Source organism: Girardinichthys multiradiatus, chromosome 19 (genome assembly GCF_021462225.1).
Source record: "Girardinichthys multiradiatus isolate DD_20200921_A chromosome 19, DD_fGirMul_XY1, whole genome shotgun sequence".
NCBI lineage: Eukaryota > Metazoa > Chordata > Actinopteri > Cyprinodontiformes > Goodeidae > Girardinichthys > Girardinichthys multiradiatus.
The window spans coordinates 19990443-20062531 of NC_061811.1; the positions used below are offsets into that span (position 1 = coordinate 19990443).

The 72089-nt window shown below is 39.8% G+C and overlaps 3 protein-coding genes and 1 long non-coding RNA gene across 6 annotated transcripts in view; 1 reads left to right on the forward strand and 3 right to left on the reverse strand.

Moving 5' to 3' along the window:
- Window positions 1-5772: 5772 nt before the first annotated feature.
- On the reverse strand, window positions 5773-25950 carry mocs1 (molybdenum cofactor synthesis 1). Of its 3 annotated transcripts, none has more exons than XM_047346077.1 (11): window positions 25693-25950; window positions 25016-25127; window positions 24013-24180; window positions 16427-16591; window positions 14180-14241; window positions 12834-12945; window positions 12595-12707; window positions 8812-8922; window positions 8552-8672; window positions 8422-8469; window positions 5773-8310 (listed from the first exon to the last, which is right to left on the reverse strand). In XM_047346077.1, exons 1-11 carry the CDS (start codon window positions 25864-25866, stop codon window positions 7310-7312), a joined length of 2187 nt encoding a protein of 728 aa, XP_047202033.1. In that variant the 5' UTR covers window positions 25867-25950; the 3' UTR covers window positions 5773-7309. The 3 variants fall into 3 exon arrangements, with proteins under 3 accessions (XP_047202033.1, XP_047202035.1, XP_047202036.1); XM_047346080.1 differs by having other exon boundaries at window positions 8171-8310; window positions 8407-8469; XM_047346079.1 differs by lacking the exon at window positions 25693-25950 and having other exon boundaries at window positions 24013-24209; window positions 25016-25118.
- A 40763-nt stretch (window positions 25951-66713) lies between these two features.
- On the reverse strand, window positions 66714-68438 carry kcnf1b (potassium voltage-gated channel, subfamily F, member 1b). Its single transcript, XM_047345604.1, has one exon. The coding sequence runs from the start codon at window positions 68276-68278 to the stop codon at window positions 66959-66961; it is 1320 nt and encodes a 439-aa protein (XP_047201560.1). The 5' UTR covers window positions 68279-68438; the 3' UTR covers window positions 66714-66958.
- A 237-nt stretch (window positions 68439-68675) lies between these two features.
- The window catches only part of LOC124855112, a 3670-nt gene continuing 256 nt past the window's right edge, over window positions 68676-72089 (forward strand). Inside the window, exons 1-2 of the long non-coding RNA XR_007035010.1 lie at window positions 68676-70780; window positions 70874-72089. The exon at window positions 70874-72089 is cut by the window's right edge and continues 256 nt beyond it. This is a non-coding gene — a long non-coding RNA (uncharacterized LOC124855112). The remainder of the gene's footprint in view (window positions 70781-70873) is intronic.
- The window catches only part of atp6v1c2 (ATPase H+ transporting V1 subunit C2), a 12526-nt gene continuing 10225 nt past the window's right edge, over window positions 69789-72089 (reverse strand). Inside the window, exon 13 of the mRNA XM_047344667.1 lies at window positions 69789-71015. Coding sequence (XP_047200623.1) covers window positions 70911-71015 — 105 coding nt within the window. The 3' untranslated portion in view covers window positions 69789-70910. The remainder of the gene's footprint in view (window positions 71016-72089) is intronic.

The following is a 72089-nucleotide window of genomic DNA, read 5'->3' on the forward strand; positions in this document are numbered from 1 at the left end:
TATTATGGCTACAGTTTATGAAAATCTAGAATTCAGTGTCTCAGAAAAAGTTAACATGTTGAAAGGTTATAGCATATTCATAGAAAATTGAGTGGAAGAAGAAAGTGCACCAGCAACAGGGATAACTGAAGAGGATTGTCAGGCAAGATCAATTTAAGAATTTAGGGGAGCCACCACAGACGAATCCTACACATGGGCTACAAACTCACATTCCTCCTGTCAAGCCACTCCTGAACCAGAGACAGCGTCTAAAGCATATTTAGGCCCGAGCAGGAGGCCTGCAAGGGCCTATTGTAATTTCGTGTTGCATTTCATTTGGATACCAAGTTCCCGGAGTCTGGAGGAAGAGTGGAGGCATATATTTAAAGTCCAAAAGTCCAGTGTAACGTTTCCACAGTAAGTAATGATTTGGGTGCCATGCCATCTGCTGGTGTTGGTCCACTGTGTTTTCTGAAGTCCACAGTCAAACCAGCTATCTACCAGGAAATTTTGGAGTATTTTATGCTTCCTTCTGCTGGCAAACTTTATGGAGATACTGACTTGGCAGCTGCCCACACTGCCAATGGTACCAAAAGCTGGTTCAATGACCACGATGGTACTGTGCTTGATTGGCCAGCAAACCTACCTGACCTGAACCCCACAGAGACTCTATGGGGTATCATCAAGAGGAAGATGTGACACCAGACACAACAACGCAGATGACCTGAAGGCTGCAATCAAAGCAAGCTGGGCTCCCATTACACCACAGCAGAACCACTGGCTGATCACCTCCATGCAATGCTGCATTGATGCAGTAATTCATGCAAAAGAAAGCTCAGCTAAGCTTTGAGTGAATTTTCAGAAGCCTGAAATTTATGTTTAAAATATCCTTTTTTATTTATCTTATGTAAAATTATAATTGTCTGTGACACAGAATTTTGGGGTTTCATTTTCTAAGGAATAATCATAGAAATTTCAAGAATAAAATGTTTTAAATATTTCACTTTATGTGTAATGAATCTAAATAATACATGAATTTCACCTCTAAAACTGACAAAAAAAGGTTACCTTTTTCAAGACATTCTAATTACTTGAGATGTACTTTTAATGGTCATCGGGAAGATGTTTGTAATTGAATAACTAAGATCCCAATAGCACTGGAATGTTTATTAAAATTATTTTTACCTACCTCAATAAAGGTGCAAACGTGTTCTTAAAGTTTCAAAATACTGGTCAACAGAACCGATCGTCTCTTTCTTTCCTGTCTTGGCTCACAGAAGTTTCCAGTATGACTATCTTTTGAACAACAACTGTGTCCAACCTGTTAGTTGCAACTTTTGATCTGACTAAATACCACAAATAGGACACATGACAGCTAGTAATCCAATTATCTTTATCTGTTAAATCACAGTTGAATGTAGTTTGTCAACACAGACTGGTGACTATTAACACCTGCAGTCATCTCAGCTTTTACAGTTCTTTGTTTCTTAAAGATGTGGTTTATTTAAAAAGTTTGAATCTTTGGTACTAGCTTGGATGAGGCATTTTATGCCAGAAGTCTTGTTTTATGAATGGTAATATCTCTCTGACCAAATGTTTCTTTGAAAATGAATCATGATTTATATTCCAGACGTTCTATAAATTTTGCATTAATATGAAAGTAAAACAAGTTATCCCTTAAATAGACATTATCCCTAAAATATTCTAAATAAAGCCAAAATGGTCAACCGAGGACAAAGATAAGGATCAAGATGGCAGTTGGTGATGCAGGTGTTTTGATCTGCAGTTTGCTTTGGAAACATTCAGCTTTGGAGCGGATTGACATCAACAAATGTTTTACATTTTATGGACACATTATGCAAACAACTGTGATCAGATCAGCTACAAACAAATCTAGCCATGGCTAACGTCAAAGAAAGTTTCAGTTTGTAATTAATTTTTTTAAGAAAGAAAATGTACCTCACTCTACCACTTCACTAAAATTAGTCATAGTGCAAGAGCCTTTTTCTTACTGGCTTCATCACCTGGATCTATGAACTTTACAACTTGTTGCATTTAGGATCATATATGTCCAGTCTTCTTTTTGTGTTACAGCCCACTGAACTACTGCAGTAAGTTAAAATGGGGGTTTATACAATATATATGTAAGTTCAAGGATATTTTTGTGTTATTTTTGCTTGCTTTGTGTTTTGTAAAAAAGCTAAATGAATAAAACTAATGGGCAGGAAAAAATGTTGGCCCACAACATGTGTTGAAAAACATGTTTAAAAAACATAATCTCTGAACTGACACTGGATACTCTAGCATCACTGGTCATTCTGGTGGGCAATCACTTACTATTTAAAACCCATACACTGCCTTTCCAGAGGTTCCAGAAGAGTAACTTTACAGCTCCAGTAAACTACCAGTTAAGTTCCAGAAATGTAAAGTTAGTTCCATGAAAGTACCTGGTAACTTCTGGGAAACAAACCAGTTAGTTTCATGAAAATATCATGAAAGTATCATGAAAGTATCATGAAAGCATCTGATAAGCAACCTCTAAGATAAATTTCCTAAGTAATCTAAGTTCCATAAAGCCCCAAGAAAGATTCCAAAAGTAACCCAAAACGTTCTATGACAGGTCAAGCAGACTGACTGGTACATCCACTCCAGAACGTAACCTCTATGTTCCACGAAAATAGAAGATTTTAACCTGTCTAATTGTCACCCACTTGTTGTTGCAGGATTGCTCCAGAGCTCATTGGGCAAAAAGCGGGGTGAACCCTGGACAGGTCACCAGCGCTTCACAGAAGTGATTTCGTAAATTATTTATTATTTATTCATCATAACCAGACCTGATAAGTTGATAAAAGGGTTGCCGAGGTAATCTGGATTATGTCTTTTAAAGTCTTATCTTGATCTGTAGGCCTCAGATTGGATACCTTTCACATGTATGCAACCCTTGGTATGAATTTTAAGGTATCTACAGTCAGGTATTGTTTCTTCTTTCTTTGACTTTCGAATTACATATAAACATTTTAGTAAATACAAAGCTAAAAGAAATTTGAGGCAATTGATGATCATGAGTTTTTTTTTGCTTTTGTCAAATTTACTATGAATCATACAAACCTAACTGATGCATTTTATTCTGTCAACAGTAATAATAACACTTAGTAAAACAGTAACTCTTCTCTTCCATGAGAATAAACTGGAAGATATGCATTATTACCACAGTATTAAGTAAGGCCTGTTGCAGCCGTCTGCATGTTTGTACTGTAGGTCATTCTTACAACCACTAGAGGGCAGTAAACCGTCCAAGACAAAAGTTTCAGAAAAGGTTTAATATTTAAAACGTATTTTATCTTTAGACATATTTATAGTAATACATAAGCATTTGTACTCTTTATTGATTAGCTTAATATACCGAAATATACAACTAAGACAATATTGGTAAATGTTAAAATAATATTGTATTAGTAATTGTGGTTTACCTTTGATATAGAATAAAACGTTTAACCTCTGTATTCATGTAATAAATGCAGTTTCATCACAGTTTATTAAATCACTACAAACATAATAAAATAAATCTGATCAACACAAAGTGCAAGCAAAAACAAATGTATAATTTGAAAGTGTTTCTCCACAGTTTACAAAATTAATTTAATTTGTTTAGCCCATAGACTGCTGGAGATAGGGACCAGCTTCCCTGTGACCCACTATGGAATAAGCGGTAGAAAATGAATGAATGAATGAAGGTTAAAGTGCAATTTTAAATCCTATAAACTCAGGCATTAATAAGTTACATTCTCTCTGATAAAAATAGCTTACAAACTGAACAGTAAACATATGACTCGCTTTGGATGTTTTATGAACATCCAAAGCAAGTATTTGCAAGCTAAACTAAAAATGTATTTCATGACCTTATTCATTTTTCCTGTTTTTCCTGCTGCTGCTAATAGTTTATAGTTATTTTTGAGCTTTGATTTATGGGCAAGTAAATACACCTGTGGGTGTAAGTGTGAGCATGCTTGTGTATATAAGGTTTCTTAATAAAAATATGTAATAGCGAGTGTGAGGAGCCACAGATTTCCCCCCCATGAACCCGAGACAGACACGGAGGAGATCTGAGCCACAGACATCCAGAGGCCCCCTGGAGCACGGGAACCCCAGAAGGACCACTGCCGAGACCACTGCAATCCCACCAGAGGGGAGCCCCAGGGGAACAACCCAGCCGCCACAGTGCAGAAGCCCCAGAGAGCTGCAGCGATGAGACCCCAGGCCCCGCCGGCAGCCGTCTCCCGGAGCAGATCCAGCCATGGACCCAGAGACCCAAGACCACGGGTCACATCACTCCCTAAGCAAAGGCCCGACAGAGCCAGAGGGCCCTGTCCCTGGCAAGCAGCCTGCGGCAGTGAGCTGGCACACACCAAAGCACCCAGCCCTGGACAATGAGAACTACCAATAAACCAGTGGGCAGCAACACATCAGCTACCGGCGAGTGTGCCGGGGATGAAATAGGCCCCACATTTGACGTGGGGCAAAAACTGATCAAGAGAGGGAGTAGCCCAGACCCAACCTGACACAAATAGAGGCACACAGTCACATTCACACATTCCCACTGTCATGCGTACACATAAAAACACTCACACCCAACGTAAAGACACAATAGACGTCATACACTCCACATACATACTCTATACTCCCAGGTCCAGGTGGTACCGATAACCCAGAGAGGCAACTATTCCCCGGATCCAGTAGGTGGTCCATTTTCTTCCGGGGTGGAGACAGACAGACCCCACCAGTACTAGCCCAGACTAGCCACAGCACCGCCCGAACCCGAGCGACCCTGGCCCAACACCCCAGCAACCCTTGTACACATCCTGAGAGGGCCATGTACAAAAGAGCGGTCTACCTGGTCCAGACGAGCCCACCAACCAGAGCCATCCCAGGATGAAACAGTCCCAACCCCCTTATAAATTCTGATCTCAACCCAATGAGCCCCCCAACCCCCATGAACCCCAACATGACTCTCCCCACAGGGCACACCCCAACGAGGACACAGATATCAACACGTGTCCCCGAACCCAAACGCCATGAATCACCAACCAGCTCAGCTCCACCGTCATCGCTCAGCCAATTCAAATGCCGGTGACCCCACATCTACAAAAAGGACACAACCCCCTCACCATTTTCAACAATATCCAAATCCGTCACTTGGTTCTTCGGAATTTCCTTCTCTTGCGGATCAAATGAAAGTTGGTCTGATCTTTATTTCCCTGTTTTGTGCCAGGGGTTTGTGACTTTAGGATGCAAAAATGGAAAGAAAACGTGATCTGAAACAAGCTTAATCATCATTTTGTTTTAAATCCTAATGTTTCACAGATTTATTTTTTTGTTCAGCACTTTGATCAGTGCCTGCTGTTTTTAATGTGCTTAGAAAAAAAGTTGTCTTGGCTTGACTGACTAATTCAAACTGACTGGGTAATTTCTACAGGTACATTAAAACAATCAAGGATAAATAAAAAGCATGTGGAGATAAACAAGACGTGTATCTAAAAGTGCCCAATGTTAAGGTGTTAAGATTTGTTTTTAAATGCTTGAAAGGAAATTGGAGAATAGATTTGTTGGTAACATTAAGTCAAGCACATTTAGGCGTCAGAACTGTACTATACTGTACTATATTAAATTAACAATAATGACATGTTAACACTGTCATTATTGCCGATGATGGTTGTTTTATACAATAACTGTGCAAACTTAATTGGTAGAAAAACCAATTGCTTTCATCTGAAAGAAAACATAAAAATATAAAAATCCAGTCCAGCTGTCCAGTTTATTTTACTTTTTCACATGAAAACATGTTCTTAATCCAAATTCAGTGAAATCATATTTCAGTGAACAAAAGGACCATTTCATAGAAAAATCTGTAGAATAAATTCTATAAAACTAAAATAGTCTGCTGTAAATTCCAAACAACTCACCAGTAACTCATGGTCTGAAATTTTTTTTTTTTTTAATGTAAAAACTATAAGGAATCCGACTGAATACGACGATTTACCATGACAAAAGAAACTAACGCTCAGACCATTTCAGCAGTGAGGATTATCATTGTGTTGTGTAGAATTCATCTAATATACAAAGTAGACTAAAGACATCTTGTGAAGTATAAAAATGCAAAAATAAACCTCATAAAATGAGACCAACACATTCTATAGGAAGAAGCTAGATTGCATTTAACTAAATAACTTTATATAAAAGGCATTCATTGATGATGTTGGGTACAACAATGTACATGAGATGAGGTGTGAAACATGAGACAGGCACACCTTCAAAGTCAATTTAAGATAATGAAATACATTCAGAACGCAAACATCAGTAATGCCCAGTTTGTTTTTAAATGAGAAACACATTTTAATATGCTTGTAACATCTACAGACCAACAGAAAACAATGAGACACTAATAGTTTTTACAAAACATGAATTAAAGGCAGAGTTAACACCGTTTTCTTAAAATGATTTGAATAACTAATTGATCTTCAAGCATAGTAAAGGTCAGACTACAATCAAATTAAATTACGATAGTGGGAGCTTTTAGAGAGCCTTAATCAGGGTTCCTACACAGTTTGGAAAAGTCTTTAAATAACTTTCCAGGATAAGTATAGAAAAAAGAAAACCGAGTAATGAAAAACATTTGATTTTCCAGACATTCTTTCTATAATTTCTACAAGACAAAAGTCTAATAATAATCAGTAAGGGAGTGGTTTTACATTGATCTGGTCAAAATTCTTCTCTGTTTATTTGCCACACCTTGATTCTTCCGTTCGTGAATAAAAAACGAGCATTTTTGCTACTTGTTTCGGCTCCAACTGAACACGGGGTTCTTAAAGTTGATCTAAAATTCCAAACAAAACACAAAACTATGTTTTTTTTAGGAATTTCACCAAAAGGTACCAGAGTTCACCAACTGTGCTATCAAGAATCCATAAATAGTCTTAGACTTTCCATTTAGTTCTTGGCAAAAGAGCTACTGATTTTGAAATGGAGCAGATCTGAGGTAATTAAGATGCCAACAAGTCATATAGGATTTTGATCCAATAACATACTTAAAAATCTGAAGCTAGTTCCAGCCTAAAGATCGTAAGACCCAACTACTACTCAAGCAGGTTAGAGTCAACACTTTGTAATTAAATATCCAGAATCTTCTAAAACAATACAGAAAAATCTAGTAATCTGATTCCTGAAAAGTATGGGATTTTGTAATGGAAATGTGTAGGAACCCTGCTTAATGGCACACATTTGGGTTTGCAGAAAAGGACCTTCTTCATCTTGCTTCCAGTTCAGTTTCCTGTGTTTATTGACGGTGAAAGTCTCTCTTCCCACCAGTCTTGATTAGCAGTTTCACATCTGAGATGACAATGTCGTGGCTCACGGCCTTGCACATGTCGTAGACTGTGAGCGCCGCCACGGAGGCGGCCGTCAACGCCTCCATCTCCACCCCGGTCCTTCCCGTAGTGCGGCAGGTCGCAGTGATAATAACTGAGCAGTGGGGCTCGTCCAGCTGAAAGGTGAGGGAGGTGTGGTCCAGCGGGAGCGGGTGGCAGAGCGGAATGAGGGACGAGGTCTGCTTTGATGCCATGATGCCAGCAAGCTGAGCCACAGTTAAGGCGTCACCTTTTGCCAGCTGGTTGTCCCGAAGAAGGCGGAAAGCAACGGTGCCCAGGATGATGGTGGCACCGGCTGTGGCTGTTCTAGGCGTGGGAAGTTTTCCCCCAACGTCCACCATGGTGGCTTGGCCCTGGGCGTCTATGTGTGTCAGCTGGGCTTTAGCGTTACTGGGGCTGTCTAATGCTGATGGGGTCTGATGTGTGTGGTCTTCAACAGAACTTTGACTGTGAAACATCCTGACACTTTGATCTTTCTGATTCAGTTTGGCGTTTAGTGTGCAAAAAGCAGAAAGGAACCGGCTCCTCGGGTTATTAGGAACACTTGCTTGCACATACCTGAGGCAGTCTTCATTTATGAAGTTCATATTTGTGCGTTTTTGAAAACTTGCCGTCTTAGTGTGACAGCTGGTGAAAATCACATCGTGGCACTTTTCTTTGCCGTTATGGGTCTTAATGAGTGAACCGCCACTCGCTGAGGTCCTAAAGCAGCAACAAAAGGCTGTTTGTGTTGAAGCATTGCAGCCTGGAAGGCACAGAACCTCCTGTCTGTTCAGGAATCTCCAGATGCTAGAAAAATGTGCATCAAGAGACACAGTCAGAGAAAGGAACGGGCCACTTTTTAGCTCAGCGACGATGAATGAAGCCCTCTGTTGGTTTTTTGGCCTTGAGCGACACACCCCAGACATGTCTGTTACACCAAAGACAAAAACAATATTCAAGACTAGTTTTAACAGAACAATCTATGAACAAAGAGCGACAGAATTGAGTGCGGGAGATTACGTACAGCTGAGTCACCCACCAATAAGGATCATAGGTCTGTTCTTCATCTGAGAGATACTGAACATCCCTGAGAAAAGCAACAAACTGATTACTTCCAATATGAATCTGATCTACCTGTCCTCACCATATGATGCTATGTGCATTTTGACCTGCATGTTGTTTCTTCTTCCTGCCCACGGCAGCTCCAATAATTTGTAGCAGCTCCTCATCAGATGCTCCAGAACGGAGAACGTCTCTGAGGGAAACTTCCGAGTTACCGAACAAACACACCTGAGAGACAAAAAGGAGAGAGAGTCAATAAGAACATGCAGGGTTTCAATCTTAGCCACCACTTCTGGCTTTAGGTACAAAAACTTCATAAAAAGGCAGGTTATTTTGTTTGAGGTCATTTGATTAAGTCCACCTTTACCTTGAGATTTCCATCTGCAGTGATCCGCAAACGATTACAGGAGCCGCAGAAGTGGTCGGACATGGAGGTGATGAAGCCCATCTGACCTTTGAAACCTGGAACTTTAAACGTCTGGAAGCAGAAAGCAGCAAGAAGATTTTAGGAAACAAATTCAGTGATTACCAAACACACTGACGCAGTTCAAAAGGACAGTTTGTATAGTTTTTTCTCAGATCTGTCTCTAAGAATTACAAATTTAAGAGTCCTGTGAGTTCTGATCAATAGCCTAAACAATATGGCACCTCTCAGTTTCATTTGCACGAGCAAATGAAACAGGATAACACTGCCTTGGCAAACTACACTGAACAAAAATATAAACGCCTATGTCAAATATAAGAGTTTTATTAATATTATTTATTAGCAATATATAGAGAAACTCAAGATATATTTTCAGCTATTACTGATCTTCATATCGGCATTGATAACATCGTGGTATGGGCATTTGTAGCGGATTGACAGTCCTCTGAACTTGATAGGGGTCGGGTTGAGGAATTGGATTTTTCAGTATCTAGTTTGTCCGCCAGCTGCGTCTCTCAGAGCAACACATCTTCTTCACATGGAGTTGATCAGATTGTCTAAGGTGGCCTGCGGAATGTTATTCCAGTCCTCCTGGAGTGCCACACGGAGCTGACCCACATTGCCTGGAACTGGAACACGGTCCCGGACACGCCTATCCAGAACATCCCAAAGATGCTCTATTGGGGACATGTGTGACGAATAAGCAGGCCAGTCCAGAACTTCAATGTCCTCTGAAGGAATTCCATGCAGATGCGGGCAACATGAGGTCGGGCATTGTCATGTTGAAAGGTGATGTCATGCTGGCGCACAAATGGCACAACAAATGGGGTGAGAATCTTCTCCCGATATCTTTGTGCATTAAGGTTCCCTTCAATGAAGTCCAATGGTGTCCTTTGCCCGCATTTGATGCCTGACCACACCATAATGCCACTACCTCCATGGGCAACCATGGGCATAACATTTTCATCTGCAAACCGTTCACCCATGCCTCGCCAGACACGCTGTCTTCCATCTGCATGACACAACTGGAAACTGGATTCATCCGTGAACATCACTCTTCTCCAGCGTGCCAAGGGCCATCGGACATGTGCATTCGCCCATGCAAGTCGGTTCCTACCCCGGACAGCAGTGAGATCCAGACCACGGTGAGGGCATCGAACATGCAAGTTGGCTTCTTGTAGGTGGTTACGGACAGTCTGAGGTGTGATGCGTCTGTTGTGCAGACCAATTGTCTCATCAGCTGTGTGTGTCGCAGGTCTTAGCCGATCCCGCAGATGGACGAGTCGGATGTGGCGATCTTGTGCTGGAGTGGTCACATGTAGCAGACGAGGATGAGGTTGATTTGCAGTAGAGCCAGTCTGTTGGAAACAAACTCTTAAACGGCCTATCGTCCGATAATGGACATTGAGCCGTGCAGCTACTGCTCTGGTGGACATCCCTGCTTCCAACATGCCAACGGCACGCTCCTGTATAACTTGCGACATCTGAGGGGTGGCCTTTTATTGTCCCCAGTCTCAGGATTGTCCAGCTGTTGCTCATTTTGTCTTATCACCCACTGGACATGCCCCACCCATGCACTGAGTAAAAAACAACTCACTGAGTTATTCTCACTGACAGGAAGTTGGATTAAAAATTATACACAAATCAAGAGAAATATTACTTTTGTACAATAAAATGTCAGCAAATGCTCATTTACAGTTGTTAACTCCACACAGCAACAATATTTTACTTGGGGCGTTTATATTTTTGTTCAGTGTATTTATAGCCCTTGAATCGGGGCTTCATGAAATACACTACCGGTCAAATGTTTTAGAACGCCTTTTTTACTTAATGGGTCACTTCATTTTCATGACTATTTCAATTGGAGATTCTCACCAGAGACAACAAACCTGAGAATGAACACACACTGAATTATGTAGTAAACAAAAAGTGTGAAATAACTAAACATTTTTATATTTTAGATCCTTCAAAATTGCCACCCTTTGCTTTGATGACTGCTTTGCTCTTTTGGCGTTCTCTTCAAGAGCTTCATGAGGTGGTCACCTGAAAGAGTCTTGAAAGAACTTCCCAGACGTTTATTGAGAGACGGCCAAAGGTTAATATTTCAGTCATTAAAGCAAAGGGCATCTACTTTAAAGAATCTAAAATATAAAACATATTTAAAGTTATTTTGCAATTTTTGGTTTGCTACATAACTGCATATGTGTTCATTCACATTTTTTATGCCTTCATTGAGAATCTACATGCAATGTAAATAGTCATAAACATAAAGAAACTCATTAAATGAGAAAAGCGTCCTAAACTTTTGACCGGTAGTGTAGATGAGATAGACCAACACCAAGTAGAGCATAACAGTGACGTGGAGGGAAAATTATACCTTGTTTTCTTTTTTTACTAATAAGCACAAACATTTAAGTGTGGTGTGCAATTAGCCCGCTCGAGTTAATACTTTTTAAAACCACTATTTGCTGCAGTTACAACTCTAGGTCTTTTACCTGTGTCTCTACCAGCTTTGTACATTTTTTTTGCCCCTCTAGCTTTTACAGACAGCATTGTCTCACTCAGATGAAACAGTGTTTGCGAAAATCAAGTTCTGTCTTATCCAAGATTTCTATATAGGTTTTCACTTTGATTAGGAGATTTTAATTTATGAATTTGTTTTGATTTAAACTATTCTATTGTAGCTCTGGCTGTATGTTTCGGAGTTGTCTTCCTGCTGGAAGTGAAACCTCTCATCTAGCCTCAAGTCTTTTGCAGCTTTTTACAGGTTTTCTTCCAAGACTGCTTGTATTTACCTCTATTCATCTTCTAGTCGACTCTGATCCTCTTCCATGGGATCCAAGAGATTGTTTAATATCCTAATGCTGCTTTAAACTTCTCCACATCTTTCTCCTTTACTTGTCTACTGAGTGATTTGGTCTTCATGGTGTTACTTTTTTGCTGAGACCTTCACAAAACAGATGGATTATAGTGAGATTAAATTACACACAGATGAACCCTGTTTAGTACTTAAGAGACTTCTGAAGGCAAGTTGCTGCACTGGACATTTAGGGGTGTCAGAGTCCAGGGAATTGAATGCAAATGCACCCCAGGATTCTCAGTTTTTTATTTGTATAAAGATCTTGAAAGGGCTGCACGGTGGCGCAGTTGGTAGCACTGTTGCTTTGCAGCACGAATCTTCTGGGTTCCACTCCTATTTCTGCATGGAGTTAGCATGTTCTCCCCGTGCATGCGTGGGTTCTCACCGGGTACTCTGGCTTCCTCCCACAGTCCAAAAAACACGACTGTTAGGTAAATCGGTCTCTCTAAATTGCCCTTAGGTGTATGAATGAGTGTGTGTGGTTGTTTGTGTGTTGCCCTGCGATGGACTGGCGACCAGTCCAGGGTGTACCCTGGCTCTTGCCCATAGACTGCTGGAAATAGGCACCAGCTTCCCCGTGACCCACTATGGTGAAAGCGGTATAGAAGATAAATGAATGAATCTTGAAGGCCATGTATCATTTACCCTCCACTTTATAATTATACAATACTTTGTGTTGGACCAGCACATAAAATCTCAACAATATACTTTGAAGTTTGTAGATGTTTTATCACAATCTTTTAAAAACGTTTTAGGAGGTTGAAAACTTTTCCAACATATAAGAATTGTGTGCTTCTTTTAGTCTTTTCAATGTGTTTACCAGTAAATCAATCAGTGAGTAATGCTGCAGATTTGGAGAACCTGACCTTGGCGGTGTCAGCAGGTCCAGCCTCAAGCCTTTCCAGATTGGGCCACTGTTGCCTGATCTGGTCCAGCATCTCCTGGTAGCTCACCATCTTCTTGAAGTTCCACTTGTTTCCTGCAGAGATGAGAAGAAGTCAGGTCGGGATTCTTTAAAGAGGGACAAGCTTAAAAACAACCGACACCAGAAACTTCTTTTACATGAAGAAAACTGCCTCCCTGACCTGAACAGAGTCGTACTCACCATCGAAGGGCATGTATTCAATGAAGCGCACCTCCACAGGCTTTTTTTCTGTGAACTGCACAAAATCTAACAGCTCATCCTCATTCAGGCCCCTCATCACCACACAGTTGATCTGCAGAGGGCAGCACACAACAATAGGACAATGTTTATAACAATAAAAATGTTAAATACAAGGTCTCACAGAGGTGAGGTAACAGGAGTCTGAAAAGTCTGTATTGAACTGTTCAACATGCTTACTACACGTATATGTTTGGGGATTTTATGTAACTGCAGCTCACAGATCAGCCAGCAGATGTCAATCAGATTTAGTCTTTAGGATGATTAAAGTCTGGGAAGCCTTGGTTTTATTATGTAATAGAACCTATGCACAAGAAATATTGGCACCCCTACCGTAAATACTTTCTACCAGGGGTGTCCAAATGTGCCAAAAAACATTTGCATTTTTTCTTTTTCTTTTTTAGTAAAATCACAAGAAATTGAATTGTCATTTTTTTTATCTGCGCAACAATAGACTAAGCATGTAGTATATGAAATAAAGAAATAAAGTAGTAAGATGTCTTGTAGGAAAGGGATGTGTAACTCATAACTTTAAAAGGGTTTTGCAAGTTTTTCCTCAGAAAAGGCCCCAAGGCGACTCTTTGGTCGCCCATGCTTTATACAATGCTCTTCTGCCAACAGGACAGCAGCATACAGAGAGAGACCACAAATATAGATCTTTAAGAGTCCTGGCTCCTCTCCTCATTTCCCCCTTTGTGTTTTCTACTATTTAGGAGTGGGGACTGAGACGGCCATGGAAGAAGGTTGATTTTGAGTCTGGTGAACCCTTTCTGTGTTGGACAAGCCGACATGTAAGGGTCAACACACATCTGCAAAAAGTTATGCTCCCTTGTTTTTCTCACAAATATGACATGACACAATGACACCCAAAACGTGGCTCTTTGTGTCACGTCATATTTATTCCCCAGGGAAACAGAGAGCCTTGGTTTACAAGCTGAAGGTTCTTTGATGCTCTGATGAAATATAAATGATAAAAATGCTTCAGTTACTTTTATTTTACGCAAATTGTCATCAGTACCAATAATTGTAGCAGCAGTGATGTTGAAAAAATTTTTCTTACTATGAGATTCCTCTCCTTACTACATGTATTTACTCTTATTAAAGCTTGAATTTTTCAGTGTCAGTTTGCATTTAAAGTGCAATTTTCTGAAGCTTTTTACACATATTTACCAGAAGTGCAAATAATTGTGAAAAGTACAGCAAAGCTGCCCAACACAAAAAAGTGATTTAAAGAACCCTATTATTATGAATAATGTGTGATGATATAATTCATAAATTTTGAAACACACCTTGACTGGATTGTAGCCCAATTCAACTGCCTTATCAATGCTCTCCATAACTTTATGAAAACCTGAGGAAAAAGAAGAAAGTTGGAGTAGAAACAAAATGTCGATAAAACAAGTTAAGGAGATTATTAATAAAAAACGATATTGACCAAAACAAAGAAATAATTCATCAATTCTATTTTCTAAAACATGTTTCACTTCAGATTTAAAGGCTTTTCAATCAACAAGTTTGCTTTCTTTGTTCACATCAGCAAAATGCAAGTGTAAAAACATCCGAACTAATCCGTCTGCAGCAGTCTGAGCTTTTTAACAGCTAACTATAGAGATCAGGATTATTTGTTTCAATGAGCAGATAACCAACAACTCCAGGCAGCTGCAGGGAATCTTCTCTGTAGGAGGTGGGTCAATTAAGATAGAGTTTCCATAATGACAATTAAATCTCACTTTTGTTGTCCTACTAATCCTAAATGCTAAAATTACCTTCAGTCTACACCTTCGGCAACTAATCTCAAAATTTAGAAAAACAGCGCTGTTTCCATGTTCCGGTCTTTTTTTCTCCCCTTCGTTTCCTAATCTCAGTCCGTCCATCTGTTCCTGCTTTCCTGAAGCCAGCCACCCAGAGCTCCGGCCTCCTGTTACCTCCAGGCTGAGTGCTTGAGGCTTACAGCCTCCTACTGTAACCTGCTGGGCATTATCAACAACCGTAGCAACAAAAAAAGGGCACGGATTCTGGGTCTTCGCAGTTTGTAGCTCAGGGTAGCAAAGATCTGAAACCAGCTCCACCAAAAAAATCTTTTATACCGACTCAAAGTCAAAGCAAGCAGTTTACTGGAAAGTAACAAAAACCTCACAGATTTATTTAAAGGGATTAAATTGGAACTGAAATGAATTCATCAGGATCTGGTTTGAACCTGTTCCCTTTTTAGGGATAATGCACTGGTCTAATATAATTAGACAAAACTAAACTATGTTAATTTAAGTATCCGTCATGTACAGATGTGGACAAATTTGTTGGCACCCCAAATAAGTTTATCCTTTATTGGCTCGTGTAAAAAAATATTTTAGTACATTTAAATCAGCAGAGAGAAAAGATGTCACGATCATTGACACAACAATTTAAAATAAAAGTAACCGAAGTATTTTTTTATTTATACTCTACTTTTTAAAGTCAATCAGAGTTTCCAGGGACTTCAAATTAAAAATTTATGACATCATGTGATCTCTGAGGTACACATATGAAGTGGCAGAGAGGTCCATGGCCTCTAGCCTGAATAAGTTCCCAAACGTATTGAATCATCAGACACAGTAAGCCAGATAGTAAAGGAAGTAAAAAAAACATCTCCAGCATACAAAAAAGTGGCACCTTGGGGTCCCCAAGTCCCTATAACAACCATTTGATGCTTTCAAAATGCCAACTGGTTGTTTGTAGAAAAGTGCTTCAAGCCAACTGTTAAGTATGTTGGAGGGTCTGTGATGCTGTGGGTCTGAATCTGTGCTAAAATTTTTTTCATAAAAATCTGGTAGAACAGTGAAAATTGGTCATCGCTGGGTCTCTCAGCTGGATAATGATCCAAAATATAATCTACATAGATCAGATGTAAAATCAGAGGAGGGGGGGGACTCAGGATTATAGAAGATCTAGATCTATACTTTCCTGTTTTGTATCCTACATTATAATAATATTTATTGTTATTATTATTGTTGTTGTTATTATTATTATAATAACAGAAACTGGAGACTTGTGACGCCTGCCATTAGTTGAGCATACAAGCATTTCAGATAAGTGAATTAAACAGGGGTATATTAATAATAACACAAATGCTATCAACAGCCAATTTATTGCTTTTATCCATTTGCCACTGCTGTTTTTATCTCTAACAATTACATATATTGTTACATATATGTGCTATAAATGTGCCTTACAAGTCAATTAAATTTTTTTATTTACTTTATGAACCAGATGATTTGTGACCCCATATAGGGTCCCAATCCCAACTTTGAGAACCACTGATCTGGAGAAAGAGTGTAAAGATGAATGACCAAAGATCCTTTCCCTGTTTGCTCTAACCTTGTTAAGTGTTACAGGAGAATCATAGGTGTACAAAGTATTAATAGCCGTGGTACCAATAATTAAACAATATGCTTCTGTAAATAAAAAAAATATTTGACCACATCTTTGTCGGGGTTCCAATAACTATATCTGTCTGTACGCATCCCTACAGTCATTACAGGTTAAATCTTTTTCCTCACCTTTTCGTCTGACTATAAACTCAAATTTAGCTGAAACCAATGAGTCGAGGCTGATGTTAATCAAGTCCAGACCGGCTTCTCTCAGCTTTGGCAGAAGTTTGGACAGGTTCATGCCGTTGGTTGTAACTGCAACAGTTTTCAGGTCCTCCAGCTTCTTCAGTTCAGCTGCAGAACAAAGAACATGGAAACAAAACGGCTGAAGAAACATGTTTTACAATGTGAGGGTTTTATTTCATCCCATAAATATTTATCAGATCTTTAATACCTCTTGGAAAAAAAGCACAGGATTTAAACTAAAACTGTAATTAAAATACAAACTGTAACTAAAGTACAAATTTCAGCATTTGTGGCTGACATCATTTCCTAAGAGGCTACATAATATCCAGTTATAGTTTTACACAAAACACGCCATGAATAAATGAGCTCATGAGTAAAGAATAAAAAAGAAAAACGGTGAAAAATTCGAGCTGCACAAAATATCGCAAAATTATTATGTGTACTATCACAAAGGACTACCATATTTCATGTTGTAAGCCTTCAAACTTTGCTTGCCATTTAAATATTTGGCCCATTGGACAAATTTTCACTGTCTGAACCTGATGTAGAGCTTGGTGAACTAGATGCTGTATGTCAATGAGAGGGATGGAAAGAGTGTAACGATTGACGAGAGAGAGAATGAAGAGGAACATGTGGGTTAATCACAATTACTATCATATCAAAATGCAACAATAACATTGCAACATCATATTTTTTTTAAATATGATGTTAAAAAATACTTTATTAAAATAAAATGGCTTCAGAAAACAAAAAAACTACCTTATCGCTGTCACAGCTGATGTTTAGAGTTTGTAATAAAGTAAGAATGGTCAACTTGTTTTACGCTTAAACTTATGCTTCGAAACAAGGTGGATTTGGATGACAACTGATTCCAGAATGACCGGTGGTTCAAACATAAATACATCCAAAATGTTCTTTGAAAGCAGCAAAAAAGAACCAAACATGGCAGAGAAATATGACAAAAGTCTCTGTGAAACAGTCCCAAGCCGATTGTTTAGTGATACAGTGTCTCCTTCATATTGCATTTTATAATCTGTGCTCATCATTTTTAAACCAGCTATCAGCTTAGAGCAGTGGTGTCCAAACGTTTTGGCATCTGGGCCAAAATTGTCAAAAGAAAATGTTGATTCTTCTTTAATTAAAAACAGCAACAAAATAATTTTATCACAATTTTTTTTACTTTTAAATAGCTCATAAAAAACTAAACATAAACATTGTACTGAAAAGAACAAAGTAGTGTAGATTTTGGAGAAATATCTTGTGTCTATATGATCCAAAAAAGAAAAAAGGGTCTCATATGTACAGGGGTTGGACAATGAAACTGAAACACCTGGTTTTAGACCACAATAATTTATTAGTATGGTGTAGGGCCTCCTTTTGCGGCCAATACAGCGTCAATTCTTCTTGGGAATGACATATACAAGTCCTGCACAGTGGTCAGAGGGATTTTAAGCCATTCTTCTTGCAGGATAGTGGCCAGGTCACTACGTGATACTGGTGGAGGAAAACATTTCCTGACTCGCTCCTCCAAAACACCCCAAAGTGGCTCAATAATATTTAGATCTGGTGACTGTGCAGGCCATGGGAGATGTTCAACTTCACTTTCATGTTCATCAAACCAATCTTTCACCAGTCTTGCTGTGTGTATTGGTGCATTGTCATCCTGATACACGGCATCGCCTTCAGGATATAATGTTTGAACCACTGGATGCACATGGTCCTCAAGAATGGTTCGGTAGTCCTTGGCACTGACGCGCCCATCTAGCACAAGTATTGGGCCGAGGGAATGCCATGATATGGCAACCCAAACCATCACTGATCCACCCCCATGCTTCACTCTGGGCATGCAACAGTCTGGGTGGTACGCTTCTTTGGGGCTTCTCCACACCGTAACTCTCCCGGATGTGAGAAAAACAGTAAAGGTGGACTCATCAGAGAACAATACATGTTTCACATTGTCCACAGCCCAAGATTTGTGCTCCTTGCACCATTGAAACCAACGTTTGGCATTGGCATGAGTGACCAAAGGTTTGGCTATAGCAGCCCGGCCGTGTATATTGACCCTGTGGAGCTCCTGACGGACAGTTCTGGTGGAAACAGGAGAGTTGAGGTGCACATTTAATTCTGCCGTGATTTGGGCAGCCGTGGTTTTATGTTTTTTGGATACAATCCAGGTTAGCACCTGAACATCCCTTTCAGACAGCTTCCTCTTGCGTCCACAGTTAATCCTGTTGGATGTGGTTCGTCCTTCTTGGTGGTATGCTGACATTACCCTGGATACCGTGGCTCTTGATACATCACAAAGACTTGCTGTCTTGGTCACAGATGCGCCAGCAAGACGTGCACCAACAATTTGTCCTCTTTTGAACTCTGGTATGTCACCCATAATGTTGTGTGCATTTCAATATTTTGAGCAAAACTGTGCTCTTACCCTGCTAATTGAACCTTCACACTCTGCTCTTACTGGTGCAATGTGCAATCAATGAAGACTGGCTACCAGGCTGGTCCAATATAGCCATGAAACCTCCCACACTAAAATGACAGGTGTTTCAGTTTCATTGTCCAACCCCTGTATGCCTAAAAGCATAAAATGTCCCCCTGTTGTCGAGAAAACACAGGATATGGCTTCCTCTTTCTTCAGAAACACAGTTTAGCCAAGTTTAATGAACATTAAGCCAAGTCTGCCATTGATGTTTGTTGTCCTATTTAATGTGAAATTAAAGTGAACAAAAAACGTGGTTAATGACATTTGTGTTGTGCCTAACATTTTCCATTTTAAAGGATTTTAGTTTGCCACAGAAAATGTCACCCTAATAATCTCTAAAAAGTGTCAGCTGGAGGGCTGAAATTGCACAATTGCAGGGGCCGAACAGAACTACTGCTGATGGCCCCCAGGCCACACTTTGAACAGCCCTGAGTTAGAGAGAATAAGTTTAAACACAAAACGATCTTGTGTTGGAGAGAAAGCAGTGGATTAAAAGGTCTTTCCACTTAATGTTAATTTTTTCCACTGGATTAAGGCTTTAGAGGAGTCGTCTGACGTCACCATGGTCACCTGACTCATGACTTTGCAAGAAGTGTTTATCTTTACACTGCAGCCTTTGGTCCTCTTTAAGTCACGTGTTGTTAACAGCAGGAGTCCTGGAAAAAAAGCACAGGATTTAAACTAAAACTGTAATTAAAATACAAACTGTAACTAAAGTACAAATTTCAGCATTTGTGGCTGACATCATTTCCTAAGAGGCTACATAATATCCAGTTATAGTTTTACACAAAACACGCCATGAATAAATGAGCTCATGAGTAAAGAATAAAAAAGAAAAACGGTGAAAAATTCGAGCTGCACAAAATATCGCAAAATTATTATGTGTACTATCACAAAGGACTACCATATTTCATGTTGTAAGCCTTCAAACTTTGCTTGCCATTTAAATATTTGGCCCATTGGACAAATTTTCACTGTCTGAACCTGATGTAGAGCTTGGTGAACTAGATGCTGTATGTCAATGAGAGGGATGGAAAGAGTGTAACGATTGACGAGAGAGAGAATGAAGAGGAACATGTGGGTTAATCACAATTACTATCATATCAAAATGCAACAATAACATTGCAACATCATATTTTTTTTAAATATGATGTTAAAAAATACTTTATTAAAATAAAATGGCTTCAGAAAACAAAAAAACTACCTTATCGCTGTCACAGCTGATGTTTAGAGTTTGTAATAAAGTAAGAATGGTCAACTTGTTTTACGCTTAAACTTATGCTTCGAAACAAGGTGGATTTGGATGACAACTGATTCCAGAATGACCGGTGGTTCAAACATAAATACATCCAAAATGTTCTTTGAAAGCAGCAAAAAAGAACCAAACATGGCAGAGAAATATGACAAAAGTCTCTGTGAAACAGTCCCAAGCCGATTGTTTAGTGATACAGTGTCTCCTTCATATTGCATTTTATAATCTGTGCTCATCATTTTTAAACCAGCTATCAGCTTAGAGCAGTGGTGTCCAAACGTTTTGGCATCTGGGCCAAAATTGTCAAAAGAAAATGTTGATTCTTCTTTAATTAAAAACAGCAACAAAATAATTTTATCACAATTTTTTTTACTTTTAAATAGCTCATAAAAAACTAAACATAAACATTGTACTGAAAAGAACAAAGTAGTGTAGATTTTGGAGAAATATCTTGTGTCTATATGATCCAAAAAAGAAAAAAGGGTCTCATATGTACAGGGGTTGGACAATGAAACTGAAACACCTGGTTTTAGACCACAATAATTTATTAGTATGGTGTAGGGCCTCCTTTTGCGGCCAATACAGCGTCAATTCTTCTTGGGAATGACATATACAAGTCCTGCACAGTGGTCAGAGGGATTTTAAGCCATTCTTCTTGCAGGATAGTGGCCAGGTCACTACGTGATACTGGTGGAGGAAAACATTTCCTGACTCGCTCCTCCAAAACACCCCAAAGTGGCTCAATAATATTTAGATCTGGTGACTGTGCAGGCCATGGGAGATGTTCAACTTCACTTTCATGTTCATCAAACCAATCTTTCACCAGTCTTGCTGTGTGTATTGGTGCATTGTCATCCTGATACACGGCATCGCCTTCAGGATATAATGTTTGAACCACTGGATGCACATGGTCCTCAAGAATGGTTCGGTAGTCCTTGGCACTGACGCGCCCATCTAGCACAAGTATTGGGCCGAGGGAATGCCATGATATGGCAACCCAAACCATCACTGATCCACCCCCATGCTTCACTCTGGGCATGCAACAGTCTGGGTGGTACGCTTCTTTGGGGCTTCTCCACACCGTAACTCTCCCGGATGTGAGAAAAACAGTAAAGGTGGACTCATCAGAGAACAATACATGTTTCACATTGTCCACAGCCCAAGATTTGTGCTCCTTGCACCATTGAAACCAACGTTTGGCATTGGCATGAGTGACCAAAGGTTTGGCTATAGCAGCCCGGCCGTGTATATTGACCCTGTGGAGCTCCTGACGGACAGTTCTGGTGGAAACAGGAGAGTTGAGGTGCACATTTAATTCTGCCGTGATTTGGGCAGCCGTGGTTTTATGTTTTTTGGATACAATCCAGGTTAGCACCTGAACATCCCTTTCAGACAGCTTCCTCTTGCGTCCACAGTTAATCCTGTTGGATGTGGTTCGTCCTTCTTGGTGGTATGCTGACATTACCCTGGATACCGTGGCTCTTGATACATCACAAAGACTTGCTGTCTTGGTCACAGATGCGCCAGCAAGACGTGCACCAACAATTTGTCCTCTTTTGAACTCTGGTATGTCACCCATAATGTTGTGTGCATTTCAATATTTTGAGCAAAACTGTGCTCTTACCCTGCTAATTGAACCTTCACACTCTGCTCTTACTGGTGCAATGTGCAATCAATGAAGACTGGCTACCAGGCTGGTCCAATATAGCCATGAAACCTCCCACACTAAAATGACAGGTGTTTCAGTTTCATTGTCCAACCCCTGTATGCCTAAAAGCATAAAATGTCCCCCTGTTGTCGAGAAAACACAGGATATGGCTTCCTCTTTCTTCAGAAACACAGTTTAGCCAAGTTTAATGAACATTAAGCCAAGTCTGCCATTGATGTTTGTTGTCCTATTTAATGTGAAATTAAAGTGAACAAAAAACGTGGTTAATGACATTTGTGTTGTGCCTAACATTTTCCATTTTAAAGGATTTTAGTTTGCCACAGAAAATGTCACCCTAATAATCTCTAAAAAGTGTCAGCTGGAGGGCTGAAATTGCACAATTGCAGGGGCCGAACAGAACTACTGCTGATGGCCCCCAGGCCACACTTTGAACAGCCCTGAGTTAGAGAGAATAAGTTTAAACACAAAACGATCTTGTGTTGGAGAGAAAGCAGTGGATTAAAAGGTCTTTCCACTTAATGTTAATTTTTTCCACTGGATTAAGGCTTTAGAGGAGTCGTCTGACGTCACCATGGTCACCTGACTCATGACTTTGCAAGAAGTGTTTATCTTTACACTGCAGCCTTTGGTCCTCTTTAAGTCACGTGTTGTTAACAGCAGGAGTCCTGCTCACAGAGCAGAGGATAAAAGGTTAATTTACAGACGAGGCTGTAAAATTAAAACGATGATAATCAGTCATTAAACTGAACACACAGCCATGGTGTGACAAATCTTCCTCACTTCCATAAAACTGTTGTTTTCACCTAAAGGAATGCAGTAAAAAGCTGTTTAGTTCTGGTCCAGTCAGCTGGTTCTGCACATGAGTCCTCCATCAGAGAGGATCCATCTGATCATTCAGGAAATTACTTAAACAGGCCTGTGTTCAGCAGAAGTTTTCACTCTGTCAATGTAAGAAAATACTAAAAAAAAACACTCTTCAAAGGAATCTGAACTACTTGAACAGATAGAAATCATTCATCAAGACCCCTTAAATAAGTTCAACTTTAAAAAACACTAATCTAAACCACTTCAGGGCATCTGGGATAAGAATAACATCTTGTATTCTTTATTTTTTTATCTGCATGCTGCTCCATCTTGAGCTCCAACCTTGAGTGTTTGGCTATTATTCATCCTGTTGATCTGACAACGATCCTGGTTTGATAAACACTGTTTATTATTAATAAATCTCAGCAGCAAGCAGTTACAGAGTGAAGTCTTCTGTTCATTTTTGCTGATAGCTTGGACATCCTTAACCTCCATCTTTGTATTGTGTCTACAGTATAAAAGCATTCAGACCCCTTGACCTTTTACACATTTTGACACATTACAACCAAAGGTTTCCATTTATTTTGTTAGGATTATATGTGACAGACCAACCAAAAAGTAGTGCTCGATTGTGAAGGTGTAGGGGAATGTTACACAAATTCAAGATATAATTTTTTTTTTACAAATTAATATCTGAAATGTGTGGTGTGCCCTCCGACCTCAACCCCATTTAATGGCACCACCTTTCACTACAGTTACAGCTGCAAAACTGAAACTAAATCTGAAAGTTTCAACAGAACCCCAGCTCAGTTAGGTTGGATGTTGAGCTTCTCTGAGCTGCAACCTTTAGAGTTTGCAACAGTCTGCGAAGTGTATTGAGGTCTGAACTTTGACTGGGCCATTCTTACCCATGAATATTTGTAGCTATGGGTGTATGTTTAGGGTCGCTATCAAGTCTCAGGTCATTTGTAGCTTTTAACTGGTTTTATTCCAGTATTGCCTTGTATTTAGCTTCACACATCTTCCCATTAAGTCTGAGCCCTGTTTGCATGCTTATGTGCAGTGTTATTGTTTTGCAAGACATTGGTTTCGTTTGTATGTGTGTCTGCATAAAAGTAGGTGAATACAAATGCGCCCCACACTTTTCAAACATTCTTTCACTTCACAGTTATGAGGTAAATGTTGTTGGTCTATTACATAAAACCCAAATAAAACACGTTGAAGTTTGTAATTTAACAAGAAAAAATGCGAAAAAGTTCAAGGTCCATGAATACTTCTGTAAGACGCCATAACCCCCATATCAACGTAACATTGTTTACCAATGATATCCAGAACATCAGGTCTGATGAGGGGCTCCCCTCCAGTGAGGCGGATTTTATCCACTCCCTCTCGGACAAAGAGCCGAGCCAGGGTCAGAACCTCTGAGGTGGAGAGCAGCTGGCCCCGCGGCGTGAGCGTCACACCCTCCTCTGGCATGCAATACTGACCTGGGAGACAGAGACGTCCAACGTGTCAGCTAAATTAAAACACATAAATACAGACACAAATGTAGGAGGAAAAGAGAAACAGATATAAGTAATGGTCGTCATTAAGTGAAATTTTGTAACATCATTCATCAAGTAAGTACCGCTGTACAATAAAACTTTAAAGTTTTGACCAAAAAAAATAAAAATAACAATTGTTCTGATAATCCCTTCCTAAACTACAGAGATTCGCTTATTTATCCCTCTAATCCATTTTTCTACACAGTCAATAACTATTTCACCTCTGCTTGGTTGCTAGCATTTAAAGCCATAAGGTTAGGAACGTCCTGTTTAAAAAACGAATTAAAAGAAGACAACATTATTGAGAGATCATGTTGAAACACGATGTCTCTAAATGCTTAATAGATAAAAAACGTGTTCATAAGATAAGCTGAAACCCTAAAGAGGCCTTGGAACAAACAAAACAGGAATTATCAGTTAAACACGTTTTATTCTGAAAAAACAAGTTTGAAAACTCATCATCTCCTCAATTCTAATGAAGGACAGTCTCATGAGTAACAAATATGCCTGCAGATTTTTATTCTCAAATACCTTTTCATCAGTTAGCTGTACCACATTGTAAACATGGTATAACACTCTGTAATAAGCACATTAAAAACTACAATGAAACTTAAAGCATATTTTTATTTTTGTTTAAGTTTAAGCATCAAAATGATAATCAATAATAAATGAGGGTTTTATATATAGCATTCTTACAAATGTAATAATTCTGCTATATTATTTTACCAGCTTTTTGTCTGCTTTGCTTTGAGTCTCACCCCAGCCCTATTTTACTCACAGCGAAGGTTGCATTTCTCAGTCAGGGAGATGCGCAGGTAGTTATGTCTGCGGCCAAAGCTGTCGGTCAAGAAGGCAGAAAATGGGACGACGTTCTCATCTGTTAACCTCTCCTGGAGGAGAAAAGCAAGAAAGAAGACACTAACAGAAGAAATGTGTCTTTGAGGCACTCTTGACACATTTGCAAAATTAATAAATAAAAACAACTCTTATATCCTTCTAAAAAACCTGCAGCGTACATGTTTGTTTCCAAATGATCCTTGTTGGCTTTTGACTGACAGCAGTGGGAAGCAGTTATGCCAGAAAGTTGTCAGCCAGAAATCATCTGAATAAGACAGACTTTGTTTAAGGTAATGTATTAAATCAGTCAGTGTCTATGCCACAAGGTGAATGTTGCTGCAGAATCGTGGTGATTTAGCATGCAGACCTTAAGCAAAGTCTGAGCTGGGAGGTTGTGTATTTCTGCTCAGGATGCTGCTGGTTAATATTTAACCCCTACAAGGTGATCTGATTCAGGCCTCAAAGTGAACTGAAGCTGCAGCTTCGTCAACAACTGTCACAACTTTGTCACCAAACCCTCTTTAACCCGAGCTGAGAAACTCCAGGATCAGAACCCGGAACCTGAGGACCTTCAGGTCCAGCTTTAACCTCCAGCCTGTATTCCAGCACCAGTCTTACCAGTCTGGTTCTGCTCTGGAAGTTTGCAGTAGTCAATGTGGGATCTCGGAGTTCAATCTCATTTTCCTGGTGCGTAGCGCTGGAAAACATCCGCTGGACCCCCCTGTTGTGGCACCGAGCGAAGAGTCTTCTGGCACTTCTCAAACTGCAGCAGATAAAGGTTCCAGCAGCCATGATATTGTGGTTTTCTGACAGCTCGGAGACCCGCTGGGTGTGAGCCGTTCTCGGCCAGAAACATGTCAGTTCACCCGAACAACACCGGAGACTGTCAGGGGCGGACACTCCTCAGCCAATCATATCAACGGACACTATTCCCAGTGCATGTTGGGTAATGCAGTTCAGAGTGCACCTCATGTTTGAAGTGGATTAGATTAATCTGTGGTAGAGGTTTCACGGGTGGTATTTGTATGAAGCAAAATTAGGGTCAAAATATTTATTTACTTAAAAATAGTTGCTACTAAGCAAATAAAGGTAAACGTTTGGTCTCAAATTATGAAAGAACAACAAAAACAGCAAAAATGTATTAAACTGTGCACCACTGACTAAAATGCTTTTTTGGACACAAATAACATTTTTATTTAGCTTTTTATGTAAAACTCATTGTAATGGTAAGTGAATTCAATTTTTTCCATAAAATCCTCTTTCGCACTATGCATATAAAGGGACTGAGTCATGACCTGTTGCTCTTTTTGAACTCTGCTCGCTGCAAAGATTTTTTTAAACAATGTCTTAGAGGGAAATAGCACCAGTCATTTGTATTGAGAGAATGTGCGTTTAAATTCTAATAAAAACAATTAGACCTACCTACTCTGATGCAAAAAAAGAAGTTAGACATCTTTGAACCTTCCTCTTTTACTTTCAATAAACACAAATTATCTAGGAGTACCTAATCAGACTTGCTTCTAGACCCATTTACCACAAAAAGTTTAGCTGTCATAATCTTTCCTTTGTCATGTTCATTTTGGGCTGTTTTGTGCTATAGCCTTGCAGCCATGAACAAGCTTTTGGTTAAATTCTGGCAGGATATTTGACCCCTGACCCAGCTTTTAAGCATAATATAAATGTTTTAAGGAGCTTGAGGTCAGGGCTTCAAGAAGGCCATCCAACAGCTTTATGTCAGCCTGCGTTTTCTCTTCTGAAAGGAGTAATAATATGTTTGGGATCATTGTCTTGTTAGATCACAAAATTAGGAGTTTATTATTAAGTTGTTACAACCCAGCTTTTGATATCACATAAAGTAAAAAATGTTGTAGTTAGTCCTCCTTGTTCATTATTTATTCCATTTAAACTGAACAATAAATTTTGTGTTTTTTTTTTTTTTTTTTGTTTGTTTTAGTGGCTGAAGTTGTATGCTGTCATTATTTCATTAGATAATAAAATTTCTAACATTAATATGACATTGTAGCATGATAACTGTATGCAAACGTCTCACCAGAACTGTATGAAGCACTGTTTACATGGACAAAGGATCTTTTCCAAAACGTTTATTTATTTTTATTTATTTTTCTCTTCAAATGATTATCTGACCCCTCCTAGGTTGTATCTCATCTTCTATCAACTTGGTTAAGTATATCAAGTTAGATGGTCTTCAGCCAATCTATGATAAGTTCAACCAACAATATACATACACTCAACACATGTATATACTCACAGGTAAGAGTATCTGTTGTCCAAAACAATTTTCTATACTGTTCAAGAATCACACAAAAATCCCTTAAACATTTTAAGCAACTACATATTATACACACACTTTGTTTGGTATTTCAACATGCATTTGATGCATTTACTAACAGATTAAGAACATTATCTGACTGTCGATTCAAGCATCGCATCTGAATGAGAAACAATTCTGTTGAGAAACCATTTGTCTTTTGGCCACTAGAGGGAGTTGTTATCTGAAACAAATTTTCCGCTTCTGGGGACTTCACATTTTCTATTCTACTTAATGGTATAATAATAATAATACAAAATAAAATAAAATAATAATAATATCAACAAGTAAATGAAATTCCTGCCAAAATCCTAATTAAACTGAATTAAACATAATTCAATTACTTGAATTACTCAGGGTAATCATCTGAAGGAGCTTTAGCTTTACTCATACATACTAAAGAAAAATTAAATCTGGGGCCTGCTTTAGTTTTGCTTGTATTTTAGTGATCTCTGATGTTTTATGTGCACATTTTTTTAAAATAGATGTTGTATTTAATGTTGTGTTGAGATGCTGTCATCCTGGCCAGGACACCCTGGTAAATAAGATTTTAAATTTAAATTGGTCAATCCTGTTTAAATTAAAACAAAATATGGGTGGAAAATAAAATCCAGCAGAAATAAGAATGAAGATACATTATCATCTCACAAAATAACAAGAATACACTCTTATTGGCAAGTGCAACAATATAAATGTTTTTTGTTTTTTTTTGTCAATATTTGTCCTTTAAAAAAACCAACATGAACATAGCCAACATGACCACCTCCAAAAGCTATAATCAGAAAACCAACCAGACTTGTTGTGGTTTCTGATGAGGTGTATTGTATTCTAATCAAGACTCCTTACTTGTACTTGTAAAGTTGTCCGTCTGTGGTGTATATCTGCCTGAATGCCTGCTAAGATCAACCCTGTAAGCACATTGGTTACCTTTCTCTAGAATGTTTATGTTGTTGTTATTAATCAGACCTATATGCATAAATGAACCACAGCAAGGACTGAAATATTGTTTTTCAGTCATCTGCTTCTCTTACAGAGTCCAAAATCGGCAAAAAGTCTGAAATATGCAGTGATCTAAGGGAAAAAAAGGCAACCTCAAACAGATAATCAGAGTCTCTATTTCTGTAAACATCATTTCCTGTAAATGAAATGTGAAGGCAATATGTGATTCCCAAGAACTTGTTTCAGAAACCTGTGGTTATGGTTTTTACTTAGCTCCACTGTTTGGACTTGGATTTTTTTATACACTTTGCCTAAAGACATTGTCCAACAGCGTTTTTAATACAAAATGAACACGGAGGGAAAACAAAAATCTTGCTGATGCAGATTTTATGAGTCCCATTTATACCTTGGAACCGTCTGTTTAATTAACACCTGAAACAATAGAAAATGTGCCTACATTTAATATGCAGAAAAAAGACAAGATCAAGTAAGTTGCTCAGATTTTTTTTAACAAAGACGAATAAAACTTAATACTGATACTTGATACTTGATATTGTTCTTGTTTTTTAGACTGCTGCGGACCGGCAACATTACACTGAACTGACATGCAAAACATGACTTGACAGACGAGAAAAGAAAAGTCAGATATTTGCAGGAAAACCTAAAGCTTTGGTTCAGTATTGAACAAGTAACGAATTAAAGATACCTTAAAGATAACTTACTAAACACCCATGTGATGGGAAAAATGTGGAAGAAACTTATTCAGGGGATAATTTTTTGAAAACTAATCTATGAGTTCTAGAAAACACCCAGTTATGTCGCCTCATTTGAATCTAGTCCAGTCCTCAAAGGTAAAGTTTGTTTCCAAGGAAAGTGCCCTGCAAGGTCTGAGGAAATACACTGCAAGTCCAGGTAAACAGTGTGTAGGTTATAGAAAGTAGCCTGCGAATTAAGGTGAAGGTACCCTGTGTTTTCTGAAAGAGTCCTTTACATTCAGGGTAGCATTTTCTGCTCTTAGAGTACCCTGGAAGTTTTGCGAAAGTGTGTGTTGCATTATCTATTGTATTTATTATGGACTTACTAATGTGGACAGGATGAAAATGAACATTTTGAAGGGACAGCTAAGGTTGGGCATTTTAGAGACAAAGTTGTTCAATAAAAGCTCAGATGGTTTGGACATGTGCAGAGGAGGGTCAGTGGACATATTGGACAGAGGATGTGGACTATGGAGCTGTTAGGAAGACCACAGGAAAGGTTCATGGTTATAGTTCTGGCTTCATTGCTCCTCCTCCTCCTGCCTGATGGTGGTATGGGCGGAAACAGTTTATGTATGGGATGGTGCAGGATAATCTGCTTCACCGGTAGCTGGTGTAGACTAAGTTTTGTTTAGGTCATTTATGTTTTTGTTTTATTCTTTGGTTTGTTGCTTTTCACCAGAGCACCGCTGCCTAATTTTCTAAACCTGCTTCGTGTTCAGTTGTCCAACTCCCTCAGCATAATCAACGGTTTTCAGCTGCTCTTTGTGAGATTTTTCCCTTTATTAATTTGTCTGGTCACTGAAAGTTCAGGTTTGTGTTCCCCTGTTTATCACTATTTTGTTTGCTGTAATAGGCTCTTGAGTCTGATCTGCATCAGTATCTGCAGTTATGCATCTGTGGACTACGTGGCCAGGCGGCCAGTTTCTTCTTTAGGATAATAAGCTGAGACAGTGTTTGGTGTGTTTGAGTCAGCGTTTTTTTGGATGTTGTGGCAACGCAGAAATCTTTGATTGGTCCACAGATATCATTGTTTTATCATTTGTCTGAGGTGGGTGTCAATATAATACCAGCCTGGTGAGGTTTGCACGAGAATTTCTCTACATTTGCTGCTGCAGCTGTCATGTTCATGTTTTTTTTTTTTCCCTCTCTTGAGCAAGCATTTCATTTTAACTTTGGTGGCCTTTAATTTAAAAAAATCCACCTTTTTTTTCTAATCTGTGTTTAGTCTGCACTTTATAATTACGTCCATTAGCTAGGTTGGAACAGTCCCAGGTGGGTAGAAGCAGCTAATTACATTTACGTCTAATATTAAGGCAGTGGAGCTTCAGGTTTTGTGGCTTCATAATTCTGATCTACTCACAAAACTTTGAATCCCCCAAATTTTTGTTGCCCTTTTCCGCTTTGGTTTTCTAGTCAAAATTGTTTTGTCTTTATCTCCATCTTGGAGAGGTCACTCTGAATTAAAACATATATTTCCCAATCAGAAATGTGAACTCTTGTTCTTTTCCATGTTTATTTTTTCTTCCTTTACAACTTTTTCAGATTTACTCTTTTAAACTTGCCTTTCTAACTGTTAGAGCTGCCAGCTGTGTGTGAACAGGAATGAGACAGTCACAGCTGTTAAAGCAGAATGTCAGCATTCGTATTTCAGATGCAGGTTTAACACAGTGCATGAATTAATGTGGCGGAGGTTGGATACAAAGCCATGTGGCAACTACATCAGTGCATTTATTAGAGAGAGCATAAATCTAAATAATACAGTTAATTATGATTCTATAACAATCACACATTCAGTTTTAAATTCAAAATGTCCCTTCTTCACGTCTGTATGATCTGAATGCACCCACACCCATCCTGAATATGAACCACACAGATCTTGTTGAATCCAGGAGAGCAGGTGTCAATCAAAGATGACAATAAAAGAGCTCCACATCTTCCTTTTTCTCTCCACTGTTCAGCTCTATGTCCGTATATCCCACCGTCATCCTCCTGCCAACCTGCCAACATATATCCCTGCAGAGCTGTGCAAACTGAGGAAAAGCGGTGGATTTCTGCACGCCTGCCTGCTGGTACCACCCTCTGTGGTTGTATCGTCGGTGGTAATTATCCTGTCATGACACAGCAATTAAGCAGGGGTATTTGAAACCAGTGCAGCTCGTAGAAGTGATTCCTTAAATCATAGGCTTGCTTCCCACTCTCGTCCTGCAGCACACTCTCTCCTGTTCTGTGTGGGAGTGATTTACTATTGCAAAAGAGGGAACATAAATTTGCATATGGCCAGCACCATGTGTTGTCACACTCTTACAGCTAATTTCTAAGGACTGTTATGTTCAGGGCCGCGTAACTGAAGGATTAAAAGCATTAATGTCTACAGTCAGTTGGGTAAATACAGAAAACACCACAAGCATTTACAACCTTATAATTTAATTTGTCTATAAATACATGTCCAACATGTATAATAAAAATGCTAGATTTTTGTGATACAAAAAAATGAGATTGTCAAAAATATGTGAAAACATTTTCCATCCTTAATTTGACATACTGTATTTCCTGTGCAATTTAACTGAAAAACCAAAACATCTGACTCCTTTATAAAGCCATAGTTTACAGAGAGGTTGCGACTGACAAAAAAAATCTCATTGTACAAAGTTACAACTTATAAGTACAAAACATTTGACAGTATATGGAAATATGGATAAGAATTCCAAACAGTATGTTTGGCACTGAAGCAACACGCGACACCACTAAAATAACCCCATGACTACTGAGAAACACGGCGGTGGCAACGTCGTGCCCTTGTGATGATCTTCACATGAAAATAACTTTCTTGTCAAGGTTAAGGAAAGTAGGAACTGCTTAAAAACCCACTGAGTTTTGGTCTAAAATCACAGCAAGTCCAAGCATGTATCAACATCAGTAAAAGAACATTTGTGTTTTGGACAGAGACAGAGTCACCTGTATAAGTCACCTGAATCACCTTGTAACAAACAGTACGGTTGTTACTCATAAGTACACACAAGCAACTTCACTTATATTTGCACATATGAGGAAATAATAATTTTTCCTTTTTTTCCTGTTTTGGAGCCAGTGGCACAGCAGCACTTCAATTGAGAGTGGTTGGGCCCTGGAGAAGAAGGGAGACATAAAATAGACCTCAAACTTAGTTTGTGCAATATTTCAATGTAGCCTTGTTTGGTGGTTGTATGGGTTTTATGTGGTGATGTGTCCAGTGTGCCGATGCTTCGGAGCGTGTTTCAAGTAATCCAGACAGACCTTTTGTGAAGCGCGTATCGACGCTCGTGTCGACGACGCATGTGATGACGTTCACCTGAAAATGGTTTTCCAACAGTCTTGAAGGAGAGATGCTTAGCACTTGTTAGCCCTTTTGCCTTCACTCTGCGGTCCAGCTGACCCCAAACCATCTCGATTGGGTTCAGGTCCGGTGACTGTGGAGGCCAGGTCATCTGGCGCAGCACCCCATCACTCCTTCTTGGTCAAATAGCCCTTACACAGCCTGGAGGTGTGTTTGGGGTCATTGTCCTGTTGAAAAATAAATGATGGTCCAACTAAACGCAAACCGGATGGAATAGCATGCCGCTGCAAGATGCTGTGGTAGCCATGCTGGCTCAGTATGCCTTCAATTTTGAATAAATCCCAAACAGTGTCACCAGCAAAGCACCCCCACACCATCACACCTCCTCCTCCATGCTTCACGGTGGGAACCAGGCATGTAGAGTCCATCCGTTCACCTCTTCTGCGCCGCACAAAGACACGGTGGCTGGACCCAAAGATCTCAAACTTGGACTCATCAGGCCAAAGCACAGATTTCCACTGGTCTAATGTCCATTCCTTGTGTTCTTTAGCCCAAACAAGTCTCTTCTGCTTGTTGCCTGTCCTCAGCAGTGGTTTCCTAGCAGCTATTTTACCATGAAGGCCTGATTCACACAGTCTCCTCTTAACAGTTGTTCTAGAGATGTGTCTGCTGCTAGAACTCTGTGTGGCATTGACCTGTTCTCTAATCTGAGCTGCTGTTAACCTGTGATTTCTGAGGCTGGTGACTCGGATGAACTTATCGTCCGCAGCAGAGGTGACTCTTGGTCTTCCTTTCCTGGGACGGTCCTCATGTGAGCCAGTTTCTCTGTAGCGCTTGATGGTTTTTGCGACTGCACTTGGGGACACTTTCAAAGTTTTCCCAATTGTTTGGACTGTCTGACCTTCATTTCTTAAAGTAATGATGGCCACTCGTTTTTCTTTACTTAGCTGCTTTTTTCTTGACATAATACAAATTCTAACAGTCTATTCAGTAGGACTATCAGCTGTGTACTGTATCCACCTCCTGCACAACACAACTGATGGTCCCAACCCCATTTATAAGGCTTGAAATCCCACGTATTAAACCTGACAGGGCACACCTGTGAAGTGAAAACCATTTCAGGTGACTACCTCTTGAAGCTCATCAACAGAATGCCAAGAGTGTGCGGAGCAATAATCAAAGCAAAAGGTGGCTACTTTGAAGAACCTAGAATATAAGACATATTTTCAGTTGTTTCATACTTTTTTGTTCAGTATATAATTCCACATGTGTTAATTCATAGTTTTGATGCCTTCAGTGTGAAGCTACAATATTTGATGGCCTTAAACATTTAAGATTTTCTGCTAAGTTTTCCTGACTTTGCAGAAAGTTTAACTTTCATCTTACATAACTAGAACTTTATTGCTTAGATATAATAAACTTACCCTAAAGGTTCTGGGTCAGCTATCATCAAATATCCAAAACATCCCATCCAATCGTTAAATTATTAATCCGGTTGGCATCAGTTTGTAGAAATGTCTATGTTTGTGCCACGATGGGGCCGATTTATAGACAGTTGAGCTCCTGCACTGAAAAGTCAACGAAATAAACAGAGGGTGCAGGAAAGTGTTGCATGTTATAAGAAATTTTTACATACTATTTATCTCGGTACCTTTTTATCACTTTCCCATAGAGTAATAAAAAAGGGAAATATCTCAACAAATACTTTAACAGAAGCTGAAATAAGTAGGAAGGCCATATAGTTCCCAAAAAGGTGGTTAATTATACATGGGTCCTTGCACCGTCTGAGACAAATTCTGACCGTTGAGCAAATTGTGTTGCAGACCTCTGCACTAAATGCCAGACATGCCAAAGGGTGTAGTTTTTATAGCTGGAGCATAGCGCAGACAGGATCTGGGGACTGGCATAATGATTTTGCATACTGGTTATTGAAACCAAAAGGCAAAAAATATTGAGCACTGCACAAGGAGATCAGGACATAGAACATGGACAAAGCAACAAGCAGAACAACATGAAAGAAATAGACATGGTAACAGGCAACCAAATAGAACAGAAACAGAAGACTCTAGAGGAAAACAACAGTGAGCTAATAGGGTGAACAGGTGCACGCTATGGTGTAAATTAGGTGGTATAGGTGAGCAAAATCTACTTGATTGCAAAGTGGTTGTGGCAGAAGTAGGAGACTAATTACCGTAAACTGAGCTGAACAGAGATTGAAAGAAATTGCAAAACATGTAGCAAAGACAAACAGAGGTCTAAAAGAATAGGACAAAAGGACAGGACACAAGAATAAACATGGAAACTAAACACAAGTCTGGCAACACCTTACTAGCAAAAATCAACACAGAAATACACTGAAAAGGGCAAGACCTACAGAACAAAACAAGGAAATTGTCAAAATAAAAAACATTAAAGAAAACCAAAACCCAAACAATTAAGGATCATGACGTGAATAATTCAGAGGACAGGACAATCAGAGTTTTAGTCTGAAGTGGTACAAGATGAGTGAGCTCTGCTGTCAGTGAATGAATACAGTGAACAACATTTTGTTTTTCTTATTATGAAGTATTGATTGTGCGCTGACAGGGACCCAATGTGCAAAAAGCATGAGGCGCTAAATACAACCTGAAGTAACTAAATGTGTGATATTTCCTCTCTACTCCTAGTCCTGCGGGAAATATCTTGTCTTTTGCTTTTAAATCCTACTAATGTCTGTTTTTCTAATTACACAATAAACAATCATTTCACAGTTCCCAAAAGCCCCTAACAACAATTAGATCTATTAGTAAATATTAAATCTTGTTGAAAGAAAAGCTGAATACCTTTACAGCTCTTTTGCTATTAACAAGTCTCCCTTGTAGCTCAAAATAGCTACGTTAATGTCTAACACCAAAGTAAGATACATTCAGCCTATAATCTTCAAAACTTACTAGACGTTAATACAAATCAAACAAAGGAAACTTTACGTGTTTTTAAATGACTACCAGTGGGATGAGTGATCTCTCGGCATCAGTATCTACTGAGGATCAATACTAAAATGCTCTCTTCATTTATTGATTATATGAGAAAGCAACAGGAACTAACAATGTATTCAAGAATTTTTCAAGAATCAATATTTATCAAACTAAGAACTATTTACTAATGAGTCAATTAAAATAAACTCATGCAAGCAAACAAAAAACAGATACTTACACTAATTCTACTCCACTACTACTACTACTACAGGCTCAAAGGGAAATGGTAAAATGGTAAATAGCCTGCACTTGTATAGCGCTTTATCTAGTCCGAGGCCCCCAAGAACAAAACGACTGACGCAGACGGAACAGGGGTTTGAACAGGCAAGCCACTGGTTTCAGTACAAACTCCTACCACCTGAGCCACAATCGCTGAAGTCATGAAGATTGTGAGTAGGGAGCTGAAGGTTCAAAATACTAATTAACTGATTAAAGTCTAAGATTTAAAGACAGTTTGTTGGTCTCTCAGAGGTCTAAGGAAACGTGCCTTGCAGCCTAATTTTGAGATATAGTATCTACACTATTCAAAGGGGTAAAAATCGAAAAGTAATCCAAAGAATCACCTTGAATCTGTCAGCTTGCAACACCAGCAATGGAAAGATTGCCTTACTGTGGTCTGACTGGGTGTTTACTTTTTCACAACACTTGCGTTTATGCTGGGACGGTTCTGCCACTTTTGTATCTCTCGGTTGGAGGTATAATCAGCTTTTTGGCTCCAACAGTGTTTCTAGGTGCTCAGATTTGACTTGGCGGTTTTTGGTGGTTCTTGGTGGATTTCAAATAGGGTTGAACCGTAAAGAAAGTAATTACGTGATGTTGGACAGACTGTAGGAGGTAGATGGAGAGAAAATTTAATCATGCCAAGCTTGCTGGTTCGTTCTTAAGGCTTGTGCATACTCTGCTGGAAGAGATACATTTGTTATGTTTTTCAGGAGGAGAAAATAACAAAAATAAATTTTTATTTCACCTTACTAAGTTCCAAAAATGTCAACAATCTATCATTATTATCATATTAACCATCTTATGTGTTGGGCTGTTTTCACATTAAACCTTTTAAACACGCAGCCATTCTGAATGGCTCACATTCAAGGTTTATATGAATGATTTTAATCCCTTCTGAATTTCTAAATTAGCAAAATAAGAACAATCATATATGAAAATAACTTTGATATAAACACTCTGACATGCATTAAACAAAACAGTTTCTGAGCAGAACAATGGTTGAGGTCATAAAAACAGGCATATTTTAGAAATTCCAGGAAGCCATCTGTGTGGAAAAAGAGGCTATTTTGGCCAGAAGTCTAGAATATTTCAAAGGGACCTGGACAAAAACAGCTCGTATAAATGGAAAGTCAAACCCAAGATGTGTGTGTGCACTGTATAATTGTTTTATTCTTGTTTTTGTTGCTGATGAAGCTTTTTCTTTTTAATGAGCCAAAAATCGCAGATGATGTTTCTTCATCTGCAGATCAGGTGGGGCTCTCCTGATTAGCCTCAGGGAGCCAGTTAAATCATTTCTGCCCTCAAGCAAGGCAGCTCATTGAGGCATCAGCATGCCTGGCTCGGTAAGCAGGTGGTGCAAGTCTAAGCGGCTGATCAGCCATTAGTCATCAGCATTTGTTGTGCCATTTGGGATGCAAGGAGCCTCCACATTTTCTGCCTATACAGTGGAGGAAGTTCAGTGTCTTCCTGTTCTGCTTGTTGCCAATCGGATCCTGGCAGCATTGTAGGATTAATGCATACATCACTCAATAAGAGAAGAAGGAGTTATTTAGCCGATGTAAAAGGAAACTCTTGATGAAAAACGATGACGGAACCATGCTTGTTCTTTCAAGCATTATCAAGAAGCATAATGATTTAAATGCAGCTTTGTTTCTGGGCTTTTAATGGAGATAAAGAGCACTTTCACCACGTCAGGTCCAACTGGCTCCATCCAGTTGGGTGTTATGAGCAACATAGCAATTAAATGCGGTTTTAGACTTATGGCAAGCTTATAATCTACTTTCATATTCTTTTCTGTACAGTTCAAAAGCACATTCATATCTGTCTTTCTTTACAGTTATCTTTGGTAAACTGTGTGCAATGGCTACAGAAAGAACAGACACACACTCTAAGAGATCTCCATCAATTTAATGAGGAAAAATATTCTCTGGAAGATTATTGGAGCCGATTGTTAAAGCGTCAATGTTTAGTCCTGTTTGACAGTCATCCGCAGAGAACAAGGGACAAAAACACGACAACCAAGATGTCAAGATGGATGATGAATAAGACAATCTGATGTTTTTGACATTGCATCTGTTTGGCTGACTAATGGCGCCATGTCACTGTCAAATCAACGTCCTTTCCTAAAGTATTGAAAGGGTTGTTTTTGAACTCTTTGAACAATATACAATGGGTATGTACAATTTAAAGGGACTGAAATTTCACAGTGGTTGTGTTTATTTAAGATTTAAAAAAAATTTTAGGAGTATTTTTGGATTTTTTATATACAGTCAAGTGTACTTTGAGTCCAAAGTAGTAAAAAACAGTGTCGCACAACTCTCAAGCAGAACTGATAGACAGTGGACAGTAACAGTCATGCAAATAATCTTTTTTTAATCTTTTTTGTGTTTTTTTTCTTTGCACTGTACATCCAATATATAATACATTATGTCAAAAATCTATTTACATTTTCTTCACATTAAAACTAATGATCAGTGATGACGTATTGGGTTCTTGAAGAAAAGCTTTTGTGGTTGGATGTAACTGTTTTAGTAAGAAGTTACAAATATAATGGGGATTAAGGCCATATTAATTTGGGGCTTTTAAGGATGTTTGTCAACTATGCTTTTTCCAAGGTGGATTAAATGTATAACAACCAACTTCAATGACTTTTGCATTTCTTTGAAATGCCAAAAATTTAATGTTTGCCTGATTTATCTACTCCAAAAGCAGTTTGGATGTGTGTTTGCAACCCTGTTGTTTTGACATTTCAACCACCTGAACCACGCTGAGCTGAAGTTAGGATAACCATACTCAAAAACTAACTGGAAACTGAAGAAACAACAGTCACTGTCATTGTCAACAGTTAAGTCAATTTACCATTGGACTGAGAAGCGCCTGTTCCTAAATTTACACCTTCAAGCTTAACAGAAATTTACAGCTGCCCATTTGGACAAACCAAATACCTGCTGGAGAAACGTTTTATGGTTACACAAGAAATAGATGAAAGTATTTTGCATCATTGGCAAGTAGTTTGTTTGAAAAAGTCAGGCTTATAGACAAGAAAGGACTGGACAGAAAACAGCAAAGGAACTGGAGTCGGGCTTTGTGAGCAGTCAGAACACTGTATAAACTGTCAAGCATGGTGCTGGAAGCATTATACTGTGGGCTGTTTTCCTGCCAGTGCATTGTGCTGGCGCCGACGATGGCAGCCTCGGAGCTTCGCTCTCTCTTTGTTTTTGTATTTTGTGTGTTTTTATGTTTTTTGAGCCACAGTTCTGTGGTGTCGGGCCACAATCCTGTGGTCTCATTCAGTAGAGAGGAACTTCTCAACATCAGAGAGTCCGCTCTTGGGTTTTTTTCACCATCTTTCACCGATCTGAGGTTCACTGAGCTCCTGGCAAGCGGAGCTGCGGCTCTATACGGGATCCTGCGCCGGAAACGTCGGAGGGGAAACCGTGCTGGCGCGCTGGTAAAGCTCCGCAAAAGAGGACTTCGCACACCACTGCCTTCAATCCACCTGGCAAATGTCCGCTCTCTCAACAACAAGATGGACGAGCTGCTTCTTCTCACCGGTAAAAACATGGACCTCCGCGGATCAGCGGTTCTCTGCTTCACTGAGACATGGCTGAGCGAAAACATCCCGGACCGCGCACTGCTGTTGCCGGACTTCCAGCTGCTCAGTGCGGATCGCAGCGCGGAGCTATCGGGGAAGAGGCGAGGAGGCGGAATCTGCTTTTATATAAATGAAGGTTGGTGCAGAGACGTAAACGTGCTGGGAAAAACATGTAGTCCGGATCTGGAGTCATTTTCCATAATCTGTAAGCCGTTTTATTCACTGAGAGAGTTTTCCTCGTTTATAATAATCGGCTCATATTTTCCACTGCATGGCTGCACTTCTGCCGCGGAAAAACATCTTGCTGAGCTGATTACAGACCTGGAGAAAAAATACATGGACTCTTTCATCATAATACTGGGAGATCTTAACAGCGCAAACCTCTCAAATGAACTCCCCAAATACAGACAGCATATTAAGTGTCCCACCAGAGACAAAAACACACTGGACCATTGTTACACAGCTTTAAAGGACTCATATCATGCTACCAGGGCTGCTCTGGGTTTTTTGGGTCATTATCTAATCCACCTCATCCCAACCTACAGAGAGAGACTAAGAGCTTCCAAACCCACGGTTCACACTGTTAAGAAGTGGACTGAGGAATCAAAGCAGATGCTACAGGCCTGCTTTGAATGCACAGACTGGACTGTTTTTGAAACCTCAGCCACTGACGTAAACCAACTAACTGATGTGGTGACATCATACATCAGTTTTTGTGAGGACATGTGTGTGCAGACCAAGACCTTCTGCACCTTTGGGAACAATAAGCCATGGTTTACTCCACACCTCAGGAATCTGCAGAGGGAAAAGGAAGAAGCTCACAGCAGTGGAGATTGGGCGCGCTACACACAGGCCAGGAACAAACTAACAAAAGAGATCAAAGCAGCTAAGAGAACCTATAGGGAGAAGCTTAAGAACAGCCTTTCTACTGGTGACACTTCAGCTGTATTGACCGGTCTGAGAAACCTGACTGCCTATAGGAGCCCCCCACCCATCCTGAACAGAGTCGTCTCCTGGCCAACCGTCTGAATGGCTTCTACTGCAGACATGACAAGAAGCCATTGACACCTCAAATCATCCCCTCCACATCCCATTCAGGAACAAATTCCTCCCATAAAGCAACCAACCCCCCACCATCAGTTCCTCCGCCTGCACTAAAGATCTCTGAGGAAGATGTAAACAGGCTCTTTCAGCGCATGAAAACAAAGAAAGCTGGAGGACCTGATAACGTCTCCCCATCATGCCTGAAAGCCTGCGCACATCAACTCGCTCCGATCTTCACAAGGATCTTCAACAAGTCACTGGAGAAATGTGAGGTCCCCTCCTGCCTCAAACGATCCACCATCATCCCGGTTCCCAAGAAACCCACCATCGTAGGATTAAATGACTACAGGCCTGTAGCCCTGACGTCTGTGATCATGAAGTCCTTTGAGCGGCTGGTGTTGAAGCACCTGAAAGACATCACAGGCCCCCTGCTGGACCCCCTGCAATTTGCTTACAGAGCAAACAGGTCGGCAGATGATGCTGTTAACTTAGGTCTACACTTCATCCTGCAACACCTCGACCACCCAGGGACGTACGCCAGGATCCTGTTTGTAGACTTCAGCTCGGCCTTCAACACCATCATACCAGACATCCTCCACCAGAAGCTCACACAGCTCAACGTCCCAGCCTCCACCTGTCAGTGGATCAACAGCTCCCAGACAGACCAACAGCAGCAGGTGAGACTGGGGAGCATCTTCTCCCGATCCAGATCAATAAGTACTGGTGCCCCCCAGGGGTGTGTTCTATCCCCACTCCTCTTCTCCCTCTACACTAATGACTGCACCTCATCGGACTCGTCCGTGAAACTCCTTAAGTTTGCAGACGACACCACTGTCATTGGACTGATCCAGGACAGTGATGAGTCTGCATACAGACAGCAGGTGGATCGGCTGGTGCACTGGTGCGGTCAGAACTACCTTGAACTGAACCCACTCAAGACTGTGGAAATGGTGGTGGACTTTCGGAGAACACCACCCCCATACACCCCCCTCACCATCCTCAACAACACTGTATCGGCCGTGGACCACTTCAGGTTCTTAGGAACCACCATCTCTGAGGACCTGAGATGGTCTTCACACATAGACACTGTTCGAAAGAAGGCCCCGCAGAGACTGTACTTCCTGAGGCAACTCAAGAAGTTCAACCTTCCACAGGAGCTGTTGGTCATCTTCTGCACTGCCATCATTCAGTCTGTCCTGTCTTCATCCATCTCAGTGTGGTTTGGCTCATCCACAAAACAGGACAGGTCCAGACTGCAACGAATAATCAGGAATGCAGAGAGAATAATCAGAGCTGACCTTCCCTCCATCCAGGACTTATACAGGTCTAGGGTCAAGAAAAGAGCTGCCAAAATCTCTGCCGACCCCACACACCCTGCACATAAACTGTTTAGAGTTTTACCTTCAGGCCGCCGCTACAGAGCACTGTTTACTAAAACCAGCCGCCACAGAGACAGTTTCTTCCCCCAGGCTGTTTCTCTGATGAACATTCAATAGAGTACAGAACAACAGCATACAGATGTTGCAAATGCACCTTTTTTATTAGATATGTGTATATTGTAAATTGTAAATATGTATATTCTGTAATGCAAAAACAGAACAAAAGAGCAAAGTGTACCGGAGGCAAATTCCTTGTTTGTATGTACGAACTTGGCAATAAAGCTGATTCTGATTCTGATTCTGATTCTGATTCTGATAGCTGGAATAATAAAGGAGGAGGACTTCCTACCACTTCCAACTTCACCTCAATTCATCAGCAAGATGTTTTTTTTTCATTTATTTAAATGCATTTGCATTTCACCCTGTGTAGATTTAAAATAATCTCCACTTATTTTTTTCATTCTATTCTAATACATAAGTACGTTAAAACACATACTTTCTGTTGCTGCATTTAACATTCGGGGACTCTGTGTCTTACACGGTTTTTCTAGTAGTGGTACGGGGTCGCTAGCTTAGCGTTAGCTTTAACTCCACCATGGCTACCCGTTCTGCTGTTTCTCTCTCTGAGTCTCCTCCTCTCTCCTACTCTCTGTGTCAGATGTTCAGTTACTCCTCTGCCTCCTTTAGTGATAATGGTACGTATAATAAATGTAGCATTTTTGTAGCTGTGGAGGTGAGGGTGTCGGAATTGGAGGCCCGGCTCCGCACTGTTGAAAGACCAGCAGGTAACCGAGGCCCCGTAGCCAGCGCGGAGCCACCGAGGGTAGCTCCTAGTAGCAGTCCTTCAGCAGAGCCCGCGCAGCCGGGGCCTCAGGCCGGCTGGGTGACGGTACGTAGAAAGCATAGTCCTAGATCCCAGCCCACAGGTCACCACCAACCCGTCTGCGTTTCTAACAGATTTTCCCCGCTCAGCAACACACCTCCTGAGAAGCCAACTCTGGTAATTGGCAGCCCCATAGTCAGAAACGTGGCACTAGAGACACCAGCAACCATAGTCAAATGTCTGCCAGGGGCCAGAACGGGTGACATCAGATCCTACCTGAAACTGCTGGCTAAGGATAAACATAAATACAGTAAGATTGTTATTGACGCTGGTGGTAATGACACCCGGTTACGTCAATCGGAGGTCACCAAAGTTAGTGTTGCTTTGGTGTGTAAGTTTGCCAAAACAATGTCGGACTCCATCATTTTCTCTGGTCCCCTCCCCAATCTGACCAGTGACGACATGTTTAGCCGCATGCTGTCATTCAACCGCTGGCTGTCTAGGTGGTGTCCAAAAAACAATGTGGGCTACATTGATAATTGGCGAACATTTTGGGGAAAACCTGGTCTGATCCGGAGAGATGACACCAATCCTACTTTGGATGGAGCAGCTCTTCTTTCTAGGAATCTGGTCGAATTTATTAGTTCTCCTAAACTTTGACAACCCAGGGTTCAGACAAGGAAGCAGAGTCGTAGTTTAACACTCCTCTCTGCTACCCACCCATTACCCTATTAAGACAGTGTCCCTTTGTTTCTTCCCCTTCACAAATTGATTATCTTGTTCATAGTGTTACTTCATCATTGCGTGATGCATTAGACAATGCAGCCCCCTTGAAAAAGAAGGTAATCATTCATAGGAGGCAGGCTCCCTGGTTTAATTCAGAACTGCCTACTTTAAAGCACAATGTTAGAAAATTGGAGAGAAAATGGCGCTCTACACACCTATTTCTCATCATTAATAGAAGAGAACAAGAATAATCCTTGGTTACAGTTGCTAAACTTACACAGAGTCATAGCTCTGTTGAGCCATCCATTCCCTTAGCTCTCAGCAGTCATGACTTTATGGGATTCTTCTTAAATAAAATTGATTCTATTAAAAAGAAAATATTTGACATACTCCCGAAGATGATTACTTCATCCTCAGCAAGTGAGACAACATTGGAAGTAACTGTAGAACTTGATCTGTGTTTGGACTGTTTTGATCCTGTGGAGCTTCCTGAGTTATCAAAAATATTAGCTTCATCTAAACCTTCAACTTGTATGTTAGACCCAATCCCAACCAAATTATTTAAGGAAGTGTTCCCTCTGATTACCAGACTGTTGCAACCCCAGGTCTAGGGGATCAGGGGGTGGTAACATAAAAATGAGTTCAGAGTTAAAAGGAGAACATTTAGGGGGATTTATTACAAGGAGCAGGGTTCCAACATACAATACGGCTGACAGAAAATGACAAATCCAGCCCAATCTTCTCAAACACAACACTCTGGATTGAACTAGAAAACAAACAAGCATTTAACCAAACTGGTAAGCAGAGCAAGAAGGGTCAGCAGCACCAAAATAATGTGCAGCTGCCAAAACAGTCTCCAAACAAACCACACCAAGCAAAGCGGGGGTCAGCTGTACAAAACTTCTTCCAAAAGCTGCCCCCACTGAAAGAATGAATCCAGGAGCCTTTTGTAGGATGCAGTTGAGTCTCATCATCCACTGATTGGCTTGGTGATTCAGCAGGTCCAAATCAGGTTCCTCAGCAGCCTCAAGGCAGCCAATCATCTGAGTGTGCTCCCACACCTGAATCTGCATAAAAGAAAAGACTGCAAGGCCAGAGGCCGTAACACAGCCCCATTTTAGATATGATTAATCTATCTTTAGTAAATGGATATGTACCACAAGCTTTTAAGGTAGCTGTAATTAAACCTTTGCTTAAGAAACCTTCACTTGATCAAGATAACTTGAAAAATTACAGACCTATATCCAATCTTCCATTCTTATCTAAAATTCTTGAGAAAAAAGTTGCTAATCAAATGTGTGAGCATTTACACATCAATGACCTGTTTGAAGAGTTTCAGTCAGGTTTCAGAGCTCATCATAGCACTGAAACAGCTCTGCTGAAAGTCACTAATGATATTCTTATGGCCTCAGATAATGGACTTGTGTCTGTACTGGTTCTGTTAGATCTCAGTGCTGCATTTGATACAGTCGATCATAATATTCTCTTAGAAAGGCTGGAATATGCTGTAGGGATCAGGGGAACAGCGCTAGGCTGGTTTAATTCTTATCTGTCTGACAGTTTCCAGTTTGTTCATGTAAATGATAAATCATATTTAAACTCCAGGGTTAATTGTGGAGTACCACAGGGTTCAGTACTTGGGCCAATTCTCTTTACTATATATATGCTTCCAATAGGTCAAATTATCAGGCAGCATAGAATACATTTTCACTGTTACGCTGATGATACTCAGCTTTACTTATCTATGACTTCCAATGAGCCCAACCAGTTAGATAGACTACAAGCATGTCTTGAAGACATAAAAACTTGGATGACTTTAAATTTTCTGCTTCTAAATTCAGACAAGACAGAAGTTGTCGTCTTTGGACCGGAGTCTTTAAAAAAGAAACTGCTTAGTCAATCACTTAACCTGGATGGCATTAAATTGACCTCCGATAATAAAGTAAAAAACCTTGGTGTTATTTTTGACCAGGACATGTCATTTAAATCCCATATTAAACAGGTTTCTAGGATTTCCTTCTTTCATCTCCAGAACATTGCCAAAATTAGAAATATCCTGTCCAGGAGTGACGCTGAAAAACTAGTCCATGCATTTGTTACTTCAGGCTGGACTATTGTAATTCTTTACTATCAGGATGTCCACAAAATGCAGTTAAAAGCCTTCAGCTGATTCAAAATGCTGCAGCAAGAGTTCTGATGAAAATTAAAAAGAAAGATCATATTTCTCCTATTTAAGCTTCCCTTCATTGGCTCCCTATTAAATCCAGAATATAATTTAAAATTCTCCTCCTCACATATAAAGCCCTTAATGATCTAGCTCCATCATACATCAGAGATCTGATTGTTCCATATGTTCCTAACAGGGCACTTCGTTCTCAGACTGCAGGTTTACTGGTGGTTCCTAGAGTCTCTAGAAGTAGAATGGGAGGCAGATCCTTTAATTATCAGGCTCCTCTCCTGTGGAACCAGTTCCCAGTTTTGGTCCGTGAGGCAGACACCCTGTCTACTTTTAAGGCTAGGCTTAAAACTTTCCTTTTTGATAAAGCTTATAGTTAGAGTGGCTTAGGCTATCCTGAGCTATCTCTGTAGTTATGCTGCTATAGGCTTAGGCTGCTGGAGGACATAATGACCAATTTCACTCTCTCTGCTACATTCTCATACTACTATCCGATTTTGCATTATTTGCTGTTATTTCAGCTTTTAACTTTATTTTCTCCCCCTTTGTCTTCCTAGAAACCACACCTGGCCTGACTTTGTGTCTACCTGTGACACATTTCTGGAGAGGGCATCATCCAAGCCTCTGCTGGCAACAACTTAATGCTCACCCTCTACCGATGATCCACATGGCCCTGTCTTTCAGTGTTGAACCCTTTCTCTCTCCTAGACATGGCAATTGACTGAGTTTTTACTGTGACTAACTATGTGCTCTCTTTCAGACTCTAACCTTGAAAACTGGCTCAGAGTTTATCTGTTCTTTCTTTCTAGGTGAAACGACTAAAGGAGCTACATCCATTAACATTTACTTTTCCTTCCCATAGAAATGACTCCTGGATCAGTGCTTCTGTGTTCTTTGTGTCTCTGCTCTGTTCTCTCAAACCCCCAGTTGGTCGTAGCAGATGGCCGCTCAAATTGAGCCTGGTTCTGCTGGAGGTTTCTTCCTGTTAAAAGGGAGTTTTTCCTCTCCACTGTCGCTACATGTATGCTCAGTATGAGGGATTGCTGCAAAGTCAACGGCAGTGACTGTCCACTGTCTCTACATGCTCATCCAGGAGGAGTGAATGCTGCAAGTCACTGACTGGATGCAATCTGCTGGGTTTCCTTAGATAGAAAAACTTTTTATCCAATTTGAATAAATAACTGAATCTGACTGCACTGTTCAATGGTTAGGATTAATTGAAAATGTATGTACCTGACTTTGTGAAGTGCCTTGAGACAACATGTGTTGTGAGTTGGCGCCATATAAATAAACTGAACTGAATTGAATTGAATTTTAAGGCGATTAATGGCACTCAACTTAATTCACTCAAATGAAAGTCTTCTGCATATGATCAATAAGTGATAAAAAAAAAGATATTCAACAGCCAGCACAACCTGTTTATATGGGTAAATCTTGCTATTATCTGTTGACCCAGGGAGTGTTTCTCTGTAGTTAATCCTCGAGGCATTTTTATCAGTTCTCTCCCAGAGTGGGTGTTAGCCTCAAGAGAAAGCTGGAACATAAAAAAGTTCAGAAAGGAGAGCAAGAGAACAGCAAAACAACTCCCAGATAAGAGTGGTCTGTGAAACAGGATCTTCCTAATTATGCAAATTGATTGCATCTATTGATTTTATTATGAAAGCACCCGCTTTCCCAGGCAGCGCAGAAATAATGCAATCATGCATTTAAGATTTATGGTCATTAAAGTTGGATTTCTTCTTTTTCTACATAAGTTCCTTCAGCATTTTTTATGATTTTATGTTCATGTTTTTCTTGTTTTTTGCTGTTTGGGGGCTTTAAAGAGTTGCAAACATTACTTTCTTGGATTTATTTATTTATCATAAAAAGCCTTAGAAAACCATAATTGTTGTCAACATCATGCTTTATGGCTTTCAGCAGATGCGTTCTGCCTGCAACAGAAACTAATGTTGAGACAACATATTATTTATTTCATATGTAATTTATAAAACATCAAAATCTGAAATAAGGATAGAAAGATAACACTAAATCATCTTGTTATGACTTGGATATTCTATAAATACAGAAAATAATTTATAGCTCAGTGATATTTTAGTCATCTATATTAGCAGTTGTTTTTGGTTTGTTAAAACACAACGTTGAGGTATGAATTTTAACATCAGAGTGTCCTTGCAGTTTGAACTCCCATCTTTGAGCTGTTTTTTACTGGAGCTATTATTAACCTTTGCAGAGGTGAAGCACTTTCTGGTTCTCCAGGATTAATGAAAAGGTAGTCAGCATGTGAATAATTTAGGTTTGTCCTCCTACTTCATCTCTGAACTCTGTTTGGACACAAACCCACTTATTGTCCTGCACCTCCTAAACTAAATTAAAAAAGGATGTTGTTTTCCTATAAATGTACTGTTGTTTACAGTTAATACATTTTAAATAAAGAAGAATAAAGTCATTTATGTAGGAGGAATATAAATCACACTGAAGAGCACCAAACCTGCAGTTCAGTTCGTGGCTGATGAGGGAAGCAACTTTTGATATTCGTTTCGAGACGTTGTGCTTGAAACACTAAGTTGAAAGAACATCAGAACTGCTTTGACTGCAGATAAGTCAGTATTCTTTAAATATCTAGCTAAAAAATGCTGCTCTGCAATAAAAGTTATCACAGAAAGTTAACAGTCAGCCATTCATTAAGTTTCATGCTGCTATCTTAGGCTACAGTGAGCCTGCATGCATCTTCATCACCTCAAGTGGCACTGGGAAAAATCATAAAAACCTAACATTTCTTTTTAAAATAAATATCTAAAAATCACACAGAGTTAAACCATCTGAGCAAATCTGTGTCTCAGCAGAAATCTTTACCATCACTAACTTATAACTAATTATAAAACTTGGTAAAACTTGGATCTCATCAGTTTCTTTTGTCTTAAGTCTGTGTAGTTAGGTTTAGATCATAAGACTATACACACTCAGACAGACTAGTTTAAGTATTTCAAAAACTGCAGATCTTCTAGTAATTTTACGTACAACCATCCCTGGGCTTTACAGAGTCTGGTCCAAAAAAGTGGAAATATCCAGTAAGCAGGATTGTTGTGGTAAAACATTTCTTGTTATTGTCAGAGGTCAACGAAGTGTGGGCATTAAGGTGACAGAAGAGCCACAGCAGCTCATATATCTACTCATTTCAACCAAGAAAAGCAGAATACAGACAATGGGTCAAATTTTGAAGCAGATAAACTTCATCATCAGAAGATCAAACTGATGTTTCTCCCGTCAGGTTTGAACAGGAACCTGAGGGTTCAGTATGCAAAGGATCAAGATCAAGATTAGACAATGTCGCCTGGTCTGTATTTTAGCTGCTAAATTCAGATTGTAGTGTCAGCATTTGGCCTAAACAAAATAAAAGCAGGGATCCAGTCGGCCTGTGTCAGCAGTTTAGCCTGGTGAGAGACGTGTAATTGTATCGGGGGTTATTTTCTTGGCACACTTTGTCCCCCTGAGTACCAACTAGGCATCATTTAAACACCAGAGCTTACTGTATTGCTGCTGGCCGTTAACATCCCTTAATGACCAGAGTATACTCATCTTCTCATGGCTATTTCCAGTAGGATAATGCACCGAAACACAAAGCTCAGATGATTTCAAACTGGTTTCTTAAACATGACAATGGGTTTACTGTACTACAGTGGCCTCCACGGTTATTAGATCTCAATCCAAAAGAGCACTATTTGGGATCTGTGGAAACAAAAGATTATTTGCAGCAACTGTGTGATGCAATCATGTCCGTATGAACCAAGATCTCTGAGGAATGTTTGTAACACTCTGTTTTATCCACACCACGAAGAATTAAGACATTTCTGGAAAAAGAGGGGCCAAACACAGGTGTACCTCATAAGGTGGTCTAAGAGTGATAAATATGTAGTTTGTCATCATTGTGTGGTCTGACCTTGGAGTGAATTTGTTGGAGAGTCTACTGTCATTGGAGAATGATCGACTTCAAATTGTTTGGAAATTATCTTGCAACCCTTTCCACATTGAGCAAGCAAAAATTGGTTCTTTAAGGTGATTGCTTATATCTTTCCACTCTAACATTGTATTAACATACACACCTGTGTGCTCCAGGTCAGCAAACTCTCAGAACTCCTTCTTTTATAGAGGTGGTTACACCTGCTGATGATTAGTTAAAATGCAATTGATTGGCTGCTGCTATCCCTCCTAAATCCAAAGCAGCATGGGAGCACTTTCTCAATGACTTTATTGAAAGCCTCGAATAATACAATTTTCTGCTGTTTTGTAAAAAGTATTACAAACATTTTAACCTTTTCACACCCAAAAATGAAACCTGACAACTCAATCCATAAACCTAAATGATTATTTGCTGTAAAGCTTTTAAACATAAAGGTCAAAGAAAGATAGAAATGCAGTGTTGATAAATGTGTATTATTAGTATCATTATATACAGTATAGACGTCTGCTGTCTTTAGCAAAAAATCTACAAAAAAGATGTATGAGATGCATGTGAGTTTACTGCTGCAACAAATTGTTGAAAAAACAAAATGTTTTTTCCATCTCCCTTCAACCATAGCAAATTTAAATGAACAATTCTATTAAAAAGAAAAACAGGACTTCATATTGCTAAACCATAACATCGCACGTGGGCAGTTTTCTCTCCTGAAAATCTGTTTAACACTTTAAATATAAGGCAAAATATTTTTACTAAACTGTTGTCTGAATATTCAGCGTGTGGGAGATGGTGGGAAAGCTCAGAAAGCCACTAGTGTTTTTTAGAAAACAAAATATAATCACTCAATTAAGGAATTTGTATAGAAAACATGATGACAATAAAAGAACCATCAACTGTAATCCTATCCCTGTCTGTGGCATTCTCTCCCAACCTCATAGAAATTATTTTTTTTGTTGGATAAATGCTAAAAAGCTGTCTATGTTTAGTAAATGAGGGCTGAAACAAATCCCAACACAAACAGTTCATAATGGTGGTTACACCTGTGGTTGAATTACCAAACATCCCTGGTTACGCTTAGAGGAAAAGATTGCTTTACTTAAAATTCACAATTTTGGAGTTTGCCTGGTTATATGTTTTGAGGAGATTTGAAAATTTTTGTTCACAAGACCAAGCTGCTCTGCCTAGTTTGACTAAGAAAGAAACATCCGATCAGTGACTACCTTGTTAATAGACATGCAAAACATAAGAGAAAATAAATGTGATCTCTACAACTGCATGGGTGGTGATAACCCTTGTGTTGTCTTCACATCCTGTATACGGTGCTTCTCTGTATGTGTCAATGTTAACCCACCCTTACTTAGGGTCTAAAATAAGGCAGTTTTATTAAATGCCAAATCTATTTTGACATAAGAAACAACCAGACATTACTTTTTATAGTTAGAAAGTCACATTACAGTGTAATCATTCTGTAGTTCCGGCTCATTTCTTTCATACATCTCCAGCAGTGAGGTGAGAGGGTACCAAGCAGATCGGTCACCAGTCTATCACAGGACAACACAGAGATGTACAGGAGACGTACACACACCCATACCTAAGAGCAATCTACCTAACATGCATGTGTTTGGACTGTGAGAGGAAGCTGGATTAACCAGAGTGAACCCAACCCTTTTGAATGTTTTTCATGCATCTCCCACTGTGTTCATATTTTTAAAGTCCTCCAAACTTGTCGTCTCCAGCATGATTTGTTTCATAGATTGTGTGCGGTCATCCTCTCCTCATTGCCGTAGGGTCATGAGGTTATTTCTGGGGGTGTTTTGCGTAAAAATGATGCATCATGCTATTGGCTGTGTTCCTTTACATAAAGATAAAAGATGAAAGATCTGGAAAAAAAATCAGCTCTACTGCTTCTTCAGAGATGAAATGTGCACTCATGGCTTTAGCACAGAGAGAATTGTGGGTTTATTTATCCTGAGGGTGTATTATTTGATCATCTGCAGCCCATTGAGAGAATAGAGTAATAGAGTATTTGTAAACCACACCATAAAAAACGATGGCACTGCTGCATGACAAAGTTGTAGTTTTGTCTGAGATCAATTACCAGTGTGTATTTTTTTGAACCCTCTAATTGGTGATGGGTGATGTACAGCTTCCATATATCCATGAATATAGACAATATTTAGGTTTCCCACCAATTACTGGGACTATTGGTTTAAAATGGCCTTATCTCACCTACTTTGACATTATATTTACAGTCTCAAATGCATGCACCTGGACACAAAAGTTGTTTTTTTTTTATTAGTAATCAGTTCTGTCCTGTCAGCATGCTGGCACACATCAGATCAGAGCTTTGCAACAGTGATTAAATATTTTTTAATATATCTATCAGCAAAACAGACCACCTTCTTCTATTGAACATTGCATAAGTTCTAATACTTTTGTTTTTATGCAGCAAAACTATTAAAAAAGAGTCATGTCAGTGCAGCCACACTGGTTAAGACTGGTAGTCAGAACACTGGTTTAGACAAATATCAACTGAAGCTAAACATTTATTTTTAAAGTGTTTGTTTTTTGAGTAAGCTATTTTCCTCAGTAATTAAAATGTTCAACCGGTGAACCTCCAGGAACATATAGAAGTTCATCCCCAACATATCAACAAGAGAACAACATGAATCAAGGAACATTTCAGAAATGCGTTTTCTGTGCTCGTTCTGCTTCAGATATTTCTCAGCAATGCACATTGGGATGAGGAATTATAGAATATGCATAAAGAGCTGTTATTTCTTATATAAAAAATAAAAACTCTATCTACCTCCTGGTAAAGACCAAGTTTCTTCTGAACTAGTTTTGCTTTCGTTTGTCCCCCCGGGCCTTCAGAGTGCTGGAAAAATGCAGCTTTGTACATTTACCCGAAAGCATGTCGTGGACTAAAATATTCACATTATCCCCCTGGAGAAAACAGTTAGCATTCTTGCAGCAGCTTTGCAGCTGTGACATTTTAGGGAGCACTATGTCAGAAATGGATGGGAATAAGACAGCAGCTCAACCATGTGATTGAGTTTCCCTCATGTCCTTGATGATACTTTTAAAAGTGCACAAACAAGAACATTTGAGCTATGAAAACCCGTTATCTCCTGTTGGGTATATTTAAGATGTTGTGTTTGCCACGGCTGAGGGAATACTACTTTTATATTACCAAAAAGTGTGAAGGCTCCACTACCTCTGAACAGCTTTATTTACCTGAGGATTATCAATCAAAGAAATATTTATTAGAAAGGAAACAAAAACAGGGAGACATTAAATTAGAACTACTGAGGGGGAGAATAAACAGAACCAAGAGATATTCTCATGTGCTTTTAACTAAAAAGTACTAAAGCATAATTTACAATACCAGTACAGACTAAACTGAGAGTATTACTAAGTGGAAGCTTTTCTAAGCATTTATAAAATATTATATGAGTTCTGTAACTATGGCCTGTGTTTTGGTTTTATTTTAGTTTTATTTGTCTAATAGATGACATTCATGATGCTTTTTTATCCCAACATCTTTTAGGTGTTGAACAGTACTTCCCTCTAGTCAATCCTCTGCCATATTAAAGTATTTCTGCTTTTGCACTCATGGTTAGTTCCTTCTCCTGATCAATGTGTGTATTGATCAATAATATTTTAAAACATGACAACCTTTGCTGCAACAACAGCACTCAGGCATTTGCCTGCAATATCTCTTTCACATTGCTATGCGGGAATTTTGGCCCTCTCTTCTTTGGAGAATTGTTTTAATTCATTCACCTTGTAGCGTTTTCAAGCATAAGGTCTATTAGAGGTAATGTCAGTGAAGACTTTGTCAAGGTCACTCAAAAGCCTTCATTATGGTTTCCTTGAGCAATGCAGCGGTGGAGCTGCTGGTGTGCTTCTGGTCATTGTCTTGTTGCATTTCCCAATTGTACCAGACATTCTCCTTCAGGGTTTTCTTCTAGAGAGCAGAATTCATGGTTCCATCAATTATGGCACATAATTCACTTTCTGAAGCAACAAAATGACCCTCGACCACCACCATGTTTGACTGTATGATGCACTTTTTTATATGCTGTATTAGTTTCACTACAGGTGTAATGGAATATACACCTTCCATCAATGACTACTATATCTCATCAGTAGGAATTATGGAGACGTTTTGTTTGTTGTGCCCAGTCTCTTTCTCATAGTTGAATCATGAACTCTGACATTAACTCAGACAGGTAAGGATGGCAGTTTTTAGATGTTGTCCTGGGTTCTTTTGTGACCTCCTGGAAGAGTTGTCGATGCACTCTTGGAGTAATTTTGGTAGATCAGCCACTTTATCATGTTTTCTCTGTTTTAAATAATGGCTCAATCTAGTTTGCTGGAGCCCAAGTTCCTTAGAAAATGCTTTGTAACTATTTCCAGACTGACAGACGTCAATGACTTTGTTTCTCATTTGTTCTTGACTTTCTTTAATTCACAATTTGTCATGACTCCATGTATGGTCATTCAGATTTCATTTTATAAATACCTGTCTCCAAGGCTCTCATCGCATCAGAAAAGGGCATTTTAATGTTACCTTTCTGCTTTGGAAACAATAAGAAGGCCAATTGTGAAATATTTCAGCTCACTGTCAAGTTTTTAAAGGTTTTCTGGCACAGAAATGTGATGAAATATACATTTTAAAATAACTTAAGCACAATAGTACACCATGTCCAAGACAGACACAAGGACAAGACTTTGGAAATGTGGCCTCACAAGATCTTGAGATGAAGACCAATATGAATTATCTTTCAACATGACTGAGCTTAAAATGGTGTGCAGAGAAGAATGGGAGAAAATACACCAAAACAGGCATCCCAACCTTGAAGAGATATGACAAAGAGTACTTAAAACAATGCTGTCAAAAGAGACTCAGCAAAATATTAAGACAAGGGTGTGAATATTTATGAAATATTTGATTAAAAGGCTTTTGGTATAAAAAAAACTGCTTTGCCTTAGCATTATGAGGCACTGTGAGTGGATATGTGAGAGAAATAATACTTAAATTAACTTCTTTAAAGCCTTTGTCATATAATGTGGAATAAGTAAAGGGTGTGAATACTTTCTAGTGAGAGTGTACATGAACACGCCATAGATTAAAAGACAGTGAACAAAAGGTCTTGTCACTTTCAACTTATTCAGGTTCTTCCCAACATGCTGCATCCAAGAGAACCCAAAAAAACATATTAGTAACTGGGAAGCATTCACAAAAACATCTGATCTGTATTCAGAAACATAATAAAGGCGTAATGCAACAATTCAATTCTAATCAAGTGAAGTTAAACCTTTCCTTCACATTTTACCCCACTACACTAAAACAGTTGATGTTACGGTTTGCTTGATATAGGACCCCAGAATGCAGACCAGAAGGCAGCATGACGGTAAGTGCAAAAGATTTAATAACAAAAAACTCACTCACTACAGGAGGCAGGAACAAAACAAACGGGCAGGCAAGACAGGCATGGCATGATCAAAAAGACAAGACTTGGTTAGAGAACAAGACATGAGCATGAGAAATGTTTCCACGATGACTAACTGAACAGGTGTGTTTAAATGGAGCATGGTACAGGTGGAAAACAAAACTGATTAACATGGTGCAGGTGAACCAAATAAACTTAATTGACAGACAGAACAAAACGTGGCTGCAGCAAAAACAGAGACTCTAATATACAAACAAAACTTGACAAAACATGAACAAGACTAAAACATGACCAGAAAAATAATAAAAGCATGATACAAAATCTAAAAGGAATAATAACAAAAGAACAAGTCAAAACCTTAACTGTGAAAAACATAAGAAAAAAAACAGAAACCAAAAACCAAACTACCCCAAATCATAACAGTTGAAGAGCTGACCAGAGCTTTGGTTTGAAAAGCAACTTTTGCAGCTCCCAGATTAGAATCATATACATAGGTCAGGTCACTCTAACACATCGAACAATGAACCTCTCCATGCCCCCTGCAAATGGTGGCTTTTCACAGAGAGCTGGCACTATTGACTGAAAAACTCTTTGCAAAAACGAAAAATGAGAGGCCTAAAGGGGTCTCCAGGGTCCAGACTTGAAGATAGATTGTGTGAAAGACTGGGTCTGTTCTAAAAAATGGATGACCAGCTGTGAGAATGGAGGAGGACCGACCAGAAGCACAAAGCATTTATTGAGTGGACAAGGCTTGAAAGCTCATGCACCTGAAAAAATGGAAAAGGTCATCATCCTGCTGCTTTTGCAGATTAATTTTAAACATCAGTGATGTAGCTGCTGGATAAAACTGAAAGTGTTTCAGTCTGCCTTTAAGTTCCCCTCTGTTAAACTCAAGTGTTTCTCATCAGCTCTGAAGGTCATCCTTATAGTGTCTTTTCTCCCAACACAGGCTGAGAAAGCTGATAGGAGGGATGGTGAACTAGAGCCAGTATGAGTCAGTACAATCAATAACAAGAACTGCAAAGAAAGGGAGGGAGAGCTTAGGGGTTATAGTTTTTAACTGTCAGTCTTAAAAAGCAGCCAGAGTACAAAGAAAAGCTTGGGAGGAGCTCAGACAACCCAGAGAGCTGATAATCAGAACCATTTTAGGAAATCAAGAACGTCTGTCTGCTTGGGAGAAAAATATAAAGAAACAATTAACTTTTCTTCTTTTAGCTCAGTTATTTCTGTTGGTTAAATACCAAAATCAAGAGAAATATACATTTTTATTTCTTTTTGCAAAGCCAGATGTTTATATACACCATGATTGCTGTGCCTTTGAGCAATTTGGGAAAGAACTGATAGGTTATCTTTTTTTACTTTCTTACATTTAGAAATTTAGATACCTTTCCTCAGGTATTTGGCAGAATTACCTTTTATCTGTCTATCTATTTTGTGAAATGCACCAGTCCATCCTGCAGTAAAACGCCTACATTATGTTGTAAAGTCACTTATAAATCAAACAGATAATAAAAGCAACCTCAAAATTAGAGAATTCGATTAAGGGAATCGAAATGCAAATATGCGTGCAGTTCCTATCTGAACCGCAACACGTGAACTTATATTTCATGTCTCAAGTGATGTAACCCCTTTCTTACTTTCATGTCCACCTCAGCAAACCCTCAACATATCTGTAATGACTCATTCTCCTGAAAAAAAACACCACCTTGCTCTAATAAATCAGTTACAATGAGCTGCAGAGTGTTTTCAATGTGGGAGTCAGAACTAAAAGCAAAGGGGCTTCGTTCAGCCAGAATAATGAGTGCCAGACTGTTATTTAAAGCCTGCAAGGAAGCCATGACAACAGAGGACCACCGCCAGAGAAGGAAATTAGGTGTGCTTTCTACAGGGGGAACGAATCTGAAGTTTTGATGTTTCACATGACAGCCACTCAAGGCTCTTGCTGCATTGAGAACAAATACTGTGAACCTGGATGGAGAATGTTTGGAGAACATATCTTTTTTGCAATTTATGTATAAATTTACCATATTTGCCCAATTGCAAAGGTTGTTGTGTTGCAGTAATGTGTTATTAAAGATCAGCTGAGAAGCTCAGTGATGAAAAGTTGTTTCCTTCATTTACCATATTGACATTATAGAGCTATAAATGTGTCTGTATTTTAACAAAGATAAATAAAATAAAGAAGGGCATATTTGTGAGGTGGGAGGAAAATATTACATGTTATTTACATTTTTAACATGGTCATTTAATTTTTTTTTTTTTACAAATAAAACTTTGAAAAATGTGGTGTGGACATTCTGTGCAAGTATTTTGTGGTACCAGCTATGCACTAGAGGCTGACATTTTTCGGGAGACCCACAGGTCACGGGATCCCATGGGAATCCCGCGGGACGGGAGACAGCGTCAGTAAAGATCACATGATTGGGACGGTACAGGATAAAAAATGAACGGGAGCAGACGGGAGCGGGAGCTAAGCAATAGGAGGTAAATAAACTAGGATCAATTGTCCTTGGAAATGTCAAACTGAGACTTTGTTATAAACTTTAAGAAAAAAAAACTAGGATCAAGGATTGTGTAGTTTTTTTCCAAGAAGCCTAAACTATAATGCGAGTCAAACGAACTACACGACCCACAAGCCAACAATGCTTCTGATCGATGTTTTCCACCTGCGTTCAGGATGGAGGGAGCAAACGCAGGTGGAGAACTGGACGTGGTAAAATTGTATTTGCAACGTAAAGTCAGAAGTAAGGACTTATTTATTAAACTCATAGAGTTGACAGGAAAGTCGCAAATATTACCGAACTTCAGGAGAGTTGAATGCAGTGGTGTTGCCACGCAGTCTGCTGCTTGTAAAATGTATTTAGTTGTAATCAAGTTCACCAATGATTAAGGGACACTTGTAAGGGAGATTCTGGATTGAATCAGCCCTGCATCTCTTCATTCATCAAACCAAAAGTATCATCATGTGTCAAGTGTCATCTGACCAACAAAATTGCTGCATGTGCACTAAGGATTTAAGAGGTAAGGTACGGAAGCCCAGGAGGGGACATGGGGGAATTGTTGTTTTTTTTTTTGCGTCCCCACGCAATACTTTTGCATTCGGCATTTTGGAACAGCAGCACAGATGACAAACTGCTCATAAAACAAACAGCACTGATATGTCATTGATATGGTTCATTTGTCATATGCAGGTTAACACGCAGTAAACAATGCAATTAAATGCTTAGGATAAGAAGAACCGTTCAAATCACGATAAAAACAAAAGCACTAATGGCGTGCAAAAAAAAAAGTACACATCATGCAGCAGTAATAAGCAAACAAAGTGTCACAGATGTGGTTTCGGCCAGTATTATTGTCCAGAGTTCAGTAGTTTGACAGCTTGTGGATAAAAACTCTTTTAGTCTGATTTGAAGATAATTTTATTTAAGGCCAATTTCAAAATAAAACTCATCAAATTTCAAAACGGGTGTAGTATTTGTTTAATTTTTGCAATTATCTGGTTTGGAAACTATCCCACAAAGTATTGCGAAATAACGCAAAGACTATTGCATGAGAACGCAAAAAGTATTGCGTGGGAACGCAAAAAGAGAAAAAATTCCCCTCGCGGACTCCGTAGAAAGGCTTCATCAAGGGAAGATATTATATAAATATGTTGTGAAATAGAAAAAAATTGAATGCACCATTAAATGTACAATTTATTTAATACATCATTAAATATTAAGTGTACCACTAATTACGTCATGTCGTCTTTAAAATTATACTTAATTATTCAGTGGCACATTTAATTGCATAATAGTCCATTTCATGATATAATGGTACATTTATTGTTTCTAATGATGTATTAAATAAATAAATAAATAAATGGTACCTTTAATTTAATGGCACATTTAATGTTACATTTCTTTCATGTTACATTTACTTCACTTATGGGACATTCACAACATTTATTTATTTAATGATGATTTTATTGTATTAATTTTGTCCAGTTTGACCCTCCATTCTTGATGCCTGTATAGGAGATCATGTCGGAATTTGAATCAGGTGTTCTGGAGCAGACACACATATAAAACCTGCAGGGAAGGGGTCCCTGAGGACCAGGGCTGTGAACCATTGAGGTACAGTTTCTAAATTGTGAAGGTAATGCCTTTTTGCCCTTTTGTTCACCAAGTACAGTTCTCTTACTAGGTGCATTTTTCTTTCGTTTCAGCAATTTGAAACATAAAAGTAATGTCATTGTTCAAAGGAAACAGTCACTTAATAAATGAGTAAAATACAACTATGTACATTTTGGTTATTCAGCTGAGATAGGCATGGTCTGTTTCCTTGTTTGATATTTTATTATTTCTTCATTACTATTCTTTTTACGTTAACTGGCCTTTACTACAGCTAAAAACAGGGACCTAACTGGTCCTTCAAAGAAAGAAATTGTCAAAAGACTAAATAAAGAAAACAAAAATGGGAGTGGCAGAGGAGTGGGAGTCGTTCTGAATGGGAGCGGGATGGGAGTGGGAGTCAATTTACCAGGAGTGGGACGGGACAGGATTTTTTTCGTTATGCTGGCATGGGATTGGGATGGGACAAGACATTTTTCTGTGGGAGCGGGATGGGACAGGAGAGAAAATCCACTCCCGTGTCACCCTATACTATGCACATACTGTATTTTTCAAATTTTTCTTGAACAAAAATAGTAAAACCATATTTTATTTGGTTTCTACGTCAGTACCATGTAATACTTTGATTAGATCTATCACAAAAACACAGTTAAGTACATTTAGGTTTGTGTTTGTAATGTGACATAATGTGGATGTTAATATCTGATATTAGCGGGCATCCAGCAGATCTGATCCAAACTATTTATCTCCGGCCACACATGTAATTGTTTTCCGACCATATGTCAGGGCCGCATTCCTATAGCAAGGGACAGCCAGGGAAAAACCAGTGAGAAAACATCACAGAAGGGTATGACAAGGAAACTACGGAGCATATAAACAGAGAAAGATATGAACTGACAGACTGCAGGCATAATGGGCCAAACCCAGGGCTAGATGTGATGGGGGAGCAGAAAACAAGACTGAAATCACGTAACAGGCTACAAGAATGCAAGAAACAAGAGCTTATGGCTTAAACCAAGATCAACAGAACCAGTCATTTTCTACCGCTTCTTCCATAGTGGGTCGCAGGGAAGCTGGTGCCTATCTCCAGCAGTCTATGGGCGGGAGACGGGGTTCAGACTGGACAGATCGCAGGGCAACACAAACACACACATGACAAACAACCATGCACACACTCATTCACGCCTAAGGGCAATGTAGAGAAACCAATCCCCCACGACGCCCCCCAACAGCTGCAGCCACAATCCACCACCCCCACCTCCCCAACCTCAAGAGGGGCCTTGGCACCTCCAACCCCCACCCTGAAGTTTCCCCCCACCAGCCCCCTACCCACGCCGAGGACAGCTCTTTCCATCCAGGAGAGGGACGTCAACAAACTCTTCAGGAGACAGAACCCCCGGAAAGCTGCTGGTCCGGATTCTGTCTCACCAGCCAGCCTGAAGCACTGCGCTGATCAGCTGTCTCCAGTCTTCACAGACATTTTTAACACCTCACTGGAGACATGTCATGTGCCAGCCTGCTTCAAGTCCTCCACCATCGTCCCTGTTCCCAAGAAGCCAAGGACCACAGGGCTTAATGACTTCAGACCCGTCGCCCTGACCTCTGTGGTGATGAAGTCCTTTGAGCGCCTTGTGCTCTCACACCTAAAAGACATCACCGACCCCCTCCTGGACCCCCTGCAGTTTGCCTACAGAGCCAACAGGTCTGTAGATGATGCAGTCAACTTAGCCCTTCACTTCATCCTCCGGCACCTGGACTCCACAGGAACCTATGCCAGGATCCTGTTTGTGGATTTCAGCTCTGCCTTCAACACCATCGTCCCAGTTCTGCTACAGGAGAAGCTCTTCCAGCTGAGTGTGCCCGACTCCACCTGCAGGTGGATCACTGACTTCCTGTCTGACAGGAAGCAGCGCGTGAGGCTGGGGAAGCACGTCTCTGACTCCCTGACCATCAGCACCGGTTCCCCCCAAGGCTGTGTTCTCTCTCCTCTGCTCTTCTCCCTGTACACCAACAGCTGCACCTCCAGTCGCCAGTCTGTCAAGCTTCTGAAGTTTGCGGACGACACCACCCTGATCGGACTCATCTCTGATGGGGACGAGTCCGCGTACAGATGGGAGGTGGACCATCTGTTGGACTGGTGCAGCCAGAACAACCTTGAGCTCAACGCTCTAAAGACAGTGGAGATGGATGTGGACTTCAGGCAGAACCCAGCACCACCTGCCCCCATCACCCTCTGTGACTCCACAATTGACACTGTGGAATCTTTCCGCTTCCTGGGAACCATCATCTCCCAGGATCTCAAGTGGGAGCCAAACATCAGCTCCCTCATCAAGAAAGCCCAGCAGAGGATGTTCTTCCTGCGGCAGCTGAAGAAATTCAACCTGCCAAAGACTATGATGGTGCACTTCTACACAGCCATCATTGAGTCCATCCTCACCTCCTCCATCACCATCTGGTACGCCGCTGCTACAGACAAGGATAAGGGCAGGCTGCAGCGTGTCATTTGGTCTGCTGAGAAGGTGATTGGCTGCAGTCTACTGTCGCTCCAGGAACTGTACACCTCCAGGACCCTGAAGCGGGCAGGGAAGATTCTGGCTGATCCCTCCCACCCCGGTCACAGACTCTTTGAGACTCTCCCCTCTGGCAGGAGGCTGCGGTCCATCCGGACCAAAACCTCACGCCACAAGAACAGTTTTTTCCCATCTGCCACCAGCCTGGTTAACAAAGTCCGGAAACCACCCTGACACTCTCCCTCCCCCCCCCCCCCCCCCCCCCCTTTTTTTTTTGCTGACAGGACACCTGTAACCGGTAACTCTATGTGTTACATTAACGTTCAGCTTGGACTCCTGCCATACTTGCACAATGATCACCTGCACTGTTGTATTGATCTTGCATCTTATACTGCTCTATATTTACTCTCACTCACTTAAAACTGTGCACATATATTTATATTATATTGTAGATATGTTTATACTGTTTAATTTGTACTGTATTGCACCGACTACGCCAAAACAAATTCCTTGTATGTCCAAAAACGTGCTTGGCAATAAAGCTTTTCTGATTCTGATTCTAACAGTCATGTTTTTGGACTGTGGGAGGAAGCTGGAGTACCCGGAGAGAACCCACGCATGCATAGGGAGAAGTTGCAAACTCCAGGCAGAAAAACTCTTGGCCGGGAGTTGAACCAAGGACCCTCTTGCAAGGCAACAGTGCTATCATATGTGCCAGCGTGCAGCCGATCAACAGAACCACAAAACATTAAACCACAAAGAGAGGGGAAATAAGTCAATCTATAAACAATAATGCTCTTATAGGAAGAGGCATTAGTACACACGGAACAAGCCACTTGTCATTTAAATGAAGGGAGGAACTATACTTGACTTTGTTATTTAGTTCACGTTTTTGTGCACTATGTAAAGATGTTTTGATGTTTGTATGAAATTTGTTTCAACATATGACTTTCACACCGTTCCTGATTTTTAACTCCAGCTTTGGTTATTCTGCTCTAGACCTCCATCTGTCCGATATGGACTCCGTTCAGTAGGATAGGGCAGTCCATTGTTGAGAAGTTCTCACAGTCCTGTGACATTTTTCCCTTTTTAAATCAATCTGTTTTGCCTTCATTGCAACAAACAAGCAGAAAGAATGCTACACTATATAACTTCAATAAATAAACTGTTTAACCAACACGTTTTTTTGTACCAGCTTACCAATACTTTACCTGGACAGTTTCTATAATGAGAAAATGTATGAATTATTAAAAAAAAGTTAAATAGCAATATGTTAAAAATGTCCATCATCAACTAAATTTGTAAAATTTTTACTTTTTATGGAGATCATTTTGCTCATCTGGTTTGTTGTCACTAAAAAGAAACTATGTGAACTGGTTTGTGATTAGGGTCTTAGAGTTGAGAAGGTACCTAAAGCAGGATCCAAACCTCTTTCACACTGTGCTCCTCCTTTTCTGTTGTGCATCACACAATATGCTAGTGTCCCAAACCCCAATGTATATGCTCTTTACAAAATATTGTTTTAGCTTGCAATTGTTATGTAAGTAAGGCAGACAAGATTTTTTTTTATTCTTAAGCTAAAAGCAATATATTTCTGTGATGAAGCCAGAAAAGGAAACAATCTTGTTTTCACTTAAGCTAAATACTATTTCAGATTTTAAAAAAAACACAATGTTTTACAAAAAGAATATCATACCTATAGTTAAACATGGTGGTGGTAGTGTGATGGTCTGGGGCTGCTTTGCTGTTTTGGGATCTGACCAGCATGCCGTTATTAACCAAAACATGAATTCTGCTCTCAAGCACGAAGTCCTAAAGGAGAATATCCAACCATCAACTTTTGGCCATACGCTCACTATTGTTATTAATATTACTATTCAGTATGACGTATCCAAAGCAAGCAAGTCCACCTGTCAGGAATTAAAACAACATTGAAGGTTGTGGAGCGGCCTACAAAAAGTCCAGACTTAAATCTGATTGAGATGCTCAACTCTTTTTAAAGATCATTACAGAGTCTGGAAAGCCGTTTCTAATCTCCATGTGTGTGATCCCTTAGTGGCAGAAACGTTGAGTCATATCTGGATTGATTACTGATGCATAACATATGAAGTGCTATATTTGGCTGAAGTCAGCATCATCCAAATTATCTCAGTTTCCGTTCAAACTTCTCCAAATGTTTCACGCTTGGATGTCGATGGACTGCCAAGCATTCATTCCTTCCATTTCGACCTTCAGCGCACAAAACACATTTTTTTGATTTTTGGAGTTGAAGCTGCGCTCCCTGAAAATATGACAGCAAGAACACTTTACATATCGCAGCATCTGATCTGTCTCTCTCAGCCAGCAAAGCTGACATATCATCATCTGAGACGGAGGATGAGGAGGTGGAGGCTGGATGAAGGAGTGATAAGGAGAGAAACAGCGGGTGGAGTGGCGTGTTTTTCGGTCTTCAGAGTCTGTGTGGGCGTACTTAGCCATACTTTGAAGTGTTTTCCTGCTGGGGACGGCAGTTTCTCGCAGACCCCTGCCTGGAATCGAGTTAGATGCAGAGAAAATCATAGAAATGCAAAGGAAGACAGAGACAGAGACAGAGAAAAAAGATGCGGACGCATCAAACACGCTGCAGTTCATCTAGGAAAAGCTGACCCTTGCCTGTGCATGACTCACCTAGTGTCTGTATTTGTGTCTGACCAATCAGGCTTTTATTGCCAGCCCTCCCGAGCTAAAAACATATCCACAGAGACAAATAATGACACACTGTTAAACCTGCACACAGCCGGTGTGGTTTGCAAAAAGTTAAATAAGCAAATGTTGGTAAAAAGAAAGAGATCTTTTGAAGAATCTTTTTGAAAGCTTGCGTTGAAGCTTTACTTCACAGTAAATTATAGCACACTTATTTAACTCCTTCAAGACATTTGGCTTAACTGTTCTCTGTTTGTGTCCCAAGCTCCTAAGATGAATGTAAAACATTTACTAAGCTAGTCAGCAGTTTTATTGGTTTTAATTTAATTGGTAAATAGTCCACAGCAAACATGTTGAAGAATGTGCTCCGGTCAAACGAGACAAATAAAGAACTTTTTGACCTATGTGTAAAACAGTATGTATGGCAGAACAGGATGAAATCCAGAGTTTATTTTAAGATAAACTTTAAGTTAAACTAGGAGATCCTGGAAAAAAACCTGTTTGAGGCTTGAAATGACTCGAAACTGTTCACCATTCAGCAGGACAAAGACCCTAAACATGCAGCAAGAGTTACAATAAAATGGGAGAACAGACCCCGCTAAAGTCCAGACCTAAGTAGTACGGCTCACAGATCCTCTCTTTCCAATCTGACTGAGCTTGACCTGCTTTTTAAAAGCTGAATAGGGATGGGGTTTTTTCCCCTAGACGTGCAAAAGCTGGTCGAGACATGTCCCAAAAGGACTTGCAGATGTAATTGTTGGGAAAGGTACTGCTATTAAGTGTGACTCAGTGGGTCTGAATGCAGATGCACGCCATACTTTTCAGATTTTTATTTGTAAAAAAACTGAAAACCATGTAGCCTTTTGTTTTCACCTCAGTACTTTGTGCTGGTTTAACAAATAAAATCTAAAAGCAATACACTGACGTTTGTGGTTGCTACAAAATTTGTAAAAGGTCAAGGGGTATGAATACTTTTGTAAGTGAATTGAATAGAAAGGCAAGGTGCACGTTCACACTATGACTATGAGTTCTTACTGTATAATTGTTTCAACTTATTGTGTTAACTGGGATTCTCGAGCACCCACAGCTCCAGCATCTGTACCCAGCTCACATGCTCTTAGGAGTTTGTCACATTCTCTCTGACCTCTCCCGTCTTCACTCTCACCCTTTATCAATACCTATTTCATCCCTCCTTTTCTTCTCATCTTTCTTCCTCCATGTTTTGTTTGAGAATCAGTTTTCCCAAGGCTCCAGCAGGAAGTGCCCCCAGACGAGTCCATGCAAAACTTTACCCACTTCTTATGCTGTACATCAGTCTATTCTCATTGATAAGCCTTTAATCTCAACTTGTGGCGTGATCCTTGCTTTTAATATACAGATTATGAAGTTCAGCAATGGAAACTTCATTCCCTGTTAATTCTCTAAAATATAGAAGTCTTTTTTATCAAGGTCTTGTTAAGTGTGAAATAAAAAATATAACAAAAGACTGTGGAAATTTGCATTTCCAGACTTTGTGTTCCATCCATCCATCCATCCAACTTTTGAGTTAATTCCTTTTAAACTGTCTACAAAGAGCAGAGACCTCTCAAATATTTAGCACTGAAAGTATGGAATCAACATTATAAATGAGTACTAATCCCATGTTGCAGATAAAAAATATAAATCCCTTACTGTTTGACTGCGGGAAAATAACCGAACTTTAATTTGAATGTTCCGGTCATTTTATTTTGTTTACATGTTCAAACAATTTCAGTGAAGGCCTTTTTCCCCTGCAGACTCCATGATGTTGTTAATTTTGGCCTCAGTTCTGATATTTCTTTATTTATTATATTATTTGTTATTTTAATAATAGCCATGGAAAGGTCATTAGTCCATCACAGCACACCACAGTGACGCACAGTTTAAACAACCATGCGCACATACACTCATACTTAGGGGAATTTAACAGAACCTTGAACCCATGACCTTTAAATTTTCTTGCTGCAAGGGAACAGCGCTACCAAACTGTGCTCATGTGCTCCATTATTTGTTTGTTTATTTATTAAATTTTTAGAAAAAAGTATTGTTCTTCTCTAGATGATGATGCCTCTTTAACTCTTACTGACATGTTTCTATAAATTAAATTTACAATTCAAAATGTACAATTCAAAAAGAGAGACAAAATGTTCCAACACATTGTAAATCTGACTTTTAACAGCTTATTTTTTTGTGTGTTTTTATCGGATTATTATTAGTAGTAATTGTTTCATGTGTTAATTAATGATATTATGAAGTACTTTAAAGGCTTAACTATGACATCTTCGGCAGTGTAACAATGGATTGCACTTTCACTTTGACCCTGTGAAATCATCACATCAGAGACACAATACCATCACTGCACATGGGATCAATGACTCAACTTTGCCTAAATGTCTCTGAACTCATTATTTCTCTGTAATTCACCACAAAATAAAATGACAGAATGATAATTTGTGAAGACATCTTGCATGAGTATGAAAAATGTATTAAGCTCAGTTGTTTTTTCATCGTTTTAATACAGTTTGGGTTAATAACCTGTGAAAGATCTGCTTACTCGTTTATTTTAAACTCTACAAAAAGAAAAGTGGAGATTCGTGTCTTTATTTTGCCTTTAGAGGGAAGTCTGAAATCTTTTTATTTATGCCTTGGCACTCTACAAAAGCAACGCATTACATGTCGCCCATAGAAAACAAAATATGCAAGAAAAAGGCAACAACGACGGCGCTATGTACAGTTTTCACCAACATCAGCAGGAGCCTTTTTTAGATTTGCCATAGTCATTTTACCCCTCTGATAACAGTCACTTGGTTGTCACTGGTCCTACTGGTTTTCAGTCTTGACTTTTCTTGCGCGCCTGTCCGCCGGACTTCAGCTCCATGAGCTCTACTTCGTGCTTCGCCGCAGTCTCCAACACTTTCTGCTTGTTGTAGAACACAACAAAGTTATTGATGATCGGGTGGATGGGCAGAGCGATGGCGATAACCCCGCACAGGAAGCTGACCGCCGCGTTGCACTTGCCCAGGGTGGTTTTTGGGTAGATGTCCCCGTAGCCCACCGTGGTCATGGTGATGATGGCCCACCAGAAAGACTGGGGGATGCTCCTGAAGAGCGTCTCTGGGTGGCTTTGCTCCATGGTGTAGGCCAGCGCGGAGAACACGAAGATCCCCACGCCCATGTACATGAGGAGCAGCCCCAGCTCCTTGAGGCTCCGCTTCAGCGCATAGGTCAGGGTCTGCAGGCCGGAGGAGTGGCGTGCCAGCTTGAAAATACGCGCGATGCGCATGATGCGAAGCGCCTGAACAGCCTGTTGGACGTTCACCAGCTCCATCACGGACGTGGTGCCGAGCAAAGTGAGGGACAGGACCACGTAAAAAGGCATGATGGCCATGAAGTCTATGATGTTCATAATGGAGAGCGCAAAGCGCACTTTGCTCGGAGACGAGGCGAGGCGCAGCACGAACTCCGCCGTGAACCACAGCATGCACACCGTCTCAATCCCCTCCATGGTCGGGTGTTCCACCAGTTTCCCCTCCGCGTTCGTCACCTGCAGCTCCGGGATAGTGCTTACACACATGACCACGGCTGACAGCAGGATGGAGAGAAAGGACGCGATGGCGATGATGCGCGCTGGCAGGGAGGAATCCGGCTTCTCCATCAGTCTCCACAGGAACCTCTGGCACCTCTGCGTGCGGGTGATGCACTGATCCCCATCCAGGTCCTCTAAAATCGCTTTTACTTTGTTTGCAATCTCTTTCAGCTCTTCCTCCTTCTCGCTCAGGTAACTTTTACAGCACTCATCCAAAACACTCTGGTCTATCTTCCAGAACTCCATCTCCTTGATAAAGCATATGGGGCAAATCCCAGTTTTTATGTGGATTTCATCGAAGTAATACACATCTATGATGCACTTGAAGGAATCCGGATCCCGATCAAAGTAAAACTCTTTCCTGCCCGGGTCAAAGTCATCACAGAGAGTAGAGATAAGTTCTGGGTTCTGGGCTGAGCAGCTGGACAGCTCCGCCAGCCTGCTCTCCGGGTAGCGCTGCAAATCGTCCCCGAAAAGCACCACTCTCACCCCGCCGATGTTCACAGTGATGTCCCCCTCCTCACTCAAAGCATTTTTGTATTTCGGTTTCGGAACTGTCCACATTTTAATTAGGAGAGTAAGTGTTTAACCTAAAAATGTAGAACAGCGGACTGACTATAACTGATGCCCATATTCTTGACGCGTAAAATTGGTGTCTTTCAGACTGTTTCGTGTCCTAAATGGCACAGCTTGAGTGGCAAGCTCTTCTTCGCACCTCTCTCTCTCTCTCTCTCTCTCTCTCTCTCTTTCTCATATTAAACACCCGCGTGCACGCGCGCGCGCGCACATAGATACTAGGAGGAAACAATCACAATATCCCCTTGCAGCCACATTTTCCTATTTGCAGTCTGCTTGCATTCAGACGCAAATGAAACCAACGACGTTGTTTCCAGTCAGGAAGCAAGAAACTTGCATATTTTATGCACTGGATAATTAGAGCCTTGTGCATCTCAAAGTCACTCCGAAGAAAATACGCCATATTGTGCTGAACAGGAGGGCGAAAGAAGTCAAATCGTTCTTTCTTAAACAGAGATATTGTTTTTGTTTTAACACACAGATGTGTCAGATATTAGAGAAACTGGCTGCTTTACACAGCAGAGAGAGTGCACTCTGGTGACCAGGAACTGTACAGCAATCATTTCATAAATTTGCTGTACTTTGCAAAAGCCTCAATCCGGCCTTGAACGTTTCAATATGTTGTTATGTTACAACCACAAAAGTTTGATGCATTTATTTTGGTTTTATGTGACTGATTAACTCAAATTAGTGCATACTAGAAGTGGAAGGAAAGTGATTCATAGTTTTCAATTCTCTGCTAATTAAAATCTAAAAAAGTGTGCATTTATATTACTCACCAGAGTTAATGCTTTTACAGCTACAAGCTTTTTAGGGTATGTCTCTACCAGTTTTGCATATCTAGAGACTCAGGTTTTTGTCTTTTTTTTCTTTACAGAATAATTCAAGCTCAGCAAGACTGAATGGAGAGGCTGTGAACATCAATTTGCAAATTTTGCCAAACAGTCTAAGTTGGATTTGGACTTTGACTGGGCTATTCTAACACATATAAAGGCCATATCTTTTGGGCGTTGTTCTGTAAACAGATTTTCTCAGGTGTCACTTACTCCAAGGTTATCATCCCAGCTTCTCTGATTAATGCTGTCCTTGGCCAGCCTGTCGGTTTAGGTGGACGTTCATGTCTTGGTAGGTTTGCAGTTGTGCCATCCTCTTTCTATTTTCAGAGGATGAATTGAACAGTGCAGGGTTCAGTTGCAATGTACTGTATTTTTTCCTCATCCCACGCACCCAGACAGTCTTGATAACTGTTACAAAGACTGATTAGTTAAAGTGGTGTTAACTTTTTTATAGGTTTTTATAGGTTTTCTGAAGGTCTCCAAAGATTTTCTATTTAATTTCACCACTTGTTCATAGATGTTCAGTGTAGTGCTTGCAGATTTAAAGCAATGACATTTGTTAAACAGCTGCTGACCAACAAATCATTCACTTAATAATAATAATAAACTGAAGGGACGGACCAGTGTTGCGACATCAGATAATCCACAACTTAACAAAGATCTTTCTTTTAAAATACGCAGAATCTACTTTATTTGCTTGACAGCTTCAAAAGTTGTTGGAAGGACATGATCTCTTTAATTATCTCAAGCTGAGCAATATCAACATTTACAGCATAGAATAGTTAAATACAGCACCCTCTACACTGGAACAACCGTTAATGTGTGAAAAATAAATTTTTGTTTTTGCAGTAGCAAAATTGCTCTGGAAATGTAAAAATAAATTCAATTTTAAGTTGCAGGAAAGATCCTATGTAAAATAATACATTTATTTAACAAAATCAAAGATGCCATACTTGTAGCCACCCCAGCAATTCCTACACGAAGCTTTACTTTACCCTTTTTTAAGTTGATAAAACTATCTTTAGGAATCCATGATTTTTAGCTAAGTTTTAAATATGACAAGACATAGAGGGCAATGCCATAGGACTACTCTCCGAATGGGAAAGACACGAGAACATGTCATTCCATTTAAGTGGTTGTGTGTGGATTTTCATAAGTCAGTCATGGTCAAATGAAACTAAGGTTGAGCACTTGGCAACAAACGTGTGTGGCCAAAAACAAAGGTTGAATGTGTGGAAAAGCATTACAGGTCCACTGTTAAGTACGGTGGAGGGCTGTGATGCTGTGGTCTGAGTGCTCTACTAATGGTAAAACAGAGTCTTACAAAGCATTGACAGCAGGGGTGACAATAATAGTGGAATCAGTGGTTATGTAAAAAAATTATAATTTTTGAAAGAGGGATTTTTCCCCAATGAACAAATTTAAACTCAAATTAAAATTAGGATTTTTCTACATTTTCAGGGGGAGTTTAAGCTACTGCAATTAAAAACAAAATTTTATTTTAAGGCTTTTTTAACAGCTTTACCAGAGGTGCCAGTCTGGAGCTTTAGATCACTAGAAAACTTTCAAATATTTACAGAATTTAGCATTCTGGTGACAAGGATACACATCCATCCCATGGACAGAATATTTACACTTCTTTACCCCGAAAAAGGTGAGATTTATATACACAGGCCATTATTATATTCAAGATGTTGTTCTGTGACAGGTAACTTTTCATAATAATATTAATGTATTTCTGGCCCAGACTGCCTGAGGTCGACGAGCTGCTCTCTTCCTGTCGGTCACGTTGCTGACGGCTCGCTGATCTCCAGCATGTTGGTGCTGATGTGGAAGCAGATATAGGAGGAGTACTCCTGCTGGCAGAGCCCTGGGATGTCACAACTCACCTGTTTGGGAGATAAGACAGAAAACCATCACAGACTCATTGATTCAACCGTGAAATTGATCTTTTCACCGCCGGAGTGTTTGTATGACATGCAAATTTAAATTTACGGGTTAAATTATGCCTTAATGTGGATGCGATGAAAGTCCTTTACACCAAGTGAATGGTGGATAAAGAAGGCAACATCAAACAGTTCCTACTGCTTCTTCACCTGAATTTAATTTCCGTTAGGAATTTCTATCTGGAGTTTATCAACTCAAGATTCTGCCAAAACCATAAGCCTTATTCCGTTGCTAGTTTGTAATCTGGTTCTTGTTACCCTTTGCTTGAATCATGTGCCTCAACTCCACGTTCACCTGCATGCTGATTAGCTTGAATCATGTGGCTATCATGTCACTTCTTCCAGCCAGTGGTTTGTCATATTCTTGACTGCTTCTCACTGACATAAATACAACCCTTAGGACTAAATATTCCAGTTGTAAATCTAGGTCAGAATTGCCCAAATCCAGTCCTCACAATCTACTATCCTGCAACTTTTAGATGCATCCCTTCTCACACCCCTTAATGAAATGGTTAAAATTTTTATTTTATCAACATGTTTCTGACTTGAAACTAAGATAAAATGTGTGAAGGGACCTAAAGATTAGGGTCATGCCAATGAGACTTGGAACTCATCACTAAAAATAACTCATTAAATACCAGTGGAGACATGACAAAAAGCTGGTCAGCCATTAAGCCATTAAGCCATGAAAGTAATTAATGATCGACCGCATAGCTTTAGTTCTGACAACTTTACCTATTCAAATAACCGTTAATTTTATTTTATATTTTAACTTGTTTGATATTGTAGCTTTTTAATTTTTATTTAAAATCATATTTTACTGTATTCAATTTTTTTTATCTTACTTGTATTTCATTTCAGTTTAATTTTGTCTCCTATTTTGTTTTGAATTTTATTTTATTTTTTCTATTTAACTTGATAAAGCGCTATACAAGTTCAGGCCATTTACCATTATCAGTTAATTTATTCAGAAAACGTAGCATATAGACTGAAAGTTCAAATTGTTTAAATTTAATT

Bases quoted from the DNA above. Each gene is read 5' to 3' on its own strand.
- mocs1 (XM_047346077.1), bottom strand. From the start codon at position 25,866: ATGGCTGCTGGAACCTTTATCTGCTGCAGTTTGAGAAGTGCCAGAAGA. The intron at 16,592-24,012 runs GTAAACAATGTT...TTTGTTCTGCAG, and splicing joins TGATGTTCTGGATATCATTG to CTGAACTGAAGAAGCTGGAG. The intron at 14,242-16,426 runs GTGAGGAAAAAG...CTTTTTCCTCAG, and splicing joins GTTTATAGTCAGACGAAAAG to GTTTTCATAAAGTTATGGAG.
- kcnf1b (XM_047345604.1), bottom strand. From the start codon at position 68,278: ATGTGGACAGTTCCGAAACCGAAATACAAAAATGCTTTGAGTGAGGAG.